Below are 72,089 nucleotides of genomic sequence, written 5' to 3' on the forward strand. Positions count from 1 at the left end.
GTAGTGTAAAGGGTTCTGCTGTTCCACTGACTCCTGCAGTCCTGTCTGATAGATGATCTTTCCTCAAAATTCAACCTGATTTATTCCAGAGTGAACACAGTATTCTGATCTTTGTCTAGCTTTCCCTGGTCTCATAACACCATGGCTTCCATTAAGCCATTCATTAACTGTTCTAGTTTGATCAGGAACAGCATGGAAGTAGCCAAAGCTTTTCTTTTGTTTGCTTTTGTTTTAATCTTCCAGTCTATGATAGTTTTACATCTTTCAATGTATGATTTTAAAAAGCATACTAGACTGTTTAGTAACTTATAAACCCCTGTGATGGTATTTAAGCTTTGGATATGGAAAATTCTGAAGCTTGCTGAGATGATTCAGACTGATTTTTTTGGCAAAATTCTTTTTTTTTTTAAACTTTTTCTTTCCCTATCCATCCTATGAAAAGCAAAATTAAAAAAAAGCTTTCCACTTTTAAATCTTTTTCACTTATAAATAGCTTTGCAATTCATGAAACAGAGAGAAACGGAAACTGATGCCGAAAAGAGTTTCAAGAATGATTAAAGGATGAAAAAACTGTGTTGTAAAGAAATTCAAGAGGCCAAATCCATCTAGCTCAACAAAGAAAAAGCTAAAGAATGACTACATCAGTGTTCAAATGAGCTCCAACTTTTTCGGTTTGCTGATAGTTCCAAAAATAACTTCATAAATGCACTTCAAATTGAATTAGACATTATAAACGATTATAAATGGTAAAAGGTCTAAGAACTTTGTTACCATTTACAAAGGTGACAAGGATGGACATAGCTGTAGTGTTACGCAACATAATACAGTTGGCTAGGGCACTCATTCAGGATGCAGGAACATAAGTTCAGCATCTGCTTTGACTCAGAGCAAAGATCTGAGCAAAGGTCTCACTGAGAATTCCTCTTCTGTTTAAGTTATTTTACTTTGTATAAAATATCATTCTTTCTTGTACAACAAATGTGGATTAGGATTGACAACTGTGATGCATACAGATTCCCGCCCTTGTGGAATTGAAAAGTTAGTACTATCCAAAGTGAAATAGATTAACATGACAAGATAACTATTTCAGAGTATTTAGTTCACCATTAGTTAGGGCACTTCTTTCAAATGTGGAAAGTAGGTCAAATACTTTTCAAAAATCGGACTAAGTTTGAACTTTGGTCTCCCAGTTGCCAGCTGAATAGCCTAGCAACTGGATTACAAACAACGTCACTAGTGCCATCATCTTATCAGTTCTGTGAACAGTATGACAAAGAAAAGTGCTGTCTCCAAAATGTGCAAAAACCTGGCATAGATCCAATTCATAAATGGGTTTCTGAAATGCTGGTGTTACATGATCACATGTATAAGTGTTATTGGGAGAATACAAGCCTTTATAATCTAATCTGCATATTTTTAATTTTGCAGATCATTTCTTTAGTAATGTCTTCCTTTGACAAATGCAAGGTAGTTCCGCTTAGTTTAAAACACAGTGAAACTTGTACATCTGACTAAGAAAGGATGTACTCATACAATTTCTACATCCCAACTGATAGGCAATCAGTTGACACACTTAACTTGAGATGCTGAACATTAAAGTAAGGCAAATTATCCCATTTATAATAGAATTACTCACTGCTTTCCGAAGTCCTTTTTGAAAGCACTGAAGCAGCTCACTCCTTTTAAAGCTTTCACTGAAAGTCAGTTTATGAAAATAACCCTTATACAGCATTGTCATCATAGTTTGGCCTCAAAGATCCTTAACACGTATGCTCTGGTATGTTCAGGGTCACTTCTCGTTGATATTATTTTAACGTCTTCCTTCAAAGATGCCAACTGTCAGCATATTGAATTAAAACATTAGCCCAATCAGGATTAGCTGCATTTCTTAGAAAATACAAATGCTTCGTTGTGTTTCTATTCTAGCCTATGTAAGCACAGTATTTCAGCATTGAACTCAGGAAGGCTCAAACAGAACACTTCAACTACTCCGTTAATCTTCTTTTCACATGGTTTCCTGTGAAAAAATGAAATTGCTTTTCCCTATTGCTGCAGTTTAACATTTAAATCACTATAAAACTCATTTAACAGCCTTCAGATCATATCTTTTGGATCATCTTTGAAACTCTACAACAAATTCTGATCCCTTAAATTGAGTCAGGAAGCCAAACACTGTGAATTTTAAAGATTTAAGTTACAAAGGAACAAGGCAAACTAAAGACATCTAAGCCAAAGCAACATAGTTTGGGTATGAAAGATACTGGCAGAAAGTATAAGCAACCATTTCAGAAATTGACCAAAAGTGCTCAAATTTCCATGTATGCTATCAAGCAAGTTAGACTTCTTTTGCAATAGCATTTCTAAAAATATGAAGGATTAAAATCACATTTTTAAAGATTTAAAATGACAGTTTATTATGTAAAAAACTTACAATGATGTTCTATCTTTTTTTGATTTGCAAATGTCTTAAAATACTGAACACAGGACAAATAATCACATCTTTGTGTTCACATAGCTTTGCCACAATAAAGTCATTGACTTTAACTCGGATATGCTTTTTCTGATTATTGCTCTTTAGTTTTATATTCTAAATTATAAAATAAAAAACGGAAGTTATCAACTCAAATCTCCCAATGAATAGAAATTTAACCTTTGGCAATTTCCACAAAGTCAACACTATTCTACTGCAAAATTATCTTGTTTTGATCACAAAGCCCATGACAGAAGTTAGACAAACAATTTCCTGTTTTGATTCCATAAATCAAACTTGAATAGCTGTATTTTTTTTTTTTTTAAATCTACAAAAAAATATCCTGGCATACAGGACAAGTATTAGCTTTTATCAATCAAAACTATGAAGCACAATTCTCAGAATGACTTAGTTTTGTGTGTTTTCTGAAACAAATTTTTGTTTTCTTAATTTATAACGCAGTTGAGGAAATTGCTATGTTGAAATAGAGAAACTGTCAAAATTTGTAACTGCACATCAGCTTCCCCCATCGCCCCCTCCCCGCCAGAGTAAGACACTATGATTTCTGAACAAAGCCATTATCACCTTTGAGTATGTGTGCAAAGCAGATGGATTATTCCTTTGTTTGACTGGGTAACTGCTACTTTCTTGGCAAGCAGCCAAACCGTTCTGGTACCAGTTGTTTGAAATGCATGTGCCACTCAACCATTTGTACTTTAGAGTCTCAAAGTGCATTCTGATTCTGTAGAAATGTGTAGACATTTGTTTGTAACAGGTATCTGAGCCGTGCTCTGTGTCACAGCATAAGGACTTCTCATCAGGCTACATCATTCTGGAAACTATATAAGATCTCAGTAAACATATCTGTGCTCAAAAAATTCACCTGCTCAGGTTCCTGATTTCCTAGACTTTTGTTCATGCTTTCCAATAAACATATACATGGAGTTTTAAGTACCCATATTTATTCTCTGATCAGTCTCCATATTCATGTATTAGTGATAAAGATATCTGAACGTTCTTGATGTGCAAGGAGACTTAAAGATTATCATATTCAGCAGGATTCAGGGCACCCATTCCTTAGATCTCTACACATTAGCACAACACATGTTGGGGAATGCACACATGCAACACCTCCTCCCAGACTTTTTTGTTAGAGGAGGGACAGACAGAAAAGGAGGGAGAATAAAGAAGTTATCTGGAAACAGCTAGTTCTATAAAGCTGCATTAATTTCACTAACGAAGTATTTGGTTCTAACCATCTATCCTTTGTTCCACTGTAATTAAGAACAGGGTCAAATTTTGCATAGTACAATCTGATAAGTGCATGCATGTATGCATGCATACATATATCTTGCTTCTATAACAGCTGCTCTGAAATTCCTCAGAATTGATCACACTATGGAGGGGCTGGGGGGTTCTACACCGCAGGCTGAACAGCTTCCCTTCCTTACATCTGTAATGGAATACGACTAAAACTGGTATATCATTACATTATAACACATAGATCTCAACTCACTGAATACACATTAAAAACAACCTGACTTATGCCCAAGTCCAAGCAGAGTATCACCAAAACAAAACTGCTCAATAATCCTGGTCTCTGCTATGTCCAAAACACTCATAAAACTTCCCCACTATCGCCACCACCAAAAAAACAACCACATGCAGAACCAATCAACCAGAAAGGCCTTATGTGGAACCATGCCCAACTTTGAAGAGCACTGCTCCAAATATACTAGGGACAAAAGCCTGATAGATGCATTTTGGCCCACTCATTTTCAAATGCACTGCATTTTCCTGACTCAGGTACACATCTGATTAAAATTCTGTTCCCAGCTTCCTCTCACATCAAGGCAGCTTCTTAGAAAATATTCTTGAGGCACAGTGCAGGAAACAGTTTTCTTGCACCTATGCAATTGAAATTTAACATTGCTACCTAACCTTCAGAGCCACAAAACAGAGCTTTTGCAAAAAGTACAGGTACCACCTCATATAGCTAATAACTTGTAATTAGGGCACTCAGCAGAATATGTGCCCCTCAAATCTCAGGTTCTTCATTCACCAATCTCATCTACCTGGTGAACACACTATTTTACAGGCTATGAACTATTCAGGGATGAGCTGCCATCAATCCCTTGTTGCACCTGCTACACGTTTTCAAAATAAAGTAGTCAAGGACTTGGAAGTTTACAATCCCAGTGTTACTCTTTGACCCACAGGCTATTCAGTTATTAACATGAGGCAAAATAACTTCAAGAGACATCCATACAGCAGAATAGTCAGTATCTCAGTCAGGTTTCTTACTTCACTGGATTTGGAACAAAAATGTTAGTTTAGTTAGTTTTCCATTTCCACATGCATACTAGCTACCAGGCTGTTCAGCATGCTACAGTTTGGTATCTTCCCCCCTACCCTCAAAGGTTTTAAGTAGATCAACATTTAAGAGATCAACTTTTTGATCACGGCAAGATTTTTAGAGTTGTACATCAGTTCTATTCATCAGACTATTTTAAGTATGACTTATGAATTAATTTCCATCAACAACTTCATTTTGAGAAGCTTAGAACAGCTATCAATGATATATTTGACCTTTAATATTTGAATAGGAACAATTTTCATATAGGCCATTTTATAAGCCTACACAATGCACCAGTACAGAGCACCTATAAAGGAACGTATTGTCTGTCAACTCACCAAGTCAGAAAAAACATGTTCATCTTCCTGGACTCACAAGCAAAAATATCTCACAATATTGTCTGTAGTAAATAAGATGTATACTTCAGAAGACATCAGTTACAAAATTGCAAAAATTCTCAAATTTAAGATTTTAGAAACAGTGATAAAGGAAAAAAAATAGGAATTAATCAGTAATGATCTATTTATGCTCATTTTTATTTTACTCTTTCTTGCATAAAGCTTGTGAATTTACTCTTGACTTTGTATCTTCTCATTCTTACTAGTTATATTCACAGGATGGATGCAGAAAGATTTCCATCAGCAAGTTTAACAAAAAACATTTCTTTCAAGCAAGGCATGAAGAGTTTAGATTTATTTACTTTAGTAATTTGATTAATTCCAATTTTTTTACATTAAGTTTTACATTAAGTACAAAATCCAGCTCAAATGTGGATGTAAATACAGTTGCCACAAAGTATTTCAATGAGGTTAAAAATCAGTTACATATCCAGAACTGTAAAAGCACAATTAAAAGCAGCCCAGGATATAGAGACTGTTTACCATAACTGCTAAAAAAACAAAACAAAACAAAAAAAAACCTCATAGTGTGTGAATATATTCAATAACCTCTAGCAATAAATTAATAGCTCCTTTCTAATCTTTCATTTGAAAAGCATTTAGCAATTCTATATCTAACAATGGAAGCATCAAAGAATGAAGAGTACAAGTAAAATTTACTCAAGCTGAAGCCTAAATGAAACATATACACAATTAAAAATTAAGTAAAAGAACAATGATTGAGATATTTTGGTTGAACATTTCTAAGAAGATATATGCTAAGATAATATGCAAAAATATCAACAGATTCAAAGACTTTTTTCTTTCTTGAACAACTTAGGGTGTACAGTAGCTGCCTGATATAGTCTAACAATTATAGAAAAATCATATTTCAAAGTTTGGTACATTTAAATATTCTGGATGACAAAATACATTGAAGACAACCATCCATGAACTTATTTACAAATAGAAGCTTATTCTTTTTAAGATAGGTATAAAAATCAGTTCTGGCACTAATCATAAGGCAATGCATGATGACACTAAGACAGCAAGTCACAAAGAAAGCATAACCAGAAATAAAAATAGTATTTTTTAAACTAACTCTCTTTAAAGAAAGTGTTAGAGTTTAAATATCAGTAGAGGGGTAAAGAACATCTACAAGTCACTAAGTCATCCTGTTCTAAATACTGAGACCACTGTGCCATGTCTCATGGGAGGTCCTAATTTCCTATCATTATCAAACTAGTTTTATTACCAGAAAATAGCAAAGAGTTTAAGGAGAACCTGATTTTACTTCTCAAGTAAGCAGAAAAACCTCCTTTTACTCTGTAGTCCAACCTTTGTTAATGGTCAATAAAAAAATCAAAAGGTAACTTGTCCATTCACTCCAGTGAGTAAAGACCACAGATTTAGACTTTATCATTACTGTATGTGTGTGTTTTAACAACTTCCTTTTTGCATTTCCATCAACTTCAACAATCAATGAACCTTAAATTCAATTTCTCAGTGTTGCCACATTTGCACTGCAAAGACTGCAAGCCCAAGTTTCATAAGCTGTGCCACATTTGCACTGCAAAGACTGCAAGCCCAAGTTTCATAAGCTGTGGATTTCAATTAAATTTTAAAAATAATTTTTGTATTTATCTTAAATTTATAAAAAGATTTTTTCAAAACTTAAGGCAAAAAAACAAGTTTTATTGATTATGTCTCTTTAAATCTGAGCAGGTGTAGGGAGCTGTTTAAATATCAAAAAACTAACACCATATACAATATTACCAAAAGTAAAGAATAAGGCAGCATGCACCCTTCTGATGAAAAGAAAATTTAATTTTACAAGATGTTTAAATAATCCAAAGGCAAAAAGTGTCCATCCCCTCTAAGAGCATTTTAATAAAACATGGAAATTTTAGAGGACATCAAGTTACTAAAATATTCTGTTCAATGTTTATACAAATACATTACTACAATTATAAGAATACATACAGTCAAAAGACATCTCAAAGTTACCCAATTACTTAAATTTACAAGACAAACATAAATAAAGCTGTTAAAACAGGCAAGTACAGTACTGGTTTATCATTCAACACAACATATTTTGTATTTCTTTCACCTTGAAACCAATCAGATTAGAATTATGTGAAGTCATTCTTCAAACCTAAAAATAAAATAAAGAGAATTAAGTATATCTATGTAAGTTTTACACTACATAGGCATATTCCAAATGCCAAAGTCCTGTTTTTCAGGCATTTAATTTACCATTTAACAAATTTTTGTTTGCTCTTAGAAGAGGCCACAGTCTTTAAGGTTATTTTTTATAATGACATCAGTTACAGCATCAAAAACGAATTGCACATTCTTTGTATCTGTGGCACATGTGAAATGAGTGTAGATTTCCTTTGTGTCTTTTCTCTTGTTCAGATCTTCAAACTGGCATTGAATGTAAGCAGCTGCTTCTTCATAAGTATTTGATCCTAGAAGGAAAAAATTGCTCAATAAGCAGATTTCAAACTGAGAAAGAACAAGATGCGTATTATCTCTCTGAAGGAAGCAATCCTTTCAAAATAGCTAACCTAAACATGAAGAGCAGGATGTTGATTTAAGTAATTTCACAGATACTGTTTTAAGATACCATAAGTAATTCTCGAGGGAAACATTTTGGACACATTTTTAATATTAAAAACTAAGGAGTCAATTCAACTGCAGCATCAGGAGTCTTTCCATTTACTTTAGTGGCAGACTGAGCAAGTCACTAATGAACCATCGCTCTTCCCCAGTCTAGGGTATTTTGGCTACTTCACTCAAGTTATTCACATTTACTTTTCCTGTTTTAACAGGTTTTGATGCTACCTCCGTCCCCATTCCATTAGATACTTTTGGCATATGTATTTCTTCCAAGTTTTTTTTTTATATCCAGCTTACTACCTTGTGTAGAGTGAAACGATGTAAATTTATAATGAAAATTGCACATAAAAAGGCCAAAATATGCTAAATAAAACCTCTTCATATGTATTTACTGAAAAACCAAGCTCCTTCTAACCTGTTTGTACATTCCCCCAGTAAACTCTTGTGTACCATCAGGGACTGCTACTAGTAAGAAAAAAAAATCCAACTTATATCTAAGTACAAAAAATTATGAAGAACACAGAATAAAGAATGAGCTTAAGCAGATTAAACTGAAAAGAATAACTCCAGTAACATATAAATGCTATCAGTGGACCAACATTATTCCATCTGACTTTAGCAAAGACGATTCCGACTTTAGCACTATTTTACTTGTGATTCATTAAAAAAGAAATCTTTAACTTTACTTCATTTAAATATTTTAGATACTTCATATTAAGTTCTCCTACCCACACTTTCACAGTAATAATTTGTAAACATCTGGCAGAAAAACCTTTGGAGAGGCTATGTTTTCAATAATTTTCCCCTCTTCATGAGTTTTGTTGTTTTTTTTTTTTTCCTCCTTTAACTTAAGTCAAGTTAACTGTATTTGTGGAATGTTTTAGAATTAGTCATTGCTTTCCATGCTATTAATGCCTGTAAGTTAGATGTAAATACTTTTTAGCATAACCATTTGTAGCATACAGTAGGAAGTTATAATCCTAAGTCATCTTCATTGTATTTATATTTGGTTTCAAACTACTTTATGTGAGCAAGGGCAGAATTCAAGCCATATTACAACATAACCAGAGTAAGAACTACCATGTTTTTATGCTTAAGTACTTCTGCTTCCATATCAGCTCTCAGTGAAAAAGCTAAAAAGAAATGTTTTCTCCTAACTTTATACACAGCTTATGTTCCTCCTGATTTGCGCATCAAAAATAAGGTTATTTAGCTGAAAGCTACTTGACTTTTTTTCCCCTCCATACCTGCATATTCAGGGTAGCAAATAGTGAGAGGACTCCTTTTGATTTTTTCTTCAAAGAGATCTTTCTTGTTTAGGAAGAGAATAATAGAAGTGTCTGTGAACCATTTATTGTTGCAGATACTGTCAAACAATTTCATGCTCTCGTGCATCCGATTCTGTAATTGGAAAAAGACACATTATTGTATTTTATCAGACTTCAGTAATAAAATTAGATACGTATTTTTGATATGGAAGTTACAAGTGAAGCAGATAAGTTACAAAACTAAGTGCCTAGCATCTGGAATCAAATTTTATCACAGAAATACAGAGACACCAAGATCATCACAACGAACTGCCTTAAAGTAACACTTTCATGAGAAGTGCTTGAACAACTGCTCATTTATTTTTGTTCTCACTTCTAAGCTTAAGCTGATGTTTAATATTTTACTAATTTTTGTTGGTTTGCAATTATGATGATATTCTAGCAGAGTTACTGTGTAACCTCAAATTTATATTATACTGATTAGTTCTGAAAGTTGAAAAATAAATTTGGTACCTACTCCAGATTCCAGCATAAAAAAAAAGTTCTACGGATCTAGAGAATCAAGTGAGCAGTTTTTTCTTTTATCCTATTTTTTTTAAAAACTCTGTAGAAAATATACCCAGCATAACTACTTTGGCCAGGCTTCCATCCATTTAAGTAGCAGGACACCAGCTATGACCCACCTCAACTAAATCTGACTCTAAAGTCTCCATCCACCCCCCTACCACACACATGCATACACACACTTCTTTCTTCCCTATATTTTATGGGAAGTTGCAGAACATGAGGAATATTACAGAAGCCTCTTAATGATTTACAGACAATAAACAAGCATCACTTTAGAAAACTGAGACAATAAAGAGTTGTTAGTCTGTGCACACTTATGGGAGGAGTTACATCTCAAAAAAAGAGAAAGGAGTGAAGGAGTCAAACTGTTCCTGCTCAGAACATCAAGAAGTATTTTTTGATACTCAAAATCATGAACTATTACCATTTCTCTGAGGTCTGGTACACCACAAAAACACAGACTTGAGGGAACAATACTCTCTAAAAAAGGTATTCAGCTTTCCTTTCAAACTCGCTTAGTTTCTATCCCACAACTATTCCTTTCTTCAAAATTAAGGTACTTGCCATTTCCTCATCTTCAGCCAAGACCAAGTCATAATCACTTAATGCCACACAAAAAATAATTGCTGTAACACCCTCAAAACAATGAATCCACTTCTTCCGCTCTGATCTTTGACCTCCAACATCAAACATCCTGCAAAAAAGAAAAACAAAGTATGGAATGAACATTGGAACTTCTAGCGTTCTGAATGTTAGCGAATAAAATCTGAAACTGACGGTTCTATAAGTCTGATCAATAAGATTTGAAGAAAAAGGGCATAAAAATTGTAACATCACAATTTGTAATACCTCGGTATGAAAAACAATTTTAATAAAACCTTAAAAATCTTCCTATGCAACATTTTACAAGAAGTGAGAAAAAGTGAGAAGAATGCTAAATCAATCTGATTGTTTCTTGTAGATTATAATTAACTTCTTTCAAGAAATATAGCACAAAGTATTTGGAAAAAAAATACACAGGATTAGCTTTACTAAATGTAAATTAGATCAAAGCTTTTTTTTACATTTTTGCCTAAATGCATAAAAAGTCTAAAATAATGAAAGGTATTGATCAACAATGTAAGCTTCTTTAAATCTAAAAGCAGAGTTGTCTCCAGTTTAGTACCTGCAAAAATGCTTATACTAAAGAAATCAGACAAATGTAACACTATTACTGTCATCTTAGTATTTTGAGCTTAATATATTAAAAAAAGATCTAACTTTCAGTTTTTGGCATTTAACCTGCAGTCTATAAATGCTGGTGACTTTCGGCTCATATACCTCTACTAAAACAAAGTGTAGTTTCATCTACTTTTCAGCTAATCCTGTTTCAGGGATGCTAAAAAATTCTTTTCAAAATTCTCTTAAAAGAAAAGAAATAAACAAAAATATTTTGGGGGGAAATGCCATTGGTGGGAACAATGATCTATAAAGGTGAGCATCTCTTCGTTCTTTTGAATTCTTAGCTTAGTAGACATGGACGAATTGAAAAAGACCACATTCCAGAAATTAACAGCTGAGAATCAATAAGCTAACCACGTATAAACAGATTTGTTTTTCTTTGCTAAATGTGTTAATAGCTATTTCACAACTACTCTGGGCTATAGCAACTCTGAAAGACTTTCACTAGACACCATTATGAAGTCTTCTGCTAGTCAGATAGCATCCCGCATATAATGAACCGTGAGCCATGAAAAACAGGAGACAAACACTGGTATCCTGAAATTAAGAGATACATACATAGTCGAATCTTCTCAGCAAGACAGAAGACAGATTCTTCCCACCTGTTTCTTCCCTATCACAGAAGTCTGCTATCTCAAATTCTGGTGGTCATTTATGGCTTTAAGACAACGCAACAAGGTCACCATGCAACATCGCCTATTATTTTTCTTTCATATTCTACCATGCAAAAATTGAAATTTTCCTCCTGGTTACAAGGAAACACAATTACTCCTTTTAAAAAGGGGTCTGACTTTTGTCTTTAGGGGTTTTCAAAATCAACGTTAACTTCTTTTCATGTTACCAACAAGAGAAGCTTAGAATTCACTAGGCATAAAAGTGTTCAAATAGCAGGGAAAGAGAGGGGAAGAACAAAGGATGGACCAGTTCCTACATCTCCATCCAGTTTGCTGTAAGCAGCAGAAAGACCAACATCTATCATTACCCTTAATTGGGTAAAAATGTCCCAGCTGTACAGGAAGGGGTCTCCAGACTGGAACGGCAATTGTTAAGCTACATAGCAACTTACGATGTTTTACTTTTAGTTGTAATTCTTGTAAAGATTTTCTAGCTTGGCCTGAAATCATTCAGGGTTGTATTAGCACTGAGGATACCATATTAAAGTCTTTTGTAAACAATATGACATGCAGGGCTGAACAACAAATCTGTTTCTTCATAGAATATAACAATGCATGACAGGGAAACTGACTGACAAATCAACCAAGAAAAATCACTATTTGTATCCTTTTGTGGACACCAGCTTTTAAGGACCATGAGAACTTAAAGCTTTATACTGATGGCAGTACTGTAATATCAATCTGTGTGGATCTCAATGAGTTCAGTACTGGTCAACTGTACAAACAGCATCAGATCCTGATCCTATTGGTGCTGTTATGGTATCAGAAGGTCCTTGTAACAACCACAGTTCTGGCTTGTTTAGACTATATGGCCAGCACATATTCCGGAAGGGGAGGGAAAAGGCAGAAGACTGAAGACTTTTAGAACAGAAAATTAGTATCTTTTCCAGTTATATACACAGATGCTGATTTTAGTCAGAAATCTTTGCGTCAGTTCAGAATAGCCTCTCTGCCAGTGGTGTATTTCACCAGTGTCAGCTGTCTTTTTTGGCTTATCTTTCTAATACTGTATGTAACAAATTCCCAGTTCTTTATGCAAACTATGTTTTACACTCATCTTTGAGATTGTTTATATGATAAAATACAGCACTGGGTGAAGTTTTTGGCACCAGAGTTTCACAGTGAACATCTCAACAGAAACAAGATGGATTGTTTTACGTAATGAAGCTTCATCTACATAGCTCAGGGAAAGAAGAGCATACTGAAAAACTATTTAGCACACAAAGTTCTTCAAAAAAAGATAAGGCTGTAAGTATCTTTCAGAATAATTAGCCATTCTGAACAAAGAGGTCTCATCGGTTCATATACTTTGAATCTGCTCTGTAGAAGTCATATTGAGGCCTGTTAGGTCACAGTCCCAGCAAGCTAAAACATTCATAGAAGCTATTTAATCTACAGATAACTTTCAGGAAGTTCTGAAAAAAATGAGAGGCTTGGATACTTTACAGATTCCACCTCCCAATATGGGAAGGTTAAGGGCAAGCTCATTTCTTAGGCACTTGCCTCAGGTGGCAAAATTCATAGTACAAACCATGCATAGGTTTGGCTACTCAAAAGAATCATGATTTTGCTCATGTAATACAAGTCAAAGTTCACAGTAGATTCAACAACAAAGAAATACAAGGCAGTGCTGAAAGAGCAGGTGTTCATAAAAGCTGAACCTACCTTCCTTATCTAAAAACCCAAGGTATTAGAGAAATGATTTAATGATTTTTCTATTTCCCTTACTTAAAGAAAGCAAACCTTTTTCGGTGAGATTACAAAGTGACTATGCCACATTAAGACAAATTATTTCACTGAAACTGAAGCAAATGTAAAGCATTAGAGACACTTTTCTAGTCATCATCCTAGTAAGCATGTTACTTAGCTATTTTTATATGACACAGGTGGCTTTCTGAGTGGATCATCTGGAAGAGTGCACATTTAAGGACTCATGTAAGGTATTTCATTAACACATTCTGATTTTGCAAGATAGTGTTGCCAAATTTGCCACGTTCTGCCTTTTTCAGATTATTTAAGCAAAGAAAATGATTCCAGTATCCATACAGAATGCGATATGGACACCAAGTATTTGCTATGGTTGCTTCTGCTTCTTTAAGGTTATGCACAAAGTTTGTTCACTCCAAGCTTGCAAAGGACAGCTTTTGACAAATATTTCTGAGGTAGAGTGGGCAGTTACCAAAAGACAGATACATATCTGGGAAGTCTGAGAAATTCAATCTTGCACACTTTTTTTAAACTGACATGTATCTCTGATTATGCTCGGTTCCTGTTTTCCCTGGGCTGTAATCAACAAAAAAAAAAAAGGGGGGGGGGGACATCAAGAGAAACGTCCTTTGCTACTAGCTACCCCTACTACCCCCCCACAATCTAGATGACATTAGTTTGATAACGGGGCTTACATACTAGGAGTTATTTGCTATTTATACAACCTCATGTTAAAAACAAAATACAAACCTATTTATATAAGATGTTAGTGTACAACTTGACTGGATAAGTTTCATTGGAAGAAATTCAATTGAAGTTATTTTTAGGAATGTTAAAATGTTCCAAGTTGCTAGATTTGTATTTTAAAAGATAGTAAAATAAGTAGAGAAGGAAACAAAAAAATTTAAAGGAAAAAAATAAAAATCGTCCAAAACATTGTGGATGAGGTCTTTTGCTTGGATATGCTATCACACAAGTGACAATGCTCATTCTTATTGCCCATTTAAAGTGTTCTGTAGGGGAATAATGCATACTTAAAAACATTTTAGAGATTATTTCTGTTAGAATTAAAAACTGGAAAACTTACTCCTTAGCATTTTAGAATTTTGTACCAAAACCAAAATTTCACAATGGAATTTGTTAAATTAGCAGAAAAATATTTCTATAAAGTGAGACATTCTTTGAAGACAGAAGTAATAAATATTCAGGAAGTCTTGACTTCTGAAATAGTTTACAGAAACAGTATGAAAATAACTTGCTACTTGCCATTTTAAATTGATTCAGTTATCAAAAATATGCTAAGCACTTTATAGAGAAGGCAGAAATGTTGCCCAATCTCAGAGAGCTCCTAATCTAAAAATAAACATAGCAAAACAGAAGAGGATAATGAAAAAACTTAGACTACAGAACACAGCATATCTAGTCATGTTATTTATGTTCACCCATCTTGACACAATCAAGCCTTTTATGCCTTTAGTTCATGCAAAAAATTATTTCAATATTAGGTTAAGCGTATACCTGTTCAAGCTCTGTCAATAACCCCTTAAGCCTACCTCCTAAGACACATAAAACTTCACCACCGCCATACAGCTGCTAAGCCTTCCAAAGACCTGTCTTGAGGTCATACATTTTAAAGAAATGTAATCCTATGGGCAGTAATTTCCCTATAGTCTCTTAAATAATCAGTATAGACTGGAAGAAGATAACTGGATACAAATTCATTGAGAGTATAAAAGATTTTAATCCATTTACAAAAGCAAACTGGACAAGAAACATCAGAATAGAAGTGAGAAAACTGACAGCTCCTCAGAATACCTAAGGGCTTCTGGTAAAAGCTATAACTAAGGATTAATCCCCCATAATCCAAAAGGCCATCGTTATAGCAGAGGTCAGGAATTAATTTCCATCATATTTAAAGATATTTTGAAGTCTATTTGAAAAAACTCTCAAGGTTTCGTTAAGACGTTTCTTTAGATATACAAGAGACTAACGTAGGACCATTCTTTTCCATCTACTTTTCCTGCTAATATTTTATGGTTGAATAAAAATCCTGTACACTTAAAACTCCCTAAAGCAAGGAAACAAAATTGAGTGTATTACCATACCAAAAATATATCATTTTCATAGTACTGATGGTCCTGCAGTCACTATTAGTTACAGCAATCACCATGCATTTACATGAAAATAATTATTTCTCATGAAGATGCTCAAATATATTGCACAGACATGCTGACAACAACCTCCGCCCAACCTAAATGAAAGTGCAATGTTCTGAGTTTTACTGAGTTTAATATTTAATGACATAAATTAGAAAATTCTGTGATGTAACTTACAGGTAATACATATTTACATAAAGCTTCCAAAGGAAAGCATTTATTACTTAGTATCTGAATATTTAAATATACTGAGTTATTTACAAGAGTTCCCATGACCCCCACATCCCTTCAAAAATGAAGAAATCGAAGCCAAATATTAAGAAATATTCCAGGAAAAAAAAACTAATCAAAGCCGTGGTTAGCAAATTTGATGAGTTGCATAATTAACAGTCCATCTTTAGAACTTTACGGAAGCCATAACAGACAGGTGAACATGCATCATGATTTACGTACTTAAAATGAAGATCTTTGAAAGTAAAATGAGTTTCCACTATTCCTGTAGTTTTCACTCTAGTCCTGAGAACATCCTGTTGAGTTGGAATGTAGCTGGTTTGTGCTATCCTGTCCAAGTCATTCAAGTAACTAAAAAGGTAAAAAGAAATACTGCTTTCAGTTATTCATAGAACAGTAACCAGATAATACAAATTTAGAGAAATCCTAGGTCCATTCATTATTGTGCTTGTTTTTATAAAAGCCTTTTTTGTCTAAGACAAAAAAAGGCAAGCCATGCACGTTAAAAGATTATTTGCCTATTTAAAAAAAAAAAAAAAAAAAAAGAGAGACATGGATATTTTATCCTAGAAAACACAGAAAACTTAAGCAATTGACTGCACTGCAAAGAATTCTTCTTTCAAAAATCACAAAATGGAAACATGATTCTATGTTTACTCATGTTATTTACATCAACTAAAAGAACATCTTTGTATCCTTCTATTGATCCCCAACTTGCTTTTTTGAAAGCCAAAATTACACTGGAATTGAAATTGGAAATAAATCTGACAAGAACAATCCAGTGTTTTGGGCAGAACTAATACAGATGATGCTTAATACATGACTAGTAACTTTCTATTCAGAATTTCTAATTGCCCACTTTTTTTTTTAAATGTAAATTTTAATTTCCAAAACTTTTGTGATTCAGGCCAAGAAGCCTAGCATTTCCAAATACATGCAAGTTTTATTTGGCCTTTTTTATAGTGAAAAAGAAAGACAACATGTTTTTTTCTTTCAGTGTAGCCAGAAGTTGGCACCTTTAAGGATACAATCACATACGTTTAGAGAACCAGTTTTCTTACGGAATTGGGAGGTATCTAAAACAGGACAACAAAACAGAACAGAGGAGGTTACCAGAGAAAGGCAAGTGATCCTCAAAATGATGTCCCACGTACCCCTTAATGAATCGTATTTAAATAAGAGAGAGAGTGCTTGTCAAGAGATCTGTCACCTTGAGCTCTGCTTGTCGTCTCTACCCCTCTGTGCCTTTAGAACAAGTCCAGCAAACAAGTAATAAAATAACACTGTTTCCAGCATGATTGACACAATTGTACCGCACTTCTATTCATTCAGCATGCCTAAGATTATACTACTCCAGCTGTAATCATCTGGCAGTCATTTCACCTGCATGTCAATTATTTACATACGGTTATTCTGAAGAACAGAAGCATCTAATTTCAAGGAAAGCACAAAACTTCAAACACAACCAAATAATTCAGAATCATAAAGCTTTAAGGACTGCCCTGTAAGGATACTATCAAAACCACACCATTACTCTGTCACTTTATCTTTCCCTTGATGGACTCTTTCCCTTGACTTACCTTGCCATCACATCTTACACTCTTAATTACTAACTGTAACTCTTTTTTTTTCTTGATGAAGTACCCTAGCATAAAAGACATCCTGATTCTTACCTTTGCTCTACACATTTCTAACAGAGGATATTAATTTACAAAGAAAGTACAGCAATGTTGGACCATAGGAATAACTTGATTATGAACATGAAAGTAATAATTGATAATACAGATTCACATCAAGTAGTCAGGTTTCTTGGACAAGTTTAGATACTGAAAGACTAACTGAGTCATGTTTTTGTAACTAAACAAATGCTACATAACACACCAGAGCAACAAAAGCAATTTTTGCCTTCCTCAAGAGACTAAAACAACTAGTCAGGACATGACTCAAATTCAATTATACTGTACCTCTTCCTCTCCAAGCTCGAGGCAGCTGCAGCATTCTGACACAAGGAGACAATATCTTTGTCTAGTTACCTCTGCATTTTATATCTACATGGTAACAGAATTCCTCAACAGATTAAACTTAACTTATGTTCCTCTAGCCACCACGTACAAGAGAGGGAAAGTCATGTTTGTTACACAGTACTCACTAGGCAGCAGAGTCATTAAGCTGGTATTCTCTAGATCTGTTGAAACAAGCTTGAACTCCACTGTCTTTCCACAGTCTCTTGATAACTCCAGCAAGTTCTGCAGTCATAAATCCTTCTTCTGCTGCTCCAGCTAACACAAATAGTTGACGAGCATCATCCTTTAGGATGTAAATAGAAAGTGAGGAAACAAATGTGAAATACAACAGAAGTATGCTCGCAATGGTTTATCACCTAAAGTTAAGAAGTACATTCAACAAATGAGTTATTTCCTTCATCAAATATACATGAATGTAACCACCCCAAAAACTGTGACATAAGATGATTGGTCTTATTGTTCTGCATAGGATATTAATTCCTACATTTTTCAACAACAGAAAAAGACAAGTTAACTAAATTTCTCATAAGCTCATAAAGGAACCTCTTTCTATCAGTTTATTATACAAACTGAGCTTCTATAAACAGGAGCAACATTTTGTGCTGAAGTCTAACCTTCATCTTATTTGCTTATCTTATGACAGAACTGAACAGAATGATTGCACTGTGTACTAGAATCTTCAGAAATGCAGATGCAGTTTGATCATTGTATAATACACATTAGTCACTTAAACTTTTAAAAGACAGCTTTTTGTGAAAGTGCCAAATGATCATCTCTTCCCAAATCATTCATCAGGTGTAAAATAACTATACCTTTTCTCAGAACTTTTCCAGATAAGGCAGGGTTACAAATACCCTTCACCTTAGTTATTCCACAGAAACCAAGTTCTCAGTAATGACTTTTTTCTTTAAGGAAAAGAAAAAAAAAAAGAGTAAATGCTGAACTTTAAGACTATATAATGATTCTCTTTGAAAGTGAGGCTAATGCAATGTACAGGATGTCAATCCACCCATCTCCTCCTAATACAACTTGAACAGCTAGCTAATTTCAATTTTGACAGTGGAAAGAAAGACTTGAAAATATTAGATTTGTATGGTATTGGAGAAAAAGAAAAGATAGCAGCTGGCAGGGGAGAAGATACTAACATTAGTACTGTCATGAGGGTAGTAGCTTGACCCTAGTTATCAGCTGTATGTGACCTACTACACCAGCCAGCAAATCAACATACTTGTGGCTTGTAACTACCCACAGCATGTACTGTTCTTTGTCCAATAATTAATAGAAAGGGAACGGACAACACTGGAAAGGAGAAAGGGGAAAAAGAAGGGTGTAGACACTCAGCTAGGAACTGAAAGTATTTCAAGAAAGAAGATAGAGAAGTAACATGCAAGATTATTCTCGCAGAACCATAAGTATAGGTACACAGATGAAAGTCTGAGGTAGGGGTGGGAATCAAGTTTTGTCACCTTTGCTGTGATGAAAGAAAATACTTCGAAGATAAGCACCAAAAGTAGTAATTGTTATAAAGAGATTATTTACTGTAGACTTAAGTAGTCAAAGATTTTACGACAGCTAATATGGAAATTGTTTGCAGATGGTCTCGACGGGATTGAATATTAGTGATGTTCACGGCTTAAAAACAAAAAGCTTGTAGTTTAGTGAACCCAAGAGACTTGAAGAAATTTATATGCATCTGCATGTACATACATGTATTTATACATATGAACAACAGGTAACTAATACACAGTTCAAAAGGTCTTTTGAAAGCTTGAGTAGCTACGAGAAGAGAAATGTAGCACTTGCTGAAAAAATGAACAGAATATTGATTACTGTACATGCAACAGGTCAAATAAATTATAAGCAATTAGTAAAAGTTGAATGGATTGCATTATTACATTAAAAAAGCAGTAAAGGTCAAAGCATAAGACAGTCAGATGCCACTGACAGGAGTTTGAACAATACGCCTGCAGAATGGAAACATGAATGACAATTCTGGTCTTGAATACTGTTTGTGGATGGAAAGGCCAGACAACTTTTGGCTCTTCCTTCAAGATCTACTTCTCCCATTACATCATGACACATGACAAGAACAGCTTGGAAAGTGCCAAGTCAATTTTGTCATTCATGATTAAAATGTCATTTTATATCTACCATGGTCTAACCTTCAAACACACAAAATTCATTCTGGCCAGTAATCTTCTAGTACTTTTTCTATTACCCAGTGAAACTACTGTCTGTCAAGAGAAACAGATTCAAGAACTGTTGCAAATAGGTCTAACCTCTACATGACCTCAGACTATTTCTTGGAGGAAGGGCAAGGCGGAGGAGTGTACATCAAGAGTCAGCAGGGAAAGAATCAATTTCAATTTTTAAAAGCCCATATATTAAAGCAGAAGGTGGTATCTGCTCCCCCCATATTTCCCTTTCTAAAGATGGAAAGTACTATGGAGACCACAAATGAGGCAATACAGAACAATCAAGTCTTTTTTTCACTAACTAGTGTTACATACTTCCCTTTAATAATGCTGGAATAGGACACTCTAGGACTTACCATTTTTATATCAGATTTCATAAATGAGACACTGTACAGATACTGATTTAGCCATGTCTCAGACTTCTTGCAGCAGATCTCATATCTAGAAAGTGGTTTGTTGTTTAAAACATATTCAGCACATTTCTCTCAAAACATATGCTTTCTACTTCAGTACTGAAGTGTCCTGGAGGACAAAGCACACCAGTCTGCAGACTGACCATTACTGGAGTAAAGTTGCCAGTAATTTGTGCTCATTGAATTCAACAGCTTTACAGAAGAGTATGTTCAACTTACTGATTTTCCATGAGTCTTTATGACAAAAAAAAGACCAGAGGATTTTCTGAACAAACTTACTCCATCTCAAGTAAAACCCTCACAAATTCCCATGAAGAAATATCAAGGAAAGGAGTCTGAATGGAGCTGTTGTCCTGATTTCCTGACTCAGGATTTGTGTACCCCAAGCTCTGGACATTTTTCCCCATTTCTGATTTTACAGTTGATTAAAAAGTCTAGTACTGATCTGCCATACCAACGTTGCTCTGGAAAAGAACTCAGAAGAATATTAAAATCTGTCTGAACGCAGAGGGATGGACAGTTATTTCAAGACCATCCTTAACAAATGTTTACCCTCATCAATTACCCACTCTGGATGAAAAACTCATCTGAGTTCAAATTGACATCATATATAAAAAAGCCCCCAAAACCATCTTGCTAGTCATTTATCTGCTCACTCCCAAATTACTTCCTCTCCATTTGCTTTCACTATGTACTTAGTAACATGAGTCTACCATATGCCTCTTTCTAACATTAACGGATTCCAGGAAAGACTACTGCACAAATACCAGACTAACATGCAGCAAGATACTGCTCCTCCCCTGGAAAACTTTGGTCTTGAGGCAAGACAACAGCAAACACGAGAACAGATGTAGAGAGGAATAACCAATGAAAATGAAGTAGATTCCACATACATACATAAAATAATGACTATCGAACAGCAAAAGGAAAATTGTCTAACAATTTACATGACTGCCAATCAGGAAATTTAGATTTCATTTACACCTTTACCATCCACTTCATGTAATCTTACGAACGTCTGTCTTCCCTGACATACATAATGCATCGCACATGGTCACTGACATACTCACTGATATTTATAAACGGCTTTTAAAGCAATCAAAAAAATCTGGAACACGAGAGCTTGTAAGGAAAGATGCATTTACATACCACTTTTTCAACACTCTCCTGGTCCTCCCTAACTGTAATTCAGCCTTAAAATGATGGAAAGAATAATTAAATTATGATAGAATATCCTTCTGGCTGCTTTACATATTTCTTTCAATAAGCAAACTGCAAAAATCTTCATCCTGTCTGCAAAACAGCCATAACGTGGCTAGTTCCTGCTTCAAAAACTGCATTGGTGAAAATTCCATATTCAGACATTGACATCTATGCAAAGGAAATTAGGCACACTATCCCAACTTAAGATTTCAACACTTCAGACTAATAACTTCAGCGATCAGTTTCAGTGATGCAGCACAGAGCAGACTGCTGTAACCAGAGGGCAAATAAAAACACCTAAGCTAAGTTAATGTTAAAGAGAGATTCAGAACGTCTATCCTCCTGACCACAGAAGCATGGTCATCACACAGAAGAGTGTAGGGTTAGGGCTGGAGAAAGGATAAGCAAAACAAATCAATTCTGCAGACCGGCTTCAATAGGTGGGATAGCAAACAGACCCATTACAGGCTGGACAATAGACGAAGTGAGATGGAAAAGGGGCAGAAGAGCTTAGCCCAGCAAAAACTCCTACTTCTTGGGAAAAACCTCAATCCTTGTGCCTGTCACTAGAAAAAAGTGGGTATCAGCAGCAGGGCCATGCTCATTCCTACTCTGCTTTGAGTAAAATAGACACATTCGCATCGGAAATCAGTATGAAAACAGGATTAGGCCCAGACGCTGGAAGTGTTTTAAGGCAGGCACCATTGTGCCTGTTTGTTAATTAAGAAGTGTAGGCAGCAGCCTACCTATTCAAACTGTGATTTTAAGGAGTGTGAAGATGTTCAACTTTAATTACAGAACAAAAGCACCACAAGTCCATAAAAATTAAGAGGAATGACTGCACAGCTCAATGTTTTTCAAAATCTCCTTAAGATCCAGATGTCTAAATTCTCCAAATTTAGATAAAATTTACCCCTAGTTGTCCTGTATTAATACTGCTTGCTCCTGTTTAAAACTTTCTAGAAGAAAGTCAGTTCATGTTTTGTTCTAGGTTACTTTGCCACATAAAGATGAGTGCCATTTAGTTGTCAAACCTTATATTCCAGAAATGAGATTTTTGCATAGGAAAAGATGCTACTGGCTTTTCTAGGAAATAATGGACAAAAATGGAAAATGAATGAAACTTCAGCTGTATGTTTGTGTGTAATTCAATACTCACAGCCCTGGTTGGATCACCAAAGTCTATCTTCAACCTCCCCATTGCTCTAATGATAGCAATAATGGACTGAATGGTGTTACTGTAGACAACAGCTTTGTATTGTTTACATTCTTCTTCTGAATAACCAGCTTCATGGATAATCCTACAGAAGGAAAAAAAAATAAGTTCTCTATTCAAAGAAACGATTATTTCTCTATCATACTATTTCACCATACTTACTTCATTTGTTTGACAATTGTGCTTTTCCCTGATTCACCAGCTCCTGAAAAATACACGTGTAGAAATTCATTAGAGTAGACTTTTATTCATCTTTAGAAGAATACATTTAAAGTTAGTTTCTACATGTCAAGTATTTAACCAACATAAGTCTTCAATAGCTCAAAGTATATCTATTAAAAATTACTTTTTACTAACAAAGAGGAAGTATCTCAAGCTGAAAGTGTTATTTTAATAAAAAGTCATTTTACTCTTGAAAAGTTTTTGGTTTCCTTTTCGTAAAAGTGAGTATAATCTTCAGTCTGCAGGTGTTTCTAATGTAAACAAATGATCAGTTGTCCAATCCTAAAGGGATCTCTAAAACTCAAGCCCTCTGTCTTTTTACCAACACTATGCCAGAGACCCCCTACATCCATTATTCACACTGTATTAATGGTACTCAGTGCTGCAGATGAGCATCTTGCAAACTCTTGAGGGTTCTAGGCCTTGTTACCATCATTTGGCCCTTGCAAGAATATATCAAAACAGCCAGACTACTTTTTGTGGAACAGATTATGTGAAGTTTGTCAGATTTGCTGATACCATTCTCAATGCTTAACAAATTCAAATAAAAATAGAAGTGTGCTATATGAAAATGCAAAGCTTACAAAAGCAAATGTTTGTCAGCAGATAAAAAAAAATGCACCATTTTTGCTGTCTCAACAACTTTAGCTCCATGCAACTCTCAGAACTATCATTTAATCCCTTTAGACACAGCACCCTCCTTGTCTGCCTTATTAGTATTGTGGCTTGTGCTGAATTCTCCCCCTTATATTCCTCCTCCTCAATATGGCTTTGTAGAAGTGCATATAATCATCACAAAGTCCGCAAGTGTTTCCAGTGCAAACAGATAATCAATTGTCCAATTCCAATACCGCCAAAGTGCTGGCCTACTGCTGAAAGGGATGAGCAACCAAGCAGTGAAGGAAATGGAAAAGGCTGAGGTGCTCAGCACCCTGTTAAGCCTTGGTCTTTACTGAAAAGGTCTGCTCTCAAGGCTCCCAAATTCCATAAAGCAAAATTGGGGGCATAGAAAGGGTAAAGGAAGACTGAGCTATAAACTACTTAAGTCAATCAGAAATAGGTTAGTCAATGAGACCAGAAAAGATGTAACAGGTGCTGAAGAATCTCAGCCATGCCTTTGTGATGCTTCTCTATAGCATCTTTAAAAGTCCTCATGATCAGGGAAGCCACTGGCAGCTGAAAAAAGGCAAATACTGTAACCACCTTCAAAAAAGGGCCAGAGGAGGAACTTAAGAACTACAAGCCAGTCCGCCTCACCTTGATCCTCAGGGTGATTATACAGCAAATACTACTGGAAGTTATTTCCAGGCACACGAAGGACAAGAAGGTGGCTGGGAATAGTTAGTAGAAACTTACCAAGAGCAAACCGTGCCCAACTAATCTGATTTCCTTATACAAGGAAACAGCTGGTTCTGCAGATGAAGTCATTGGCTCTACACAAGGCTCCTGATGCCATCTCCTAGAGCATCCTTGTACCAAACTGGGGAAATATCAAGTGGATTACAAGGTGACTGAAAATCTGGAGGGGCAGGTTTAAAAGGTAGTGGTCAATCATTCAAAACCTAACTGGAAGCCAGATAGAAGAGGCAATCTTCGGGGGCAGGTACTGGGCTAATACTGTTTAGCATCTTCATCAGTGACCTGAATAACAGGATGGAATGCACCCACATCAAATGGATGCAGATGACATCGATCTGGCAGGCCAGGAAGTGGTCAGAGTGTTGTAGAGCAGAGGTGCTCTCTCAGAGGGACATTGGGAAGCTAGAGGAATGCTCTGATGGGAACCTCATGACACTGAACAGACAAATGCAGAGTCCTGATCCTGCACAGAGTAACTGTACAACAATACATTCTTCGGACTAAACAGTTAGGGAACAGCCTTGGAGAAACTGAGATAACCTGCAGAAGCAAGCAGCCAACCACACACACAGCTGCACTGACAAAAGAGCAGACAGCAACTCAAGGGAAACCACTATTCCCTACTACTCAGCATTCACAAATATACTTCTGGAGCACTGTGTCTAGTTCTTCCCCCTTAAATAGTTAAGGGGTTGGAACACATAGCATACAAAGAGAAGCTATGGGGAACTGTGTTTTTTCATCCTAGAAAGATGACTAGGGGCAGTAGGAGGAGTGGGCTAGTTGTGGTCTTCTTCATAAAATCCATTTAGATACCTTAAGACAGAACCAGACTTCCCAGGAGTGCCCAAAGAGAGATGAGGAAAACAAGAAGCTGCAGCAGGGAAAATTCTGGAGAGATACAAGCAGAGGGGGGAAAAAAAAAAACACAACACACAACAAAAAACCCAAAACCACCACCACCACACTGTTTTAAGGGTAGTGGTTAAGCATTGGGACAGATTAGCTCAGAGGGAGTATAGAATCTCAACCTTAAAGTTCTTTAAGGCAAAACCGGACAAGGCCCTGAGCAGTCGCATCTAATTTTGACGCTATCCTTGCTTTAAGCCAAGGGTTCAAGCTGACACTTGCCAATAGGTGACACCCACACATTTCTTTCAAGTTAAACTTATTCTGTAAATTTTAACTAGTCTGCTATATAGTGATGCCTTCAGAATGTTCCTCCTGGCAGATTAAACCAAATATGCAGTTTCATCACAGTCTCAAGCCAGCTCAGGCCTGCTTGGCTGCCAAAAGTTGTCCCACCTCCTCCCCAACACTGTTACTGATGTAGCTGGATTTCCTTTCCTCCAACACACAGTGGAATGAGTGTTAGCGCCAACACAGTGTGCTGCAGAAGTACACAGCTACGGAATAAAGAGTAGGATTGCCAATTTCAATCTAAGATTGGCTTAATGCCATCTTTAGTTAACCTCCATGTTTATCAAAAATAAGCCTTATTTGCAGGTTTCTGCAGAGTAGCAATAGTTCTCAGACTCAGAGGTGCTACAGAAATTCAGTATCAGGATATAATATGAACAAAAAACTGTATTTAACACAAATGTAAGAGAACAAACACTGACCTCTACAAGCTGCTGATAAATACTACACGTTATGACAACAGAACAAATTCAGGAATAGTAGTTTTCTTGGAGTAGGCAAGGTCTATGCATATCTTCCAAGATTAAAAGGGCACCACAACATGAACACCTGCAGTATCCACCAACTAAGAGACCGAAAGCCTTTTAAAGTTACACTTTCAGAGACACCATTACCAAAGTCAATCATTACTGTGACACTTAAAATATTTATAATACAAATTAACACTTAATCTGTAAATACTTGATTATTCACTGAAGCACAAACATGAGACAAAAGCATCAGTCCATTAATCGTTTCATGAATAAAACTAATCTTTAGTTTCCTTTCTGTTAATAATTTAATTCAAACTATTTGAAAAGAGTATTTTTTCCTTTTTTACCACTATGAATTCAACAGCAATTTTGGAGACAATTGAATAAAGAAATATTATTACTGTTTTTCACTTACGTTAGCTTGTGGAATGTTCTTTCCCTTAAAAAATTACAACATTTGACTAACTGAGCAGGTGATTGCCAGGCCTGGTCACGTTATCGTAACTTCAACTGTTTTCCCATATTCTCTCTACTCAGTTTTTGTTGAACGAAATATGCATGTTTCTCTATGGTGTTCGTATTCAAGCATACCAAATATCTGTAATTCTCACAAAAGTTCTCTCAGTAACACCACCACAATCATATAAACCATATAAACAAAAAGTAACTGGTTACATAGCACCCAACACCTACAGTGAGCTCCTGGAACATGCGTTCTCTATTTTATCTACTGGAAAATGGAAGAACAGTATTTTTTTTTGCCTGCATCTTGGCTGATTATCAAGTACATAAGAAAATGACACCTTACTCACTATCCCATACTGAAAAGAGATTCATTATTTTGCTTTCCTAAATGAAGGATTCAGCCAGGTTTTCTGACAGATGCAGAGCTGCACTGATGCAAAATTCCCTCCTTTATCTCACTGTGAATAAGCTGTCCTCACCTAGAGCAAAACATGAACTCGCTTTTAGAAAGTCTTAAACAAGAGCGAGCAGTATTAAATATTTCATGAGAGTTGCACATAAAATGACGGATAGCTGTTCTTTCTCTCACAACCAAACCCCATCCAAATTTAGACAGACTTGACTGTATATTCCTCCATCATCTAGTAAAGGATGCTATTGATGGCCTCTGATGCTTGATTTCAGCTTCACTACTGCCAATAAATTTAGCATTGACAGCTTCCTACAAAGCATGCATTCCAGAATGATGAATTTCAAGAAGAATCGTTTTATGAACTCAAGCACAGAAACTGCTTTTTGTAAGTACTGAGATCTAAATAATAACACTCCTATCTTGCCAAACAGTTACTAATTGCTTACTGAAGAATCTACCCATATGCCATGATAAAAAGCATTCCAAATTGCTTAAAGTTCAGAGTATTCCTCTTCAGGGAAACCAGTTTTAAGTATAATAATACCTAATAGCATGAAGATACTCCTGGCAACACTAACAGAGGAATAACTTCAGACTAAATTTTGGGCAGAAAAGTAGTTAAGGGAGGACCTAGATAAAAATTGGAAGAGTGGAACAGAGCTAGTTTTGAAGCACCAGTTCAGTCTGACAAAGGAACAGAACCTACAAACAAGTAGAACAATCTTATATGTTGTGAGAAGAGTTCAAGTATGGACAAGAGAAAAATATAATTACGATAAAATTTTCAATAGACATTTCTCAACTTTTCCAACTGCACAGCAGGAGAATTGTATTAGATTAACTTAAACACAGAAACACATCTGAAATTTAAAATAAAAATACACTGACTCATAAATTTTTGGATTCACCTGCCGTAAAGTCCTCTCCCCACAACTGTCCTACCTGTCTTCTGCCAGATGCCAGCACTTTGTAGGAGAAGGCACAAAACAAATGATACCTGTTCCTCACTTGCCACTAATCACAGCACAAGTTAAACGACCAGTGATTTCTGCTGTTTCTACTATGGACTCACTAGTCTTTTACAAAAGGGCAGGACAGATAGATAGCTTGGAAATATAATCACTTAAATTTATTGCCCCATGACACATTACCAGATATTGCTACTACATTCAGAACATATCTATGTTACTACAAGAAGCCCACAAGCAGGGAAAACTTGTTGCTACACTTCCACCACACAGGTGGACCACTAAATGAAACATTCTCAGACATCAGCATCCACACAGCTATACCCGCTACCGCAAAATTCATTTTTTGTCATATTCTTCCCCTCCAACACCTTCACTCCCTCCTTGTTTTTTTAAAGCCACACACACAGACAAGAATTATGTTTCTGTGGTTGCTGCAGTTCCATAACTACTGAAGTTTGAACACATCAGGAAACTCTGAATGAATTAAGAAGTTGTGTGAGTAATACCTCGAAGAAAATATTTCTGTAACTTAACTACGTAGTAACAAGTGCGAGTCCCAGATTACATCATCACTGGCTGAAAGCACAGAAGTGACAGATTCTAAAATTACAACACTGACTCAGATAAAAGATCTGAGATAATTCTACGTTAACAGTAGCTGCATGCTGCTTATTTCTAGCTTAGAAGCAATTCTGCAATACACTGTCACTTTTGGAAAGTCCCTAACAAAACCAAAAACCAATTATTTCTTTCCTAGGTTTTCAACACTGCTCTAAGTACACCTTTGAAATCAACAGTACACAATAAAATATAGTCAATATATTATGTCCTAAGCACCATTTTAAGAAATTGTTTATATAAAACGTTACCTCAAAATGCAATTACAGAGTAACCGAAGTTACAATGTCCTGTGTATTTATCCAGATCTAGACCTCCAACGAACTTAAAGTAAATTGCTTTAATTTTCCTAGATACCTAGACTACTATTGCAAATACATAGGTAAGTGATAAAAAAATTAAAAGTTTAGTATTGAAATAACAAAGGAAAAGTGTTCATTTATATTCTGTATAACCTGTGGAACTCAATGAAGTCTTAAGAATAATGGTTACGATGAAGCAAGCAGAATGCATGGTCCATTTTGCAAACTTTAAGATAACTATTTACATCTTTAGCTAGAAATTCAATTCATACTTCCATGTCAAAATTTCAAATAATGTTTAATATCTTTTTATGACAAAGATGTTATGAAATAATTTTTGCTTAGGATTATATGTATGTGACAAGCAAACATCCTAGTAGACTTACTTGTTCTGTGCAATTTTATGTACAGCACACACTTGCATACATATAGCTTCTGAAGATGCAAATTAAATCTAGCTTTTCAAAACAATTCCTGTATCTACATTCCCCTCAACTGTTTGTTTCAAGTTACTGGCTGTACAGCTATTGCTGTATAGTAGTGATCCTACTACCATTATCTGCCCTGCTTATAACCTAACCCATACTGTGAATGCATTGTCTCTGTACTGGTGCTCTCCTTTATGCTATCCCAGGTTTTGTATTTCAGAATCTCTGTGAAACATTCAAAAGGGAATACAGTACCTTGGAACCAAAGCTACTTTAAAAAAAGGTATCTGTTGAGAGTGTACAAGATATCTCTAAGAAGAGAACAGTATCACTGTCTTACAAGATGAAGAATACCATTATATGTTAAAATCTGAAGCATTTTCTTCAATTAGGGCATATGCATAGGCTGGACACCTCAAACAAAGCAACCTAACAGGACTGTGACAAGCTGAGACTCAATGTTTTGAGATAAACTTTTTGGTTAATTCCAGGCATAACCAAAAAAGGGAATGGATGCATGATCAGAGATGAAATCCATGTAGAAATAAAGTTTGCTGTCTGATAACTGTATGCTAACTACTAACAAGGGAACACTTTTTTGGCTCCAAATTTATCTAACTCATCAATGCCTACAACAGCTTGATAAGATTATTGGGTGACTTCTTAAATGTACCAAGGCTAGCCTCCATGCTGCTATCCTCTAAAAGATTCACAAATCTGCTCAAAATTCAAAGCCCAGAAATTTCTGGGAATATTTCTAGTGCAATTTTACTGATAGTAAATAATTGATCTACAAAGGAAAATTAAAATAAGACTAATTTGTTAGGTAAAAATGCAAGTAAAAAAAAAGTAAAAATTTTCTCAGAAACAATATATACATAATACAATTCACAATTACGAAATAAGGATATGATTAATGACACTACTTTGAGTGGCTACACTACACTACTAAAGTATCAGATAAATGCTGAGCACTGACAGTGAGGACATCATCTCCCTTCCTCTCAGGTGCTTACCAGTGAAGTTACTATCAATTTCTGCCAGCATTGCAGCATGTTTTGTCTAGACCTCCAAACATATCTATGAAATGCCTGGAAGTCCAGACTGCCCTGAATTTTATTTTCTTGACAGTATGGGGGGCCCTCCTGGTACCTGAAGTACAGTGGTGCTAGGATTAAAACCTGTCTTCCCCTCCATACTCCCAATACTCTCCCAGATGGATGATTAAGCTATTAAAAAAACAAACAAAAAAAACAACAAAAAAACCACTGATTTGGGATCATCAGCATGGTCAAGTAGACCATCAGCTGACCAGAGAGCCAGCACATCAAATAAATTAGGCCTCTTTGCAGTTCTCAACAGTAAAAGAGTATTCTGTATCTCAATCTACACACAGTTTTTCAGGATGGAGGGTGGTTCCTGTATTTAGTCTTTTTTGATCTCAGAGTTCAAGACATCATCTTACAATTTTAGCAGGATTCTACCTTAAAATGTTATTAAAAATTGAGCCAGTTATCTGAACCATTTCTAAGGTATTTACTTGGACTTTAACTGCTAAGCTTTGCCACCTGCCCACTAAAAACAACAGATATCACCATATATATATGAAAAGGGTCCTTATAAATATATACCAAAATTTTATGTAGGTTTATAGAAAATAAATGGGGGTGGGGGGAATGAAAGGGTGAGGGAAATTTCATAAAAAATTCAACATAAGAAATACACTACTTGTATTATCTAGGATTATGAGAGATCCAATTGTCCTTGCTATCTCAGATTACTACATAATAGTTTAATTACAGAGTTGGGAAAATGAGAAGGCAGTATGGATGCAGTCCTCCCAAAACAGAAAAAGATCTCATGTAAGCGTCAGCTGAATTTTTCAAAGCTCTACTTGTCACATGACACCAAGGCATCATCTGCAAATGAGATAAAAGGGGATCCTCAAAGTTTACACTAGGGCAATGGAAGCTATAGAAAAAGTTAGCCCATTATTGTAAAAGTAGCGCAATAAACCTGAGTTCATATAAGTTCTTAGTCTTTATCCATCCCTAACTGAACAGGGGTTTTTATCTTGTTGTTCGAAGACTAAGATCCACAAAATAAGCTGAGTAAGATAGTCAAATTCACTATAATTCACTCTACTTTCACTGAAAAGTCGTAGGGACTTCAAGTGACACATTGAAAAATATCAACCTAGATAGCTAAATTGAACATTTCAAAAGCAAACATTTTTCCAACTCTTTATTCCAATTTGAGCCAGTAGCACAAAATTTGTTTGTACAATCATATTCTTTGCAACACACACATGCCTTTTTTCCACACAAAACTACCTACAAAGAAAATAATATCTGTGGTTAAAGAGTATTAAAACAAGAGTCTGGCTACCTTTTAACAGACTTTGTATTTAACAACTGGTCTCAAACTGTACTGAGAAATCTTTGAATGTTTAGAAGTTTTGATACAGTTCAAACACAGGCAGTCACACTCAACAAGTCACACTCAACAAGCACAAAAGTAAGGAATAAGAGAGAGATCTACATAAATAGCAGCTTGTTAGCCCCAAACTATAAGGAGGTAAGACAAAAGGCCCTATGGTCCTGAAAAGCAGACAGAAAATAATTTAAGTAGTCTCTCACCTAGGAATTAGATGACAGGCTTTGCTAGCAAACGCTGAGCCACTAAAGCACATTAGAAGGAATCCCTGTTAATGCCTTTAAAAGCTTAGAAAGCACATAATGGTTTTGCTAAGAGTCTACCAGATTTATCAAGGATCAGTAACTAAATCAGCATACAGCTGAGAAATCTACTTCCAAAATGGTTCAAGAAATATATAATGCATCGAGAATACAGATAACACTTAAAAGAGTTTTAACAGCTTACCTTCAGTCTACCCTATAATAAATCACAGGTAGATTCTAAAAATCAATGAACATTCAAAATAACACTTGAGTATTCATAGATCTTATTTTTAGTAGAGAGAATTGTCTTGTTTATTCCTAGTTCTGTTACTGCAAGACATTCTATTTTCAATTCTGGCAAATTTTAAAGTTACATTCCAATACTGCATTTACACACTATTTAGTTTACAGTGAAGTACAACTTTACTGTTTTAACCAGAGACTAATGTCTAGCACTCTACTCTGTAGCCTACAGCTTGGACGCTGAGCTGGTAGTTATGCTTCTTACCCACTACCATCTTACATTCTTTGCTGCAGTAATCCAAACTGCTAAGTAGAAAAACATCCTTCCACACTAAGACTAAAATCTATAAATGAAAATAGCATTTTGAAGAATGGAGAAACATAGGTTCAAGTCTTTGGACTTGGAATGAAAAAAAAGCCTCATGCCTCCATTTTCTCATCAAGTGCTCTAACCAAAACACTTCCTGAAAAAGACAGGCAGTATCTCCTACTCTAGCAATGATGTTTTAAAATAAAAGTGGGTTTTGAATAGAGCTTAACACACCTAACAACTAAAGCTCACAGGAAAGTTAACGTACAATTTCACATTATGCCTCATCCAGCTTTACTGTTAACTATTACAAAGGCAGAAATTGAAAGAATTCCATTCTACCCTCTTTTTTCCTCCCACCCACAGCATCCATTTGCATCAGGCATGTGCTTCTGCTGTCCACTATGCCTTCATTCAGTGCTCACCATGCCCTCATTCCATGATCACCAGACCATTATGAAATATCAGTTCAACTGACCACTAGCAGCAAACCAAGTCAGAAAAGGATAGTCAATTTGACTTTTAAACCAGCACAAAACTGAGTGAAGCGGTCAAAGCTGCCAAGGAGAGGGCAAAACCATACAGCTGCAAGAGCTCTCCTTTCTAGCAACACAGAGTGGCTCAACTGTTTATGTCACTACAGTATTAGACAACAGGCACTGCTTATTTCCAGCACTGCAGTATAGGTTTAGAAAGCAGGCAAGTTATACTGAAAACTATTAACACACACAGAAATTCAGAATTTCTTTACAATCGTAATGGGTAAGGATTCATATTAGAGTCAAATGACAACTGCTTCATCCATGCTGTAAAAAACAGATGTATGCAGAAAGTGATTTCAGAAAGTGATTTCAGAACTTTACAGACAGAAGGATGGGATACATGTAGCTATTTGACTCCAACAGCTTTGCCTCTGATTAGTACTTCCATTTCAAAAAAACAAAACTAAATTCTAAAACAAATGAAAAATTATAAGCCTGCTTCACAATTCCAACATTCCATCATTCATTACAGTACATTGATTTCTTCTTTAAAAGCTATCAGCTTAGTGCAACGATTGTAAAGGCTTCCTTTCCATTTTGGTTGCCTAGATACTCTTATATCAAACTAAATAGTTAATAAGGAGCCTTTGCTAAGTATATTATACACTCAAAACTATACTATAGTTCTAAGAAGCACGCATGAAACAAAACGATGATGTAGAGTTTATTTCACAAATCAAGATATTGCATACTCATTTAATTTTGCTGATGCCTTTAAAACAAGTAGCTTTATGAAAATTACTTTCTGCATCCTATTAATAGGATATGAGGAATAACTTAATTTCAATATCAATTTATACAGGTATATAAAATACTGAATTTTATACGTATTGACATTTATAGAGATGCATGATCTCCCTCATATGAACATATGATAAATTAAATAGAGGTTTTCAAGCATGTCTATCAAGATAATACCCAAAAAGACAAGAAATTATGTTATTCAGGAGTTACAAAGACCATTCAGTTACTAAAGTCAGGAAAGAAAAGCAATCCATTTGCCTCTATGATCAACAACTCATCTCTTTTTAAAGACTTAATTATTAAATGCTTCAAGCCAATTATCCCATCAGATAGGATCCTAAAAGGATGATGAGAAATTTAAAAAAACTGAAACAGGAATATCATGCTCAAGGAAAACAAGGCTAACCATAAATTAAACCTCTTTCTATTCATGTGTAAAAGATCAGCATTCATAAGTCAGAATGAATTGAGAAGTCAAAATTTACCTCAGACTACAGACTTTCAAATCAGAAGAATAATGTACATAGAATCTGTGACACGAGGTGATTTTTCAGGCCATATTGCTGGGAAAGCATACACAGATTAAATAATACTTTTCCTTCTGTGATGTACTCAAGCTATAGGCAATTCCAGAGACTTTGAAAATGACTCCAAAACTTTCCAAATTCCAAAGGCAAAACCATGATAATGAGAAACATTTTCCAAATTCATGTTTCTAACGCTCTTGACAACTACATCATCATAGAGTTACGAGTAGACAGCAGAAAGCATGGAAAAGAGAGTATAACGTCATATTATTCCTTCATTCCTCACCCTGATTCTGATCAAGAAATCTTACTTAGTCTTGTCTTGCTCCTACCAAACCAAATCAAAGGACAAGGAGAGTGAAGTAAGTTTGGCATTTGAGATGAGTTCAAATCTTGTTGCGAAAGCATACATTCCTGGTACACAAAACTATCCCAGCAAGTGTTTTGCTATTTTGTTTTAATTGTATAATAGTTTTCAATACCTTGATTATCCTTTTGGCTCAGCGTCAGAGTTCTGAATTCCCCTACTGCTCTTTATATATCTTACTAGCATAAAAACTTATTTTTGCATATAGACTCTCTCTCAGGTGAAGTCATCTAAGACCCATCTACAGAACAACAAAACAGTAATTTATAGAAAGTCTAACATAATATTGTGACTCTGAACAAACAAGGTCAATAAATAGAACATCTGACTTTACTAAAGCTGGACAATGATTAAGAGATGACTTTAGATTAGCAAGTTTTCATCAATACAGGCTCTCCCAAATATACATTTATGAAAAAGGCTTTTAATAGCCATTTAAGTCAGTTTCAATCTTTATTTCAATGCTTCCATGACAGAAAAATCTTCACACTGAACAGAACAACTTAAGACTTTCTTTTCTACTTCCAACTTTCTATGTTGACACTTGCCAGACAGCATATTACAGGACAACATGGCAGACTTGCATTAAGTTCAGTGGCAAAACTGGCTTCAGAACCTCACCCTATGAAGTCGACTCACAGCTTGGTTTCAAAATACAGTACATTTACCAGGTTTTAGGATGTTCATTCTATTCAATCCTGCACTCTCAGAGTACAAAAACAACCAAAGTATAAAATGTCACAGCACAAGAATGAGCTACCCCAGAGATGTGAATATATAAATCAGCACAGCGTAACTTGTTGCAACACAAAGCTCCAGTTCACATTGCGCCAACACAACTACGTGAGGAGCTGTACTGCAGTCCTGAAGTAAGTTGAAAAATAACTCTTCACATACATTATCTTAAATACAAGATCATTTCAGTGATATAAAACTGTAGGACTGAAGCAAAATGTTGTATCAGCACAATGATGGCAAAAACTGTGCTGCCCCAAAGAGTAGGAAGGAAATAATTAAGGTAGCACATATATTACAGAACTTGTGTGTTCTCGAGGCGCCACTGATGCTGGGAGTGAACTGCTTACCAAAAAGTATCTTACTGGAGTGTTTTTTAGTCTCTAAATCGGGGGGGATTATATTCACAACTTTCAGGAAAATAATCTTTCAAGTATAAATATCTGAAAGGTCTGTTGGACAGCTCTTAGAAACCCCAAACAAACCCCTCTACAAACCTCTAAGCAGACTACACAGAAGGAAGTTGGGGGGGGAGGGGCATGTTACATTTAACACTTGCATCCCAGAGCACAGCTTTTAAATAACATGATCTTTCTAAATATCTATAGATAGTTGTCTCTGAAGGTGAGACAGGAACTATTTTGTCAGAAACTTTTTAGATTATGACAATCAAGGTTGGCATAATTTATAAAGATGAGGTCAACATCTCTGAAGCATGCAATAAACACTTGTGAGAATGAAGCTTTTTTTGAGAACTGCCATAAGCTTCATAAGCCTTGTAAAGTCTTTTTTTGTTTGCAAGTGCAGAGAATGAATACATCGGAGGAAAGGCAAGAGAAATAATGCTACAAAAAGTACTTGTGTGCAAGTGCACATATTTATTAGCCATATCAGCAGCCAGGTCTGGAGGAAAACGGGTATTGTCAAGGACTATGGGTACAATATTGCTGAAAAGATGAGTATGCAGCAGGAGTGAGTTGACTGAGCAGACATAAGTCAGCAGTACAGAAGAAGCAGACAGATAAAGATGTTTGGGATGTGAAGATTTAGAAGAACAACTGGATATGATTGTTCATGTTCTTGCCTTAAGCAACAAAAACTGCAATGAAAAAGATTAAGAGCAGTGCTCCATCTTGGAATAAAAGATAGATAGCTTTAAGAACATGGCATGCCCCTGTTCCAGCATAAATCACAATACAGTTCAGAAGTGGAAAAGTTTCTCTATGGGTCATGTGTATAAAAGTATCTGCTGAACTTAAATTTGTAAATGTCATTATCCAGAAAGAAAAATACGTAACTGCAATCTTCAAGTATATTGCCTATGGTCTCCTAGATCCCAGGACCCACTCCTAAAAAATTTGCAAGACATCTGAAGGCCTTCTTCATTCAATGATACTAAGAACCTGAACGCTGCATTTACTATATTAGGCGAAGAATTCAGCAATCCACAAGACAGTGTGCTAATCCTATAAACTCACACTGCCAGGTTGAATGTATTCAAGAAAACCCTTATGATTAACTTCATACCAGAAGGCTTTCCACTAAATGGGGTACTGTCTGTTCTTCTGCAGTTGGCATAAATGCAGTCTTGTGTGCTTCGGCTAATTCAACAGAAGCGTATTTCCAAATCCACACCTGATCTGGATCACATGTATATCAATGCAGCACACAGAACCACCGCCTCCCAACATCAGTAGAATTGCATCCATTTTGCAAGCATCAGACTTTTTTTTATTATTATTTTTTGGCCATCAAAAATTAAGATTAGGAACCATAGAAGGAAAAAAAGAGCCTGAATTTATTGCTTCCTGTACCTGGAAGCTAGCCAAGGTATACACTGCTTTTCAGAAATCCAGCTCACAATAAGTGTATGAGCCTATTTATAAGAAACAAAGAACAAACCCACTAAAACCGAATTATTACTTCAAACAATTAGGGAATAGAAGTTTAAGAACCATCAACTTGATACAAATATTAGGTGTTTAAGGAAAGGTTCTTTTACATGTTAGATTTTGTGTTTGACAGTGTATTAAACAGCACTTACAGCTTTCGTTTTGAATTCCTGTGAAATTTAAGTATTTCTTCATCACAAATAGAAGACACCAATTGAAATGAAGATCATTTTAAATAAAAAAAAAAAACCTTTAACGATTTAAAAGAGAAAATCACCAAACTCCACATACAAACAAGTATATTCCAGCTGGCTTACAAACTATGCACTCAAGTTCAGCCTATTTCTAATAAAGAGAACTGCTCTTACAGAAATTTTCCAGAAGAGATTCTCCTGTTTTTGGGGTATCATATCAAACTGCACAGAATGATAAGGATGAAATATTGCTTTGGACAGGCAATTGTTCAGAATCCAGGACTTCTACTGCAAGACCACCTGATCTACAACCAACAGTCAAATTCATATGCAATGATGAACCACTCTACATGAAAGAAGGTATGAAAGAAGTTGGATAATCTGGAGCATCAATATTTTGAACAGCTTAGATCTGGCTGCTTCTCCCTAGAAACAGGGCAACAAAATATAAATTGAATTTAAATTAGTGATATCAATCATAAAGTCACAATGGTTTAGGCAATGTCACATCTCCCTCTTAATTAAATCAGTGCAATTTCCTGTTTTAGGCAAACCTTTAAAAAACATATAATGGAACAAATTAAATATAAAAGCTAGAAATAAACTAATTTTATAAACATGTCTTCCTTCAACTGAACATACTAGCTCAAACAGTAGATAATCAGTAAGATTCTCTAATCACCACATAAAAATATAGTTTTTACAGATGCTGGAGCAAGTTTATCTTACTAAGTCAATACGTATAGATACATGCACATTTTCTACATAAGCAAGATATTTTTGATGGCCCACACACTGTCTTTTCCTGCCAGCAGACCACAACCTGGGCTTTTCCTTTTATTTCAGTATCGTTTTAGCAGAACAAACCCATAAATAGTTTATCTTCTATTTGGTTGTATTGCTGCATCTATGGCACATGGGCAGAACACGCAATTGGGAAAGTGAGTGTTAAGGAAGAAAGTGACTCTAGTGGAAGTACCTTAAAATAGTTTTGTTATCAGATAAAGCATTCACATAACATTTTCTACATCCAATACTGTTGCGAGGAAAATGTAACAGGAAAACTTGCATTCTAAGGTGAAATACACAAATGCATGAATGGGTACATACCCAACATCTCATTCTAAGTTCAGGGAACACTTATGAAGTGTTTGTTTAAATAATGACTCAAGCAGTAGTCCTAACAGAAGTTAGCTCCCTAGCTTTCACCCCTCATTTTAATGAGGAAGGGGGAAGTACTAAACCAACTGAGGTGTATTATGATAAAAATGCATGTATCCGACCATTTGTTGCACATCCTGATGTCTCATGAGGTTCCAAAATAAAACACTTTTTTTTCAGAAGTTTTCCTGTATTAAAAAAAATCAGAATTTGAGAAGCTTAGAAATAAGCTAGTAACACTGGACTTTATAAATAAGAACATTAAACAATTAAAAATACAGTGACAAAATTCATTCTCAAGTTTAAGGAATTTAAAGCATTTTTCTATAGATGTAGAACTCATCCATATCCAGAGAATATGATGAAATACATAAAGATGACTACAACACTACACATAATGAAAGTTTCGTACAAAACTTAAAATGATTTCTTAGAATTTTGCAATGTCTTACCAAAACCCTAACATATATAAAGCATTAGTTTGCCACCTTCAAAAGAGATTGTAAGAACATCTTCTACACTATTACTATCGATCACATACCTGATAACATTTGCATTCAACAATCCATTACCAAGGCTTCGAAAGCAATACAGGACTAAGCACACTACCAACCAAAATGCAAAAGCCTAACTCTTTCTGGAAAACAAACAAAAACCCCACCGCTGAGCTGTTCCCCTCAAAAGCAAGATGTAGTCTATACATACATTTTAGAACACTTGCTACACAGCCCACACTAGATGTGTTTCAACTCTTCATCTGCACATGGAAGTGCTTCAAGTTGTAATTGTCTGGAGTTATCTTAAAATAATTCAGCAACAGAAAGAAGAACTTTTCAGAGGTCTACTACAATAATGATTTAGTGATAAAAGCATTGTAGATGAGTATTCTAGCATAATCAATTTTGAATGGAGTGACAAAGTGGCTGATATTTTAAAAAACTTTGCCTGAAACTGTAGCTCCAAGAGGGGAGTGGCAGCACAGGGAAAGCAGCAATTCAACAACATTCTGACTCCGCGTTAGAAGAATCCTCTCTGGTTTAGGCTATGAAGGCTAAGTCAAGAGTCACTGCAACATCAATACAAGGCTAATCTCACTCAGCCATCTAAGTTGCACAATAGTTTTAGTTCTGAAAGAAGATGCTTCCTAATTAAAAACCTTGTTTCCTTTTTTTAATAGTAGTTTTTAAAAGCAACCTTACTGTACCCATCTTTGCACACAAGTGTATCACTTAAAATACTCAAAAAGTTTGCAAGTAATTATGAGGAAATTTAATAACACAAAAAGCATAAGGTGATTCACTACGTTACACACGGCAGAATCCCCATTAAGATTTTACTTTACTTCATACTGTAAGATTTCAGCAACATAAGCAGCTTCCACAAAAATAAAGCAATACAAAAAGTCAAATGGTGTTTTCTCTTGTGTTCCTTTCATGCTTTCTGCACTTCATTTTTACAATAACAGCTTATAAAGCAGATGTTTTAAAAGAAACATTCAGAACCAATCTCCCCCAACCTAAAACTTCCATAAATTTTTCCTCTCAGCAGATGTACACGGGACCCACGACAAAAGCTTAAGACGTCACCCCCTCCACATGGAAGTTAGGCCCCTCTCCTCAAAGCAGGGGCCCTTGGACAAACCACTCCGTGTCGCTTCTCCACAACGGCCCTGCCTCCAACCGTGAAAAAAGCCGAAGCGCCCGCCTGCCTTAGCAGGCTGCTGCGTCTCCCCTCATCCCGAGAACTTTTGAGGGGCCACAAGCGCACACCCCTCCCGCCCCGCGGCGCTCTGCCCCTCACATATTTAACGGAAGGCACCCCGCCGTCCAGCGGCCCTCCAGAGCCTGCTCAGAGCGGGGCCCGCCTCGCCGAGGCGCCCTCGCACCCACACCAGCCGCTCGGGCCCCCGCCCGCCCCGGGGGGGGGGGCAGCCGCCCCCCGAGGGGCCTCGCCCGCGGGGAGGGGGCTCTTCCTCAGCGCGGGGGGGGAGGGCGGGGCTTTACCTCCGGGCCCCGGGGAGGGGGGCGGGAGGGCGGCTTCCCTCAGGATTGGGGGAAAGGAGAGGGTGACGGGGGACACGATTTACCTCAGGACTCGGAGGAGAAGGAGGGTCACGATCTACCTCAGGACTTGGGGGAGGGGCACGATTTACCTCAGGGCTGGGGGGGGGGGCTTACCTCAGGGGGGCCCTTACCTAAGAGGAGCAGCTTGACCTCCCTGGCCGCCTTCTCGCCATCCTCGCGCAGGTTCCTGTCGATCATCTTGCTCCTCTCCACAGCCGCCTTGTCCTCGGCGCTGAGCGTGCAGCCCATCTTGGCAGGGGGCTGCTGTATTTTCCCGGGGAAAGAGAAGCGGGTAGCGCCGGCGATGAGGCGCTGAGGAGGGAGGGGGAGTGAACGCCTCCTCGCTCGCTTTCTCCTTCCCCCCCTCCCTCACCTGAAGCGCAACGGCAGCGAATGCAACACACGACGAGCGCACCTCACACGCAAGAGGAAAGGTGCGCGTGGGGGCAGGCTGCGAAGGAGAAGACAGAGAGCTGCCGACGGAGGCTCCCGCCGCCCGCAGAAGCTGGCGCTCCCGCGGCGCCGCCCCGCCCCGCCCCGCCCCTCCAGAGGCACTCGGCCGCGCACCGCCCACACGGCGGGGGGGAGGGAGGGCCAGGATGCGCGAGTGCGCGTGCGCAGAGCTGCAGCCGACCAGACCGAGAAGGGGGAAAAACCCGCCCAAACCAAACCGTGAATGAGGTTAACAACGGGGCGTGGGGGGCGCTCCCCGCCCCCCGCTCGTGTGCGTCTGCGTGACGTCACCGCGCGCAGGGGTGGGAGCCGGGTACACCTGCGGGGGGGGGGCGCGACCGTTGAGGGGTCGGATTCAAACTGTTCTGTGCGGGAAGCTTCCATTCTGCTGTGGGCGGGGGAGGCGCTGGGGCAGGGCTGTACCAGCGCCCGCGGGGGGGGGGGGGGGAGGCCGTTGCAGGGGGCGGCGGGGCGCCTTTGGCGCCGCGGGCCGCTACCGTGGCGGCTCCCCTCGGGCACCCCCGCACGGCTCCTCCTCGCGCGGACCAGCCTCGGTGCCGCCGCGATCCCCCTCGGCTGCGGCCGGCGGCCTCACCTGCCTCGTGCTCGCCCCCCGCCGAGATTCCTCACAGGGGCTCTGCCCTCCCCGGCCTCCAGCTTCGGGCTGCAGCGGCCTCTGGCGCGGCCCTCCCCTCAGCAGGGTCCGGGAGGAGCTCGGAGAGGGCCTGGAGCAGCAGCGGGGTTTTCTCTTCTGCCCTCCTGGGACAGGAGGAAGCAGGGGTTTTGCTATGCGGACAGCCAAACCAAGCCAGCCCAACCCACTTTCTCTTCAAGTGCCTGGCACGCTTTGTCAGAGTGCAGCTGTGTATGTTGTTGATGGGTTATTACTTACATAAAATGCTTTTTTTTTCTTACAGATTAACATAAAACCCGTAAGAAGACTGTCCACACATCTGCAACTTCTCCCCATCTTTTTAGCACTATGCATGCGTTATACTGTTCAGATGATAAAACACTCAGACTTAAGTTGGTTGGAAGGGACCTCTGGAGGTCCTCTAGTCCAGCCTGCTGCTCGAAGCAGGGTCAGCTGTGCCATGTACATGTTTTTCTATCTGCTCCTGTTTTGCTTTGTTTTGTTTTGTTTTCTGGTAACTTTTGAGCACAGCCAGTTTGAAAGAAAATAAATTCCAGAGAATTTCTTAGATATCATCAGAGAGTCCACCTGAGAGGCAAGCTTTGTGGATGTCTGAACCTCCAGAAAAGCTTCAGTCAAAACTTTTATCTTGTAAGATACAAGAGTCTAACTACAAGACAAGTCTGTTAAGGTTCATCTACTCCAGTGAGTCTTAGGATTTTTTGCTTCTATAGGATGTCAAGGCTTTTTCTGCAGAGTGGCTCAAAAATGGACAGAATTTGATAGTACAGCCAACTTTTTAGCAGTAGAGTCCAAAGACAGAGTCAGATTCAGGTCATCATTACTTTACTGGCTAAATTAAGATTTTTTTTTCTATACTATTCAACCTTGATGAAAAGATATGTCAAGTGCTGGATTTTTGTTGGATGTGGTGGATTTTCTTTATAAGGGGTCCTTGAATGCTGACACTAAACGAACTGTCAGTAATGACGTAAAGTGAAGTAGGTAAAGCTCCTTAGTTAAACTCTACCATAATAATTTTAGCACTTCCTGGTTGGTAGGTATGCCATCCTAGCAGACTTTGGTATAAAATCCTCTTTTAAAGGAAGCCTGCACAACATAAACTCTGAGTTTCTATAAGGCCCATGAAACAATTTACTGGCCATCTTCTCTGTGCTACCACTATGAAGAATGAGTAGGCAGCTGAGTGATGCTGTGAGTTGCTTCTCAGCCACCCAGTCACTTACCATCCTGGGTGGTTCATGCACGCTACTGAACAGCCAGGCAACACATACCGTGCCTGAGTAGCTGAGAGGCAACTGCCCTTCCCTATCGCGAATGTGACGGTAGTTAGTTTTCACCTGGGAAGACACAAAGTGAAGTAGTAAAAGGGAAAGGGAATTGAGTGACATTAATAGTGGGGGAAAAATTAATATGATGGAAGGACATTTATTATGGGAAAAAGGGGGAAAAGGTATGATGTATAGGGCTACCAGTAGCAAAAGCAGTCCATAAGGCTGCATTTCTCAGGGTCTTACAGCCTTGGTCATAGGAAAACTCTTTCTCAAGACAGGTCAGCTGGTTGGCAGCAGCTACTGCAAGAGCAGGCTTCCACCAGCTGCTTGCAGCTACAGTGCTGAAACTCCAGAGCAAAAGGCTGCATGCTGCCATTACATTCAATTTTTTGTTCTCTTGTGCAGATTTCCACACTGGGATTTTCACACTTACCATGGGATAAGAGCTTTTACGGAACATTCCAGCTCATATATGGGAATCTAATCTTGGTTTAGGGATCCTGGTGTCTCCTATGGCAAAGCGGCAGAGACAGTGAAGAAGCTGCTGTTCAGGAAAGAAGGCTAATAGGGGACATAAAAACTAGTAAGCTTAGGGATAGTTTCCTAGTTTGAGAGCACAGAATAAAGAATGATTTACAAGATAAAGGACATAAGGTTTGGATACTGGCAAGTGAAAGTGTGCAGATGAGGGGATGAGAAAGTAGGAAGCAGAGGTTTTGGTAGATGGAAATACGTGGTAAAGAGATGACAAGGATGAAGATACTAGGAGTAGTACTTCCCAACTTTGAATGGATTTCCTTTCATTTAATCATGTGTCTAGTGCACAAGCTTTTAGTATTTTTGACTAAGAATGTTGTTGCAGTTCTGTCTATGCCCTTGCTGTCCTTGTAACGCTGTCACTACACCCATACGTATAAAGGATGAAATAGGCCCAAGCTCCTTTTCTTTTTATCACTCTTTAGCAGGAAAACAGAAATGTACATGATCTGCTTCTTTACATGCTGTATCTTAGCTACACTTAAATATACAGGGGTATAATTATCTTTTTAGCTGCATCAATCTTAAAAATAGTTTAATTGGGCATAAATGTTAATACTTTTACTAGGGACTTTTCCACTACTTATTCCTGTTATAATGTGGATAAGATGTTCCTTTCTGCCCATGAACAACATTACCAAAACCAAGGCTGCTTGTGAAGGTCTCGGAGAATACAATTTCCCAGTCTGAGACTGGGTCCCCAGTTTTTAGCACCCAAGTTAATGTTTCTTGGCATGCTTAATAATCCTTACCTAATCCTAATTATGCTTAATAAGCTTTCTTTTCAAGACTGGTAAGTATATACATCATTTAATCAAATTTATTCCAAGCAAGGTATTATCTATTTAAGAACATATGAACGTAACAGAAGAATTAAAACATCAAATATATGTTATGTTTCTGTATTAGTCTTGTTTTTTTCTTATATGTCTGATTAAGTCTCAGTTGAGACATTCACAGAATCACAGAGTCACAGAATAGTGGAGGTTGGAAAGGAACTCAGGAGATCATGAAGTCCAGCCCCCTCCTGCTCAAAGCAGGGTTGGCTAGAGGAGGTTACTCCATATCCAGTCAGGTTTTGTGCATCTCCAAGGATGGAGACTCCATAACCTCTCTGGGCAACCTGTACCAGTGTTCAGCCACCCTCACACTAAAAAAGTGTTTTATTATATTCGGATGGAATTCCGTGTGTTTCAGTTTGTGCCCATTGCCTCTCATCCTGTCACTGGGCACTACTGAGAAGAGTCTAACTCAGTCTTCTTTACACCCTCCCATCAGATCCTCCCTGCTCCAGGCTGTACAGTCCCAGCTGTCTCATGCCTATCCTCATGAGAGATGCTCCAATTCCTTAATCATCTTAATAGCCCTTCGCTGGACTCACCCCAGTAAGTTCATGTCTTTCTTGTGCTGGGGAGGCCAGATTTGGACACAGCAGTCCTAATGCAGTGCTGAGTAGTGGGGAAGGATCACCTCCCTTGACCTAAGAGTAATGCTCTGTCTGTTGCAGCACAGGATACGTTTGGCCGCATTTGCCACAAGAGTGCATTGCTGCCTCATGTTAAATTTGTTGTCCATGAGGACACCCAGCTCCATCTCTGCAAAGCTGCACTCCAGCAGGTCAGCCCCCAGCCTGTACTGGTGCATGAAGTTATTCCTCCCCAGGTGCAGGACTTTGTACTTCCCTTTGTTGAACTTACTGAGGCTCCCCTGCCCATCTCTCCAGTCTGTCAAGTCTGGTCCCTCTGAATAGCAGCAAAATCATCTGGTGCATCAGCCGCTCTTCCTGGTTTTGTGTCGTCCACAAACTTGCTGAGGGTGCATCCACTCTTATCATCCAGGTTATTAATGAAGAGATTAAACAGTATTGGACCGAGTATCGACTCCCAGGGGTCACCACTAATGACTGGCCTCTGGCTTGACTATGTGCTACTGATCACAACCCTCTGACTCCAGCAGTTTGGCCAGATTTCATTTCACCTCACTGTTCACCTATCTAGTCTGTACTTCATTAGCTTGTGTACGAGGATATTATGGGAGACGGTGTCAAAAGCCTTACTATATTTGAGATAAACAACGTTCACTGTTCTCCCTTTATCCCCTAAGCCAGTGATCTCATCACAGAATGCTATCAGGTTGGTTAAGCATGGTTTCCCCTTCGTAAATCCATGCTGACTACTTGCAGTCACCTTCTTGTCCTTCACATGTTTAGAAATGTTTTCTAGGATTAGTTGCTCCATCACCTTCCCAAGAATCAAGGTGAGGCTGACCTGCCTGTAGCTCCTTCTTCTTGCCCTTCTTGAATGCAGTGGCATCTGCTTTCTTCCAGTCCTCAGGAACCTTCCCAGTCACCATGACCTTTCAAAGATAACTGAGAGTGGCCTCACAATGAGGCCAGCTCTCTCAGCACTCATGGGTGTATCCTACCAGGTCCCATGGACCTTTTGTGTGTCCAGGTTGTTTAAATGTTCCCTAGCCTGGTCCTCCTCCATTGAGGGTAAGTCTTCCTTGCTCCAGACTTTCCTGCTGATCTCAGGGGCCTGGGATTCATGAAGGGCAGTCTTACCAGTAAAGACTGAGGTGAAGAAGGCATTGAGTATCTTTGCCTTTTCCATGTCCTTTGTCACCTCAGCCTTACCCATAAATTTCCAACCCTCCTTTCTCTCAGAATGCTTTGTTTTGTTGTTTTTTATGGCAGTTTATAATCTCTTTTTTCCCTCTGCACTAAACAGTGCATTACTCCACAGTGAAGACTTCAATACTGCTATTATCTTTGAGGAAGTAGTCTAGTAGGCTGTTTGCATATTTTTTCTCTGGCATGCATGTTGAAATTTGCGTTGAAAATTGCAGTCAATTTGTATTGATTTTTAATTTTACAGGACCACACAAAATACTCAGTTGTATATGATTCACCAGCATTATTTCCTAATACTGTTTTCACTGAAATAATGAAAGATCTTTTCAGCCATGTTCATCAATGTCAGTTGTTTAGTTTTACTTACGGAGTAAGGGCACAAGTGCATATATTCTAGAACTACTTAGCATTAATAAAAACTCTCGGGATCATGGAATAATACATACTCTTTTTAGAGACCAAAAAGTTTGGAGAATGTTTGTGCTAACCCTTCTGTGGCCAAGAAAGTCCCTATATTCAGAACAAAGAAGTTTGTCAGTGCAGTGCTTTACCACAGATTATGACTTACGTGATGTAACGTCATACAACAGTGAGGGCGTGAGTCTGCATGTGGAGCTGGCATAGTTCAGTACATGATGGCAGAGGTTCACTTCTGGGGTCTTGAAGTGTTTTTTTACAATCTAAAATATTCTAGTGCATTGTACAAGAAACTACATTTAAATAGCTGAATGTTGGAGGTTCAGTTCTTGGGCAGTACACCATCTGTCAGTTTTATTTCAAAATGTCAGGAATCTGTGTGTTCTGACACATTGATTAGAGTTGCTTCACAGCAGTACGGTTGTATGAGATAGTAGATCTCATCCCTATATTTAGAATTGTAAAGCCTTTCCCCTCATCTTACAAGTTGGTAGGTTCCTCAGAAGTTATGTGTGTGTTTCAGACTTCTTCCTGAGAGAAAATTATTTCAAGAGTTTTTCTTTCTTTTTTTTTTTTGGCTTTAACAACAAATAACTGTTGTTTGATATGACCTCCTTTTGAGTCCCTATCACCTGCTCCTAATGCCATTTTTCTGTAAAGATTAGTTGCTACTGCATGCACCTAGTAGAGAGGATTTCTTTTATTTGATATACCATATGCTGTGTTTCACGGGGATAATGCTCAGCCTCCAGACTTTTGTTTTGCTGTTCTTCAGATTTTAATTTAAATCATCTATATTCAGCCACAACACTTGTTCTCTGTCTTTAACCAGACTTAGTATGAAAAATCACATATGGGAAATTAAATACAATTATTATGAAGGAAATAAATACAGGAAAATGGGCAGGGATCTGAACTTCTGTCTTTGGAAAAGAGACCAATCACAGAATCACAGAGTGGTTGAGGTTGGAAGGGACCTCTGGAGATCAAGTCCAACCTCCCTGCTCAGGCGAGGTCACCTAGAGCACATTGCACAGGATCGCATCCAGGCGAGTTTTGAATATCTCCAGAGAAGGAGACTCCACAAGCTCTCTCTGTCACCCTCACAGTAAAGAAGTTTTTCCTCATATTCAGATGGAACTTCTTGTGTTTCAGTTTGTGCCCGTTGCCTCTTGTCCTGTTGCTGGACACCACTGAAGAGAGTCTGGCCCCATCTTCTTGACAGCCTCCCTTAAGGTATTTGTATACATTGATAAGATCCCCTCTCAGTCTTCTCTTCTCCAGGCTAAACAGGCCCAGCTATCTCAGCCTTTCCTCATAAGAGAGATGCTCCAGTCCCCTAATCGTCTTTGTAGCCCTAAGCTGGACTCTCTTCAGTAGTTTCAGGTCTTTCTTGTACTGGGGAGCCCAGAATTGGACAGAGTACTCCAGATGTGGCCTCACCAGGGCTGTGTAGAGGGGGAGGATCACCTCCCTCGACCTGCTGGCAACATTCTTCCTAATGCAGCCCAGGATACCAGGATACCATTGGCCTTCCTGGCCACAAGGGCACGTTGCTGCCTCATGGTTAACTACTTGTCCACCAGGACTCCCAGGTCCTTCTCTGAAGAGCTGCTTTCCAGCAGGTCAACCCCCAACCTGTACTGGTGCACGGGGTTATTCCTCCCTAGGTGCAGGACCCAGCACTTCCCTTTGTTGAACTCCATGAGGTTCCTCTCCACCCAGCTCTCCAGCCTGTCCAGGTCTCTCTCAACGGCAGCACAGCCCTCTGGTGTATCAGCCACTCCTTCCAGTTTTGTATCATCAACAAATTTGCTGAGGAGGAACTCTGTCCCTTCATCCAGGTCATTGATGAATAAGTTGAACAAGACTGGACCCAGTACTGGCCCCTGGGGGAACCGCTAGCTACAGGTCTCCAACCAGACTCCGTGCCGCTGAGCACAACTGTCCGAGCTCTGCCATTCAACCAGTTCTCAATCCACCTCACCATCTGCTCATCTAACCCACAGTTCTGAGCTTACCTATGAGGCTGTTATGGGAGACAGTGTCAAAAGCCTTTCTGAAGTCAAGGTAGACAACATCCACTGCTCTCTCCTCATCTACTCAGCCAGTCATTCTATCACAGAAGGCTATCAAAGTGGTTAAGCATGATTTCGCCTTGGTGAATCCATGCTGACTACTGCTGAGCACCTTCTTATCCTCCACATGCTTAGAGATGCCATCCAGGATGAGCTGTTCCGTCACCTTTCCAGGGATGGAGGTGAGGCTGACTGGCCTGTAGTTCCCTGGGTCTTCCTTCTTGCCCTTTTTGAAGACTGGAGTAACATTGCCTTTCTTCTAGTCCTCAGGCACCTCTCCTGTTCTCCGTGTCCTTTCAAAGATTATTGAGAGTGGCCTAACAATGACGTCTGCCAGCTCCCTCAGCACTCGTGGGTGCATCCCATCAGGGCCCATGGACTTGTGGATGTCCAGTTTGCCTAAATGATCTCTAATCCAATTCTCCTCAACCAAGGGAATGTCTTTCTTTCTCCAGACTTCTCCGTAGTCTCTAGCATCTGGGATTCCTGAGGGCTGGTCTTAGCAGTAATGATTATTGTCAGTGCCCTGGGAGATTCCAAGGGAATTCCAAGGTGTATATTGCAGGAGGATGGCACTGTTGGAAGGGAGATGTATGTTGCTGAATGCCTTGCATGACTTAGTACTCATTGCTGCCCTGAAATACACAGTGCAGCTTCTGCTAATTTTAATGAGGTCAATGCTAATTACACTAATGTGAGCGCAGAATCAGGTCTGTGTATGTATACAGCGTAATCCAGAGGTCCCTGAAGGTGGACTGCATGTATTTTGCCAGGAAAAGACTGTGGAGTAGGACAGAGGTGTGTTTGGCATTTAGTTTATATTATATTAACCTTTCCAAAAGATCAGGTTTCCAACAAGCTGTGCAAGTCAGCTGTAAACTGATAATTGTTAAAAATACTGTAGATAAGTCCTCTACTAGAATATGTTAGAGCCAGAAGCAAAATGTTCAGCAAGGTGGATTTCTTTTAATGCAATCTGATCTTTTTGAAAGATTATTGTTAGAATTAATTCTGAATATTTATGGCAAAAAAAGCTAGATAATTTACTATCCATTCTAACCCTGAGCTACAAATGAACTAATCATGATATGGACTGCATATTACAAGTAAACAAAAGAAGAACTCATAGAAAAACTGACCATGTTATTAATAAATATTACATTAATTTGAAAGAGAGAGACACACAGACATGTACACATTTGTTTCCTTAGTGCTTGGAGGCTGGCACAAAAGTTCTTTAAACCCCCAAAATAGACTTTAGAACATTATGCCTTGTGTATACTCATAGCAGAAAGGAACTATGTCTGAAACTAAACGCAGAAAGTCAGGTAAATGTTTAGTAATATGAAACTCTTGCCTCTTTGGGATGTGGACAGGGCAGTATTATATTATTCTTCGTTCCTTTGTAGGTTTGGATAAATTGAAATTCTTCCACAGTAAGTGTGAGACACCATTGTGAACCAGTAAGTGCTGTGTTTATAAATGTTATTCCATGTGATTAAAAACTAGATGCATGCCTTATATATGAATGAGTATACTCACGTAAAAATGTCACATCAGCAAAAATTGCTTTGGATAGTGTTCTGTCTGTTGAAAGCTTTAGTACATCTTTTTTGTGGTGACTGTTTCAGTTTTAAATTGTAGGAAGTAAACTTAATTGTTTATGCAAAAATATTAATATGATATGTATTTTTATAACACTAGGTCATCACAAACTGGCGTGCTTTTAATGAATTTAAGACATTTTTATTCAAGATGCTGAAAGTATTGTAAGTGAAACAACAATTTAAGATGTTATACTAAGTGATATTCAAGAAATTACTGCAGGAGTGCTCCATTTTTATCTCACACAAGCGCAAAGTAACTAAGAAAATGTAACAACTTTTTGACTGTAAAATCTATTGTCTTTATGTGTACTCTAAAAGGCAGTTCTCATGACTGGGTAACTTAAATTGTCTAACTGTTTCCTTTCTCTGCACTTGAAGAGTGCATATAAGCATCATTTATTGTGATAAATAGATTCTATAAAATATTAATACAAGTTTTTAGTTCCTAGTTATAAATACACTATAAATCCAGCAGCCATTTTGGTGACAAAGCAAATAAATGTGAACCAAAAAATAGCACTGATTACTTACAGAGATTCCGTGACTATTTCAATAATTGCAAATTTAAAATAAATTACAGTTAAAATCTATTGATTGAATGGAATGGATTATGACCAGCTTATCCAATAAATATTTTTTGATTTCATGTAAATGAAAAGTATCTGAAATTTACATGAATTAAATGAAAAATACATTTTTAATAATGGTCTTTTTTTGCAGACATTTTAAGAGTGGTTGATTATGGCAGTAGTCTTTCCGTGGAAGGATGTTGCATAATTGTGATTACTGAAAATAAATACCAAGTAAAATAACTTTGGAATACATAGCAAAGTGGGTTTGTCGTGGCCTAATGCTAGATTCGTGGGATTCTGTAACTGTGACTCTGTAGGAATCTCTCGTTTACATAAATGGAGAAAGAACAAAGTCCTAAAACTGCCAATCACCTTTTATAAATATTAGTGAGCAGCAACATTAAGCAGGTCAGCAGGAAGGCCTGTGCCATGGTTTTATGCTTACATCTATTCTGAATCTTCAAAATATTCCTGTTCATTCTCAGTCATACAAGGTCCTGGTTTCAATCCAGAGTTACATTTATATCTATGGTTAGTTTTACTCTTAGCTTGTACTTTGCTTTGAAGTTTGCTGCTTCTGAAGAAGGGCTTGTGTGTCCTAAAGCTTGTCTGTTTTCCCAGCTATACCTCTTGGTCTGTAATAAAAGATATTACCTCTACCACCAAACCTTGCCTTGCTTAGTTTTAAGCAGTTTATTTGTCACGCCAAAGTTCAAATCCTGGCTACATGGAAGTCAATGGAAATGTTGCCATTGACTTCAGTACAATTAGAATTTGTCTTATGGAAGTACTCAGATGCTGCAAGTTATGCATGTGTTTAAGTGCATTCCTGAACTACAGCCAGGGTGCTCAGAATCTTGTAAAATTAAGCCTTCTGTGTAACAAGACAGATTATGTGGATACTTACTGTATTGCAAAAGCATTGCTTTTATGGGGTAAGTGAAAAAAGTATTTAGAATTGTTTATCTAAAGTTGGATTCCAAACTATTTGGGAGGAAGTATGTTCTTTAGTCCTTGAAATCTGAATATGTAGGTTAATTTCCATGTCCATTCAAAATTTTGTGTGTCTGTGGACTGAGTCATTTTCGCATTTCTCTTTGTCCTTCAGTTGCCTAAAAAAATGCTGAACATTTCCTGTCAGAGTAGAGATGAGGATAAATATGCAGAGTATTCTCTAATGCCATGGCAAGATAGATTGTATTTTATTGTTTTATATGAAATGTATAATTAGCTGGAGAAAAAACAGATATTAACCTCATTACAGAAAAGGAGTAAGTAAACTTATCTCATAGTTGGTTATATTTCAATGCTCTTCTGTTTGCCTTGGCAGTCACTTCACTTTTGTATTAATATCAAATTAGTCCAACTTTTCTGGGTAATGTTGTTCATTCTGTTGTTTGTTTACATGGTTAATACCTTTAAAGATTGAAGTAATAATGGACTGCTGCTTTTTTCAAATAAACTTTTTCTCAACATCTGTACAGAATACAGAAAGTCAAGGGTAGTAAAGTTATTAATTTTTAATTTTCATAGTGAATTGAATACCACAATGGTGTTTAGCTAAATAATACATTATGTCTAATAGGGCCTGGAATTATAAATTATGTTTTGAGTATAATCTTCCCTTTCAAAGCTAAGGAGTTTTGCATTGGAGCATTCTATTGATCTATTTAAATCTCACAAAAAAATTAACACATACCCGAGAGTTTTGATAGGTTATTTTCATGAATAAAGTTTACAGAATCAATTGTTTTAAAAGAATAAAATCAAATAACGCAGACTTAGTGCTTTTATAAAAACGTAATGTTGGAACAAACTGTTGTAAAAGAACAGAAAATATCTTCTGTAATTATTTGTTTTAAAAAAACTATTGTTAACAATAGAAATAATACGTATAAACTGAACACTGTCAACGTTATTAACAAGTCCAAATCCTAGGTCCACTATAATGAAAGAAAAGTGTTGTCATCAATTTTCGTAAGACTTGGTTGTAGCTTTGGATTCTACGCTATTGAAGAAACTGGTAAAATTATATAGAAATAAAAACCTTGCTTACCGCAATAATCTCTTCCCTTTTCTTGTATGCAAAAATAATTCTTCCTTGTTTCTGCCATGAGATCACCTGACTTAGTAATCTGACAAAGTATTCTACAAAGTTTATTCTGTCATGTTGAATTCTGGCCAGTATATCTAGGCTTTATTCCCTAGAAAGTAGATGCTGTTTTCTGTTTCTCTCATGAGAGGCATTTGGAAGATAGATACTTCCCTAACTGAAGCAGAACTATAAAACAGAGTCATGAGCCTTTGCTGAAAGAATTTTAGGAACCCAGATTAAGAAAACTATATATTGATAAAACTGTCTGAGGGAACAAAACCAGGAAATGTTTCCAGATGAGAAAGAGCTATCAGGCATTTAAACAGGAAAGAGTCAGTACTGTTTGTTGCTAGAGATTGTTAGTGCTGTGTGCAGGCTGACCATTACCCTAAGGATTAGAGCTTTAACAGAAAGTCAGTCCAAGGTCAGACAATCCAGATCAGTAGTGCAAAGTGGTCCACAGGTGCTTGGCTGGTTTAAAAAGTGAAAATGGCATTATAGGCAGGGGAGTTAGAAGTCAAACTATCCCCTAAATTAGTAGAACCAAGTTGCAAACAAGATCATAGAAAAGATCTAGGTCAGTCTAAAGAAGGCAGAGTGTTATATCAGTGGTCAAAGAAGCCAAAGGCAAGTTGTGAGGTCAAGACAGGCTTGAAAGCTCCAGGTAGGAGAGTGCAGGTCATCAGGAGCTGGTCCTGAATTGGGATACAGGCAAGTACATTCTGGGATGCAGAATGTGTTGTTTGCAGGACATAAAGCTTTATAGAGGAAGATACTGCAATCAGAGCTAAGGTTTAAATGCTATCATTATATTCTGCTTTATAGTATGACCACACGACTGCACCTGCCATGGGTGTACCAAAGCAGCTGGATTATTGACAGGCACTTGTTGCAAGTTCTGGCTTACTATGGTAGCTATCAGCAATAAACCAAGACATTAACAGGGCTGACTGCTCACATGCACATTGTCAACTGAGAAACCATCAGAGTTCTTAGCAGTTCCTTTGCCACTTGATAAGAATTATTATTTCAGTGAGCAGCTGCAAAAGGATCTCAGCTATGAACCCTCTGGGCTTAGAAACTCACAACTTCCCGCTTCCGGAGCCTCAGAGCAGACCCTCAACCTCCCATGGGTGTGGGGGATCTTAGCCCGAGGGGCTGGTTTCAAAGCACACCTGCCTGGAACATGGGCCGTGTTCCCCCAGAACTGTGCCTGGGACTGAAACCAGATATGTAGTGAGCAAAACATTTGGGAATCCACAAACTGATTTTTTACAAAAAAAAAGAGTTCTCATAAAATTCTTGTAAGCTCTAAACCTATCCATTTGGTAGGCTTTTTTTTTTCAGTTTAACTAAGCCTTCTTTCTCACTGGTCTTCCCTAATATGCTGGTGCAAAGCAATAGTAAGTCTCATCACCACACTCGTTTTTGCTCGGCAAAGTAGGCATGAGTTTGGGCTATCGAGAAAATTATTTTTTGCTGTTCTATTTCAGGAGAGATTCTGAAACAGAAAGCACGTTCAATTAGTGTACACATAGCAGGTTTCCACAAAAAGTTTCTGTTCCTGCAAAATATGACATGTTACTGTATTATTTAGTAAGAAGCAGCAATGATATTGCACAAATGTAAATACTGTGGAAAAAAATACAATTTAAATTGAAATAATGCTGCCGAGATAACCCCCACTGCTTTAATCCAGGTGGCCTGAGATCGGTCTCTGGACAATTAATTTCCCTTTGAATTAAAAGTTAGGAATAAAATCAATTCCAGTTAACATTTTACTGGATATCTTTTTCCAAAATAAATCTTTATTTTTTTGTGATGAAAGCCTGTAAGATTTTTGACATTCAACTGAAAATTCAGCAATATGCTTTATCCATGATTCAGACCTTAGAGACATTTAAGAGAAGTTACGACTTTAAAATTTTATATACAGTTTTGTATCTTTATATTTAAGTGTATTTTTGTCACTTGTGACATTTATGTTAAGATTGATTATGCCCATATTCTTGTTGACTGATGGGTTTTGTAGCGGTGTTCTGTAGAAAACAGGACTAATCTCTTTTCCGTTCACTATGCTTGATAACTTTGAATGAATTGTTATGCCATGTGAGATAAACTTCTGCACCACACAGAGGCAGGCAAAACATTAATGGTGAGGCAAGAGCAGTTATATAGACTTACCTAGAATGATTGGATCCATTTTAAGAAAGGATCCTTTTTAAGAAAATATGTTTTAGTTCAGCCACATGCAAAACTTTGTGCTTAGTAACAGGGAGTGTGGTCCATTGTGTTGTGGTGTGTAGTGACTCCAAAACTGGAGTTCAGAGTAGATCAGAAATGGATCAAAAGCACCCAGTGTGAAACTGAAGGGGGGGGGGGGGAAGCACATGTAGCTAAACAATGAATAAGTGTATAGAGAGTCAATTTTGCATCTACTTGAAGCTTTGGTGAGATCATTATTAAAATATCACATACAGAGGTAATATACCAAAACTCACAAAAATGATCAGGAAGAATTCTGTAATAAAAAGGATAAGGAATGTGAGGAGTAACAGAAGGAGGCAGGCTACACTGTCTCGCTATGGCTGTGACAGTCTATTCACAAAGTATTGAATATCTGCATTTTACAGGAGAAGACAGGGATTCAGAGCAGTCTTCTAATATGAGGCAATGCACTACGGAGACCGCAGAAACTTACTTATCAAAAATGACAAGTACATACAATTTAATGGTAAGTGATATATGTAAAATCAGACTAGATAATCTGTTTTTTATACTTCCTTAATGTCAGCATATGTATGATAAAGCGAGTTAGGAATGAACAATACCACATCTCTTCTAATTATAGATTATAGACAGCTTCAGTGTGATTTTTGCAAGAGATCCCATAAGTGAAGCTAACTCTCAGTAGACCATGACAGTCCTTTAGTTAAACTAAAACTGTGTGACTGATTACAGATAACTATGATATACATTTTGTTATTTGGATGAAGGAACATTCTTACTCATTATGAAACATGGTTGAGGTACCCTGCAATGCTCATGTTTCTTTGAACTCCTTACCTCATTACTTGCTGAACTGCTGCTAGGTCTTACTGTTATAATTCAAAGCCTGATTTACACCACTGATTAAAGTCACCTAAAAGCAGTTAGGAAAGAGAAATATAGGCATGTGAGTATGCATTACACCTCCTTTTACCAGCATTACCAAGATTTTAACTGGCTCTGGCTACTGATTTTTGATGCTTACTTACTAAAATATCAAACGTTGGCAACTGATAGAAGATAGGAGCTGGTGTTGGCATAAAAAAGAATAACACTTTTGCAATTATATTACTGCAATGAGTAATCTGACTCTTCAGTCTCTTATTTGAGATCCAAGGAGGACTGTACATAATTGATAAATAAGACAATGGGAACTGGAGAGAGAATAGATAATACTTTTCAATTATGGCACCACGAGGTGAACATACAATTTCTGATCTACCAGAGCCCTGCAAGTAAAGCTTTGCAGTACAGTGCTCCAAGGAGGGTTTGTAAGTTTGAGTATAGTGCAGTACTTGGATGGCAGAATCGGGTCCCGTGCTCCTATGGCTCCTCAGCACACAGTTTGAAAGTGTCTGTACCTGTCTGCCTCTAGGCACCCTCTACTAGTGTCTGCACTACAAAACACTTGTGAACATTCATAGCTAGCTATGCCCTATTTAAAGCAATAATAAGAGACCAAACAACCTAGATTTCAAGAACTAGGGACAATATATAAGACGTATCAAAGAAACATTTCAGTTTTCCCAGGAGTAGGTGTTGCAGTACTGACTTGGCCACACCAGCCTAGACAATCCAAATATAAATGTTATTTTTAATACTGAACTCTTCCATTTTAATTTCCTCTTTTTGCATGTGTATATATATTTTTTTTTCACAAGAATGTTACAGCCTCTGGTGGGTTGAAGCAAGCAGTGGGGTGTCTGACTATTCATACATTTCTGCCTCTTAATAGGATCCATTCAGAGCAAAACAAAAGCTTGATTGAATGGATGGGAGAAATTTTGTATCATAGAGTCATTTAAATGAGGACTAGGACATTCTCTGGACAATTACATAAAAATGGCAAATGACCCTCTGTACAATAGTTGCTTTCAACATGATCCAAGGCCAAGATAGGCTTTTGACAGTTGTATAATGCAGATGGGTCGTGATCAGCCAACACAGAAATGTTGAGCATTGTGCAAAATGAGAATCACAGTTAGCTGAAGTTGAAACTTAAAAAAAATGGCAGACAAAACAGCTTTCATTTTCAGAGTATGCTGATCAGTTCTCTAATTGATGATATTCAAATTTAGAAATCTGTATTTCAGTCTAAAATCTTACTACTAATACGAAGGCTGGAAAAGGTTGAAATATTAAATCTGGGAGTTATTCAAAGTGACATACCTGTTTGTCAAAAACATCTGTAATGCATTGTAGATGTTTCATGAAGCTACTAATTAGTGATCATATACTATTGATCTATACAAAATACATGTGATTTTATTTGGAAATATTTTACTATACCTCTAAAACAGAGCTTTAGATTAATTTAGTTACCGAACTGAATTCCAGAAATCACTAATCCGAATAATTTAGCTCAGTGCTAATATGCAGCAGCCTCTGCTTTTCTTGCTGCCATATCCACTGCAAAAATTGTTGTTTTGTACAGTATGTTAATGCTTATTTGCTCTTTCTTATGCAGAAACAGTAATTTCACTGAAAAATGTCAACAGTGTGTCTGGAAAAATACACTTGGATCAGTAAACACCACATCACAACAGTGTGTGCTTTCTTTACTCCAAATGGTAATATCATCTTAAACTACATGAAATTGTGGCATTTTATTGTAGTGAATTTATACAATAAAAAATAAAGGCTTTACGTACATATATTTTTTGTAAACTGCAGCAGAGACTGTGGGGAACTATAGCACAAACTTGCTTGCTCTGTTCTGCTATTATTTTTTCAGTGTGGCCTGAAGAGAAATCTGTTGATATTAAAGGATAATTTATGGTCTTCCTTTGCATTCTACCTCTCACTTCTAGGATGAGAAAAAGCATGTGAATTACTGACATACAATAATTGTAACATCATTTCAAATGAATAAGCCTTTTGTGGTACCTGTTCCTTGATAATAACTGGCCCCTAATGTTCCCCAATAAATAATGCAAAATATTTTAGTGGACAGTCATGTAAAAACAGATCAACCAGGAAAGTTTTTTCTAAGTGAGGGTAGTAAATAGTTCATTTACACAAACTGGTGTTACAAATATTAGTATCTGGGTTTCATGTGACGAAAGACCATATTTTATTATTCACTCTAATCTTTTTGTTTTCCTTAAACTTTCTTTTATCTGCAAAGGTACTTTATGGTAGTGTATTCAAGAAGTGAATTATAAATTGTGTCAATCGAAGTCTGTTAGCAATGTGATTTTCCTAGATTTTATACTAATTAATCTCTTGAGGCTACATTTTGTCAGACCTTTTTTTCTGAGGCCTAGTTAACTCGACTGAGAATCATCCCAAAATAATTCTGTCTCTTAACACAGTAAATATGCAACAAATTTAACCCTTTCATGGAGTCTTTCTTACTGTTTACTTAAAGAACAGCAAAGATAAACCATAGTTTGATCTTGTTAAAGGTGTTGTTTCCAAACACTCTATCTGGTCTTTGTTAAGTTCATTCTCACCTTATAGGCCCTTATATGGTCAGACTACAAATAGAAGTACATAAATAAGCAAAGCTACATCTTTTTGCACAACCGTAGAATCTGGTCCTTACCTGAACCAGCATATTACCTCTACATATCAATGTAGAATTGTGGAATGACAGTTCTTTGATACGAGGAAATGGGTACATTATGCAAGTAGTGTTAAATCAGTTCATTGCCAAAAACAAACAAAGGAGTCATAAAACAATTAAACACTGCTCAACAACAAATAAATAGACAAGAGTCTGACAGACTAATCAGTCTAGGTTTATTTTTTGTTTAATATGCTTATTTATTAATAAAGACCTTCTCAACCAGTGTATACAAAACCCCATAAAATTCATTAGAACTTGCAGAATAGTAAATTGAAAGAATAGGTGTTTTCATATACAGAGAGAAAAGTTTCCTCTGAGGACTTCAGTACCTTTCAACAGAAAGGGTATAAATTTCTTACTAAGACCCTTATCTTGATCCCATTGGATTTATAATGAGTATTTATAGAATTTCGGTGGATATTAGGTAATGCCTTTACTGCACAGAGTATCTGATAAAGGGTTTTACCTCAAGGCAAAAAAAAAGTGCAACCTTACAAATATTTAATTCTTTTTATTTAGTTTGACTGAATGAAGCCATCTAGGCTTTGAGAAATAAATATAATATTTAATAAGACAGTACCCTTGCTGTGTTTTTCAAAACTAGGTCTTAACGATGCTGGCCAAATTCCAGGTTGGGTCATTAGGCTGTATTTAAATTTTCCCAGTAGTTCTAGTTGGAAAATGTTATACTTCATTGTACTTTATTGGGGCATAGCTTGCTTTTTCTATATAAAATATCCTACTTTTTCTATCAAATTTTTGTCAATCAACCTTCTTTGGCTTAGTTACCCCTTACTACTATTGTATATAAACTTGTATGCTCCCACTGTCATGATTCTACATTTACATGTAACTCACTGTCACGATTCTACATTAGGATTCATGCTAGGCTGTAAACTATCCAAGGCACAGACGAAACCTTGGTGTATTCTAAAGAACCATTTTAATTCACTCGATAAATATTAATACAAAATAAAAAGACTGTATGCTGATGTAATATCATTACTATTTTCATCTGCTATCTAGCAACATTGAAAGCAGTGGTAAATAGGACTAAGCTTACATCATAGTAGGCTGTACCATACTTAAATGTAGGATGCCATTTTTGTTAGTACATGAAGACTATTCAAACATGCAAGCAGAAACATAATCCCTTGGATGAAGTTTCTCACACACACACACATCTCGAAATGTCTTCTTTCTCATAAGTACAGGATTAATTGTAAGTTATTCAAGAAAAAAGATGTGTTCTAACTGCTGTCAGTTCTGGAGAGAAAATTTTTAAGTGAGCTTTCTTCATATTAACAATACCAGGTTTGTTGTGAAAAAGCCAAAATTTTAAGAAAGATACGGTAAAAGCTTGTGGGAGTAATAGTCCTATTCACCTTTTGTTACCCTTATAATTTAGTCAAGTAGTTTTCCCCCACATTGTGGGAAGGATAATTCATAAAGGCATCTTAAAACTTGTAGTATAAATGTAAAATGTACAAGAGAGTAGCCTAAAGAGAAGGACACTGTATTAATAAGTTTGCCTTGTTAGTGTTTATCATTGTAAATGTAAGCAAAAACAACATTAAAATGAGTCAAATAAAATGAGAATTTGAAAACATGAACATGGGAAAAATAATTCATGCAGTGATGTCCTAAAGTGTCAGAAACACCATATCACCTGCTGTTTACACTCCTGAAAGCATCCAAATGATACCTTACATCTAAAATCAGAATTACCAAGTCTCTCCTTTTGCTTCTGTGATGAGAAGAGAGGGATTGCTATGGAGACAGTATACAGCTAATAAGCTGGAGGATAGCTGGAATAAATTCAATAAATAAACAGTCATAGCTGAAAAGAAGGAATGAGGGATAACAACCAAGGCTGACAAAAAGCTTCTTATTTTATACTGAAACTTTGAAAAGGATGTAGAAATGAAATACTGTCATTAAAAACTGATAAAGCCATTGAACCAGTCAGGGAAGAATCTACTGTTCAAAAACAAGAAGCTAACAGACAGTCCTGAGTACTTTTCCTAAATCCTACAGCTGTGACTTTGAACTGGTCATTTATATTATTGCATTCTCTGAGCACCATTTTATTATGAAATCCCTCTAAGTTTACTGCCCAGGTGTGAGCACTTGCTCTCTGTATTTATCTAATTCATTTCTTCCTGTGCTCTTTAAAATAGCACAAAGCTAAGCTGGGATGGTAAGCCAACTCCAAGAGATATGATCAATCTTACAAATCACCTGCTGGTTTTAAAAAGCAGTTATATATCTGAGAAAGATCATTAAATAATGCATAGTATGGCAAGTTACATCAAAGTTTCATTAACTGAAACAGTTAATGCTGTGTTACCAAGGCTGGTGTGAAAAACCTGCCCCAAAAGGGCCAATGCTGTTGGCTGCGGCTACTGAATCTAGAAAACCTCATTAGTTCTGCTTCTCAAAAAGTTACAAAATACTGAAGAAATGCCTATCATTGTTCTTTTATCAAGTAAAAGTTGAATATAACTGAAGTAAAATCTGTTTTTGTTGCTGTATCTCTGTTCTATATATGGCACTTGCCTACAGAACATAATTTACTATTGAGAAACAGAAATATTCTAACAGTGGGAAAGGAAAATGCTTAACTACAGTCTTTACCTTCCAGTAGTCACTCTGGCCTGACTTCACACATTTCATTGCAGAGCCACATCGTAAATGCTTTTCCATTCATGACTTTTTCAGTGCTGCTGTCTTTTCAATCATATGGCTTTTAATAATTACCTTATGTAGTTTTATGATGCCTTTTTTGCTAGGGTTTCTGATCTGGTTCCGTCATTAGCCATGTCTCATGTCCGAGGAAAGTAGGATATTTTGGTTGGGGGGATGGAGGGCAGAGGGAGTAAAGGTTATTGAGGGTTTTTTAATAGAGCCCCAAATTCTATGCATTTGCTTCTGTCCTAGTAACTCACACAAATGGTATCTAATCAGCTTGATAGCTTTGTCAATTTTTGGTGTTATTTGGAAGAAATGAGTTTGTCTTTCTCATTAGCATATAGAAGATTCCTCTGAATTTGAGTTCCTCATTACACTTCTATAAAATAATACAAATAATTTAATAATTTACAAATACAACTAGCAGAGTTATGATGAGAAAGTTGTGTTCAGCTCATATTCCCCCTGTTGTCACCTTCTAATCAAACACGGCTGGCAGTGAGCTATAGCAGTTGAGAAGCTGGCATACGTTAACTTTTGCTTCTCCTACTGCATATGCAATAATCTACTACGAAGAAACTGTAGTAGCTGTTGAGGACAGTAGTACACTGACATGGCTAGATCTGACAAATACTAATTATCATAGCCCTGAGAAATTTGTGAGATATTCAGTTTAATTGCTGTCATAATTGGTGGAAGAGAGCAAGTGGGTGTGATGAGGTTATGAAGAAGGAAATAGAAAGGAACATAATTGTGAGAAGCTTGAAATCTTATGGGTAATGTGTCTGCATTTTAATGCAAGAAGGATCAAAAGTATTCAGTAAATATTACTCAAAGTTTCTTTTAAAGTATATTGGAAATGGATAGTAAGGTCAACACACTGCAGTTGATCAGGAGGAGCAGCAGGTGAGGAGGAGGAGAAGAGATTTCTCAGTATGCAGCACCTACATAATAGATGCATCTGGAAGCATCAAGCATTACTGTGCAGATGCAAAGTGACTGTATAGAGCTTATACAGGTGACTCACTTTCAAGAAGGGTTGGATTTACTGATCCTGTGATGTGTAGCTGATTTGAACAAGCATTGTAGAAACTCCAGAGAAATATAAAGAATCCTCAGATCCCCCCAGGTGGATAAAACGTAGGAGAGCACAGTTCAGTGAAACCTGACATAGCATAGGGCTACCACTATTCTAGCATGACCGCCTGTGTGTCTCCGCCTACACTTTCTCTCTCTCTGACCTCTGCTCCTAAGTGGCGCGCTAGAAGTTGCAGGAGAACATGTCTAGTGCTGAGTTACTTGACTTGTGCTGGGTACCACAGGAGTCCAGAGAGAGCAGCATGGAGCTTGCCACATGCTAACTTTTTCTTTACCTAGGATGGGTTTACTGTTTATGCTGGAATCTGTGCGGCCATACTGGTTAAAGGTAGATCATATCCAAACTGTGCTCCCATCACGAATGAAGAATTTTTTCCTTCTGATTTTAGCTATCTAGAATTTAGGTATCTAATTAAGCAAATCATCTAGTCAGTGGTATTACCTCCATATAGGCAATGGGAAAGACAGACACTTCCGAGAGACAGTTTGTCTCCTATTGTATTCAACCATTTTAGGATGAGATGAATCACCTCTAGTCTTATCAGTCTACACTGATTACAAAGGAAACTTAGATGACTAGTCTAAGTAGATTACTCTACTTTTTTGATGATAAGAACTAGGAGAGATGAATCTCACGTAACCTGAGTGATAGGGAAATTGAAAAAGTACCTCAACGAGGGACACTGAAATACGGGACTGCAAAGAAAGAAACAATCACTAGTAAAGCAGTAGATCTACACATCATTATCTTAAAGTACTGGAAATGAGTTTGTAGTATAATGAAGCTTTGTTACAAAACACCATGTCAGGTACCAGAATCGGGTATGTGTTGAAATTCTTGTATTTCCACTGAAAAATCAAAATTAACTGCTGTCACAGTGTTTTGTAATTTTATTTAAATGCAGTAGTAATGTTCTAGAGCATTAGACATGGAGCTGTGAATGTGAATGTCTACGCACAACAATCCTATTGGCAACTTATCATCTGTACAAATAAACAGAATTCCCCTGGCATAGGTAGTGCAATGCTGATTTATGACCACTGAGCTTTTGGAACTATGTATTTTTATGGAAAGCATTGAGATAAATAATTCCTTAATATAAAAGTGTAAGAGTAATCTAAAAACAGAAATAATTTACTCCATTTAACTGTCCAAGATGCAACACAATTGCATCTTTTTTCTTTTGTGCATTCTTATTTATAGTGCACAATAAACTATCAAATGGAAACAACTGGCATATTGTGTAGCTTCTAACAGTGGCTGACACTAGTTCAAACAAATGATCTTGACAGTGTGCCCAATGAAATGTTTCTGTTTTACAGTCTAGAAAATGTTGTGTTTCTTCTGTGAACTAAGGGGTTAGAGAAAGCATATATATAGTGTTTTTTTTTTTAATTAAGAACATAGTTTTTACTTGATTATGGCTACAGAGTAATAGTAAGCTGTTATTCTTATACTCTTGGCATTATTCAAGTTTATGGCTCCACAGGGAGAAAAAGCACTTCCCTGACACTTGTCTGAGAAATGAGTGGAGTGCTGATTGCACCTCACTACTCATCTGCAGAGCATGAAAACTAGTAATAGAGGTTGAGTAGCTGACTATCCCATGTTTTCACATATCCTTTTAGAACAATATTCTCTGTCAGTGCTTACTGCAAAAGGCATGATCCAACCCTGAGAATTCCCTGATGAGGTTGTGTGAACTCTTCAGCTCTGCACCACAGTTGTGGCAATGTTCAGACTGCAGCTGCAGGGTGGTGAGGGACCAGACGTCTGTGTTTTGTATGAATGTGTATGAATACATATATGCATAACTTCAGGGAGTATCAACTTCTTAGGCAAACTATGGAAATAAAATAAATTCAAGACACCTAACATATCAGGCTATGAAATTTTAACAGTTTCATCAGATTTGGATGTTTGTATCAAAAGTGTGATGGGAGCCTAGTGTGGAATGCTACTAATAGTAGAAAGGAAAAATTAAGGCTGTTGGGAGTTTCCTTTCTATTATATTTATAGGTTATTTACTTTATAAATGTAAAGAACTTTTGTCAAGCAAGTCATGTTTTTATTAAAAAAACTCTTTTGCTCGTAGTAATTCTGATTAGTAAAAAATATAAGTGTGAAGAGATCAAGTTTTTCTGGTAGTTTTCATTCCAAATATCTAAGCTTGCATAGATTCTTTTGATAATCACCCCCCTTCACTCACAGGCATAAGGAATCCAAAGGTTACATGGTGAGGGACTGCAACAGCTCTGCAACGTAAGTACCCTCAAAAAAACCCATGTGGGCAAGGTGTGGCCTGCAACGTGTGTTGTGTTTACAGTAAACTGACATGATCAGTAGAAGGTTTTGCTATGTCCTTGATGCTCAGGACAAACTGGCAGCTGCCGTAGCTTATGATTACTATCTGTTTTGCAAAAAATGTTGTGCCTGTGATTGTGTCTAAGTAAAAATTTGATTTAAATGAATAGCTATTAACTCTCATTGGAAAGATCACTCCAATATAGCCACGAAATTGTGCTGTATCATACATTCTGACATACCAGTTTTTGCAAGCATGCATCTGTTTCCTAAAACACAGGGGACAATATTTTGTTTTCACACGCGGTGTTCAATAAGCTATATGCATTTAGTTGTAAAAATGAGTGTATCACAATGATTTTTTGTGGTAATTCGGACTATGACTGACATTCAGACAGCATGGAAGGTCTCTATGAGCTGATGTGCTGATAGAGGGACAACAAGGTTGTGCACTATTGTGCCAAAGTGCGACACAGTACCGAACACATGAAGTGCAGTGCAAGCTAAAGAGAAGCCTTGAAATGCAGTGCAAGCTAAGAAGAACTGTGAAGTAGTTATTCCTGGGTCTCAGCTCTGCTGCTTACTAGATTGGTAATTTCAGAATTCTTTTTTACTCCCCCTGACCAGCCCTATGCTAGTTGGTTTTGCTCAAAACTGCCCATGGTTGCTGTCAGCCTGACAGCTCCAGTTTCAGCAACAAGAGTTGGAACCCTGTTGTCTTTAAGGTTCTGGTAATTACTAGCATTTTAATCATGCCTCGGTTCTGTATACCTGCTCCAACAGAGGGTTAAAATCCAGGCAACTTCTGTGATAATCAATTAGTGATACCTACGGTGCAATATATCAGACAGTGAAGCAGTCAGGGTATATAACAACCACTGGTTTTTATTATTAACATAATTTCTGTTTAATGCACATATGTTCTGGTGCCAAGAGGTCAGCTGATGTTAGGTCAGATGCTAACAAAGAGTGAAACCTGCACTTTCAGTCTCAATATCACAATAAAGGTATTGCCTAATGGGAGTTAAAAGAAAAAATATTAGGCTAAGTTGAAGCATTGTGAATATTATTTTTAGGAATGCCAGTACTTTCTTTCATTTACATTTTTATTTTCTGGACTTAAAAAAAAATAGTCTTTTATTCAGTATGCCCACTCAAGGGAGAACAAACTCTCCATTAGCATGTCCTAATTAAGAGGATTCTACTGGATTAGAAATGTGACTTCTTAGCCTAATTATATACAATAAAATTGACTGATTTAGCGCTGCATCTGTCGGTGGCAGTCTTTGCTGCAGCCTCATTCCCTTGCTTTTCTATAATGTAAGTACTCCACAAATAAAATAATCCATTTCAATCCCTATGTTCCTGTGACACAGCCTGCCTGGGGCTCATTAAGTGTTTTCAGTGTTTGGGTTGTTTTCAGTTTTGTTTCTCATTGTAGAAATATACTGGCAAGTGTGGTGCATATGCTGAAAATAATTTACCTACAGTACCAATTCGTGGGCTATTATTTCTGGAAGTGGTCCTTGGCAACACTGGGGCAATGCAGCGAAGTTGTGTAAATTATGTTCATCTTCTCTGAAATGATTCTGGATTTATACTGAGTTGGATCTATGACTCTGTAGCATGACTTTTGTTTCCAGAAGCTGAATGTTACTAATCTATGTCCTGTCCCCCGTCTTATTTCACAGTAAGACCAAGCATGAGTTTTGCTTCTCTGTCATATAAATGTATATTTAAGCTTTGGAGTTAAATCCAGAAATACAAGAAAAATCATGAGTGTGCCCTTTGGACTCATTAATGTTGTGTTCAAAATGGTCTGTGTACCTGAGGATTTGCCTCAAATTAAAATAGGGACTGCATATCAAATCCTATCTGTTGGTCTGTAACACAATACACAGTTGCTTAGCCTGTCCCCACTCCAAAACAGAAACTATTTTCAATTGGAAATAGAAGGTGCATTTGCCCCCAAAATACTAAAATTATAGGACTGAATATTAATTAAAAAGCTTATTACAAGCTATAAATCATGCTATAAGCCATGGGCACAGGTGTCAGCTAACAGTATATTTTTGGCATCTTGATAAGAATTTGCTAAACTATGATCTTTCAATAACTAATTTGAATCAGTGGGGTACAGAGGAAGTCTTTACAGTGTATTGAAAGGTTTCTTTTTTCCATTTTCCAGCTGCTTTGCCTTGACTTTATATTCCTGATATTCAGCATTTATATTTGTCCATCAGTTAATGACCTCATTTTGTGACTTCATGGAAGGTGGGACATGGGCCTCAACGCCTAGAGCACAGGGCCGACACCAAGGCCCTGACAAGGTGGCAGCACAGTGTTGCCGAGCGTCTCTTCTGCGATGCCCATTGGGACCACAGTATACTGGAAGCATACTCTTCATTTTATTTTGTCGTTTGAGCACACCGTATTGATTTGACAGAATACAGCAGAATGGAAATTACTTAGACAAGATGCCAGAGGTTTTTTAGTGTTTGGGACTGAAGTTGCCCTTGGATTGGGACTGGTTAGTACCAGCTGTCACGTGCCTGTCTTCTCACTGAGGGCAGCGAGTGTCCTGCAGAATGGAGCAAACTCACATCTGGTTGTTTTTTTAAAATATTAACTTCTTGGGGAAGTTAAAAGGTTCTGAAAAAAAGGTTCAGAGCCAAAGAAAGCTGTGTTTGGCCTCTGTGTGATTTGTGACAGCTTTAGTATAGTTTTTTTCCTTTGGATATGCTATGTTCTGTCTATTAAACCTTGATATTTCTTTAGAAACCTTGGTGCTCTGCAGTTAAGGCAGATTTATGAGGGCAAATTTAGTGTGTGCAACAGATAAAGAAGAGATTCAAAACCAACACAGAATGAGAAGCACAGAACAGAGAAATGTGAAGCGGATAGGGAATACTGCAAAGGAATAGGCGGGAGCCTACTGGCATTGGCTGGACAACAGTCTGTAGAGAAAAAGTTACTGCACTGTCACAGCAGCTAAAGAATAATAAACTGTGGTAAGTCTCATGACCTCACCAGTATTCAAAGAAGCTCCGTGATATCTTTTTTCGCTTGAGATTAGGATTAGATATTAACTGCAGTAGTTTTACCAATTTTCTTCAGTGTAGTGCTCTACACTCTTTGCACATTACAGGCTTATTTCTGCAAAGTGCTGAATCCTTCTGAACTCGTGGAGGTCAACAAGAGGTGAGGCTGCTGAGCAGTTCAAAGCACTGGATCCCATCTGAGTTTATAGGGGAAATTTGCATTAGGTATCTGATGGTACAAAAAATATGTATATTTTGTTTCATGGCATCTTTAAAATGTTACCTAAGTTCTACCTACAAGTGTAATCTGACTCCTCTCTGTTTCATCTGTTTCATACTTGTATAATTCTGCTGAATTCAGAGTAATTCCTCTTTTATTCTGTGTAAGCTAAGACAAAATGTAAGAAAGGTTTTCAGTCTGCAGGCCTAGTGATTAGTACCAGATGTCTCATCAAACTTGTTATATCAGATGGAAATAAAACTGGAAAGATGTGCATGCGTATGAGGATATATTGACTACGGACTTCTGCTGAAGACTAGCTATGCAGTAAGAGTAATCCTATCAGTGAAGTAAGCTACAGATTGATGATGGTTTTCCAGCAAATGGGAAGATGCTACATCATTACAATGCATATTTTTATTCTAACCACCACTTTTTTTTTTTTTTTTTGGCAAGCAACTACTTTAAAACCAGTGTTAGTGAACCTTAGCTTCCAGTGTTACAACATTGAAAACGCCATTTTGCCACCTAGTGGTTGACTCTGTTCTTAAGACGTTTTTACTTCTCAGACTTGCATTTTCTCATTATTCTGTGAACTGTGTATTAATCAGGCAGCAAATTCTTTCTAGAAAGTATATGGTAATTTACTTGAAGAATTGCTAAGTTCAGTGTGAATTAATGGCTTCTTGTGATCAACTAGCTAGCTCACTTATTTTAAGTATAGTCTATTTTGGAAAGTTTCTTAATATTCAAGATGTATATTATTTTGCTAAAGACTATAAAAAATACTCTTATCTCTGTTAAAGGTTGAAGTACACAGCATCTTCTACAGTTTTACTCCTTTATGATTTTCAGAGTAGCTACAGGCCTTCCTTTACTCTACAATATAGCCAAGTAAAGCCACTTACCACATACAGCTCTTTGAAACTCACTGATCTTCAAGAACAAGTCCATAATTGCTGTTCTGATTTGGGGGGAGATAGGGAGTTGCTGTACAGCCTAGTGATAAACCCTTCTGCAATAATAGTGTCTGTAAAAGAAGACCTTGCAAAACAATGCAGTAAGTGTAGGATTTTGTGCATGGAGACACTCCCGTCTGGGATATATTTAGTTATAACAAAGCTTTCTTTTGTTTAGCATCTCAAGAACAGCTGTGTTTTGTCCACAAGCCAGAGAAAGAAACCCATAAAAAAATTGAAGGTGTATTATTTTAGTCTGTATTTTGGTTTTGAGTTTTCTCTTGTGGAGTAATATGGAAGGAATAAATTTCCTGAGTGTTTTGCCAAACTTGTAATTTTGTTTAAACCTCTGAAATATAGCTATAATAATGATTTCCAACCCAAAACTCCAGTGATTCTACTATAGTGACTCGTGTTACTGACGAGGGCTAGCTAGCTAACTATGGCTGGTGAAATTATTCCTTCTCAAGAACATTACAGAGTTGCCTAAAAAGAGAAAAATTCAGAAAGGAAAAACATTCAAGACTAAAGATAGTATAGAAATTATGTAGATTTGTTCCCCAAGAAAACTACTTTTTTAAAGGTTTTCTTGATTACTAACACTATTATGTGAACTCACGAGAAGTGAGAAAGTATTACTCACATTACAGCGACAGTCTTAAGCTGTGCAATATTATGTTATGTCCTTTAGGGAGAGGCTAATAGCAACTTTAGTATACATGAATTCAGATATAGAGGAGCCATCTAGTGAGCAATGATGGAACCACACACACAAATATTAATTACTTATTTTTGTTGCGTTGGTTATTGGTTTGCAGTGTGTCATCATTGTGCATTTTGCTTTAAAGATAAACCGACTTTAAGATTTTCAAAGGAAAGTGAATGAACAATCACCAACGCCCATAAAGTGACATAACTTTCTCCAAAGAGTGAAGATAAAATTAAGAGAACAAGAGTGATAGTTAAGAATTGGATGTGAACAGACACAGAGGCTAGGCTATATTTTTCAAGCTTCCTGAGTATATTTCAACGTAAAATATCAAGAAGAACCTCAAAAGAACCATTCTAATTTACACTGACAAGTGTGATTTATTCTTCAACTCTTCCCATCTCTCCCCAAAATTAAATAACTCTGTATTTCTTGAAATGATTTTTTAAATGACATTAGGAAACTGTTAAAACAATGGGGTTTTTTTGTTTTGTTTTGTTTTGTTTTTCCTGGGATATATGTCAAATCAGATGCCAGTTGACCAGTGAGGTTTATTGTGGATTTGAGTCAGGTAGTCATGATACGGAAACCTGAAATCAGTGGTTATATTCATCAGCTTCATCTCTTTGGAAAAGATCTGGTATTTGGTTTGGGTGAGTGAACTGAAACATTTCTTACCTGACCTTAATGATCCATCTATACAAGTTGCTTTGCAACAAATTACAGGATCATAAGATAATTCGGGTTGGAAGAGACCTCAGGAGATCTTTGGACCAACCTCCTACCCCAACATGGATCAGCTTGATGTCAGACCAGGTTGCTCAGGGCTTCATCCAGCTGGGTCTTGAAAACTTCCCAGGATGGAGACTGCACAATCTCTCTGTTTAACCTGCACTACTGCTACTGACCATCCTCATAGTGAAAAAGTTTTCTTGTATCCAGTCTGAACCTCTTTTGTTTTAGTTTGTTGTCTCTCATCCTCACACCGTACACCACTGTGAAGAGCAAGCACCACTGTCTTCCTGATGACCTCCTCACAGGTACATGCAGGCTGCTGTCAGGTCCCCCTGAAGCTCTCTCTTCTCTGAACAATCAGGGGGACTTTAACCTTCCTGGTCCCTCAGCCTCTCCTCACAGGCAAGTGCTCCAACCCCTGACCATCTTGGTGGCCTTCCGCTGAAATCGAACCAGTTTGTCAATGTCTTTCTTGTAGTGGGCGGCCCAGAACTAGGTGCAGTATCTACCTGTAGTCTAACAAGTGCTGAGTGAAGGAGGATAATCACTTCCCTCCATCTACAGCTGTTAGTACAGCCCAGGCTGTATTACTGGCCTTCTCTGCTCTCAGGGCACACTACTTGTCCATGTGTACCTTGCTGTCTGCCAAGATCCCCAGGGCCTTTTCCACAGAGCTGCTCCCTAGCCAGGCAGTCCCCAGCCTGTTTTGTATTGTTGCACGGGGTTCTTCCTTGTTGAATTTCACAGGTTTCCTCTTGATTTGTTCCTCCAGCTTGTTCAGCTCCCTCTGGACGGCAGCCCTGCTCTCAAGCTTATTGACTGGTCTCCCCAATTAGAGGATCTGTTTGCAGACCAGTCTGCAAACACTGCAAAAGTGCACACCATTTACTCCTTCAGTTCGTTCATAAAGATGGGTTGATAGCTGGCAAACAAGACAGGTTCCAGGGCAGACCCCTGCGGTATTGCACTTGTTACCAGCCTCTAGGTAGAGTATGACCCATTAACTACTAAACTCTGAGCACAACCATCCAATCAGTTTTTTACCCATCTAGTTATCCACCTATCCAAAGCACAGCATCCTAACTTGGATATAAGAATATTGTAGGAGACATTATCAAAAGACTTGCTAAAGTCAAGGTAGATGACATTTACTCTTCTCCCTTCATCAGCAAACCTGGTCATTTTATCAAAGAACGCAATCAAGTCAGGCAGGATTTATCCTTGGTAGGCCCAGGGTGACTGTTCCCAGTCACCTTCTCTTTTATGTGCTCAGAAATGATTGGACTCACTCCATGATTTTCCCAGGGCCCAGAGTAAGACTACTGGCTGGTGGATCCCTAGGCTGATCTTTTGTCCTTTTTTGAAAGGGAGTGACACTGGCCTTTCCCCAGTTGTCAAGAGCCTTCCCCAATCTCCATGACCTTTCAAAGATGTTAGAGAATGGCCTTGCAAGGGCATCAGCCAGCTTTCTCAGTACCCTCAGCTGTAGCCCTTCAGGTCCCATGGACTTGTTTAGGGTAAAGTAATCTCAAACTCAACCCTAATACACTGCTGGTAGCATCT

General features: G+C 37.5%; 1 protein-coding gene and 1 long non-coding RNA gene across 6 annotated transcripts; one reads left to right on the top strand and one right to left on the bottom strand.

Moving 5' to 3' along the window:
• Nucleotides 1-5,504: 5,504 nt before the first annotated feature.
• Nucleotides 5,505-41,825, bottom strand: GNAI1 (G protein subunit alpha i1). Of its 4 annotated transcripts, none has more exons than XM_064505098.1 (9): nt 41,658-41,825; nt 40,741-40,873; nt 22,863-22,905; nt 22,644-22,785; nt 17,799-17,956; nt 15,872-16,000; nt 10,225-10,354; nt 9,073-9,226; nt 5,505-7,674 (listed from the first exon to the last, which is right to left on the bottom strand). In XM_064505098.1, exons 2-9 carry the CDS (start codon nt 40,856-40,858, stop codon nt 7,484-7,486), a joined length of 1,065 nt encoding a protein of 354 aa, XP_064361168.1. In that variant the 5' UTR covers nt 40,859-40,873; nt 41,658-41,825; the 3' UTR covers nt 5,505-7,483. The 4 variants fall into 4 exon arrangements, with proteins under 4 accessions (XP_064361168.1, XP_025950814.1, XP_025950815.1 ...); XM_026095029.2 differs by lacking the exon at nt 41,658-41,825 and adding an exon at nt 40,983-41,160; XM_026095030.2 differs by lacking the exon at nt 41,658-41,825 and having other exon boundaries at nt 5,505-7,358; nt 7,460-7,674; nt 40,741-41,160.
• Nucleotides 41,200-57,841, top strand: LOC112980293 (uncharacterized). Of its 2 annotated transcripts, XR_010387325.1 has the most exons (6): nt 41,200-41,364; nt 41,980-44,913; nt 47,733-47,813; nt 50,065-50,118; nt 55,563-55,663; nt 57,665-57,841. It is a non-coding gene; the product is annotated as an uncharacterized LOC112980293 (long non-coding RNA). The 2 variants fall into 2 exon arrangements; XR_010387326.1 differs by lacking the exon at nt 47,733-47,813.
• The last annotated feature ends 14,248 nt before the right edge of the window (nt 57,842-72,089 follow it).

This window comes from Dromaius novaehollandiae, chromosome 1, assembly GCF_036370855.1.
Source record: "Dromaius novaehollandiae isolate bDroNov1 chromosome 1, bDroNov1.hap1, whole genome shotgun sequence".
In the NCBI taxonomy this organism is placed as follows: Eukaryota; Metazoa; Chordata; class Aves; order Casuariiformes; family Dromaiidae; genus Dromaius; species Dromaius novaehollandiae.

Bases quoted from the DNA above. Each gene is read 5' to 3' on its own strand.
- GNAI1 (XM_064505098.1), bottom strand. From the start codon at position 40,858: ATGGGCTGCACGCTCAGCGCCGAGGACAAGGCGGCTGTGGAGAGGAGC. The intron at 22,786-22,862 runs GTAAGTATGGTG...TTCCTTCTGTAG, and splicing joins ACAATTGTCAAACAAATGAA to GATTATCCATGAAGCTGGTT. The intron at 7,675-9,072 runs GTATGGAGGGGA...TTTTCCTTCTAG, and splicing joins TTGCTACCCTGAATATGCAG to GATCAAATACTTATGAAGAA.